Below are 72,089 nucleotides of genomic sequence, written 5' to 3' on the forward strand. Positions count from 1 at the left end.
GTTTTAGTGACAGCCTTGTGATTATTGCTCTATACTTGCGATGGATGAAATACATGGTAAATTTGGTTGGCAATCGTGTAATTGTCTTTTGGGAAAATTTAGTTATGATCTAACATGTTTTATTTATATGAATTGTGATTCATCGAATATGGGAAAGAGGTAAGATTGACATAACTGCCTATTAAAATGATTATGGGAAGATATGAGCTTTGAACAATTGAAAGATGTTGAAATATATGCTCAGAAATATGAGTACACATGATTTAATGTGCATGTTTACTATAAGGTTTGAAATGACTTGTTAATTGCTGTGATATGTTACAAAGAGAGATTACGATTGCTAGGCTAATGCCAAGATATGTTAAATTATGCTTATAAGTTAATAGAGTAAACATCATGATTGAATAAAATTATTACTATGAGATTTATAGCAATTAGTATTATTTTGTGTTTAAATTGTTGAACTTGATAAATGCTTAATAAGAGTTGCTTATTATTTTCATGCGGACTTACTAAGATATATAGCTTACCCCCTTCCTTTCCCATGTTTTATAGTGCCGTGAAGTTAGCTTGAGTTGGAGATTGTTGGAGATCCTATCACACTATCAAGCTATCAATTTTGGGTATTGATGAATTCAAGTATTTTGAGTTATGGCATGTATATGGACTTGGTCTTTTGGTCATATATGTAATTATGACATTAGCCAATGTATTGGCTTGTAAGGGTCCAAGGCTTGTTTTGATATTTGGCTATGTAAATTAGCTTGTTTGGCTAACATGGTTGTAAGCCTAAGTATATTTATAAATATGTGAATGCCTTTGGTGATATGATCATCGTATGCATGGTAAAAGTGAATTGTTTGGAAATGTGATTTATAGCATGAATGTGAATGTTTGGTAATGTGGTCTATTGATAAGATGATAAATTTGTATGTACAAAAGGTAACTAAAAGTAGTTAAAAGAAGACTAATGAAGGTGAAATTGACATGAATGATATATGATATGACAACTGTTGTGTGTATAATAGATGTTGATATGGTACTGATATGTGATGGTCACAATTGTGAATGGTTCATGGTTCATATTGTATATAGCCTTGGAAGTTGGTTAATGTTGGTTATGAGTATAATTGTATTAATGTCATTTGTGAATGTGGAAACTTGCATAATTTGATGTGTAAAGGTTGATGTTTTAAGCATGTTTGAAAATGGTATGAGAATGACATGTTATTGTCTTGGTTATGATTATTCGGTGGCTCTTCATTCTTGAGTTTGTGCCATGTGATGTTGAGTAAATATGTTCAAGTGAGGCATGTTTTTAATATGTCCTAGTTATTACCTGATATTAATTTATCTTAGCCTATTACATTTTTTAAATATGTCTAGCTATAGCCAAAATTATTTAGTAACTTAGTTTAAATATATGTTATAAATATGTCTTAGTTTAAACTTATTCTTAATGTGACTTTAGCTGCCGAATTAATGTGTCTTAAGATGGATTAATTTGCTGAATTAATTAGGTACAAGTACATACTTGGGACGGCATAAATGCAAGGAGCTGATGGTTTAGCTCTTTAAAGCACCACTTCGTGCACTTCAAAGAGAAAGCTAAGCTGCTGATTATTCTTCCCGAAGCTGACTAATTAGCTCCTCAAAGCAACCTTGAAGGCTTTCACACTAGCTGAACATTCCATTCACACTTCAAAGCTATTCAGTTTTGTGTTTTCACACACACATAAAGGGTTGTTTTAATTCGGTTCACACTTGCTGACCATTGCAATACTCAAGTTGTTCATTAATCAACCACAAGCTTTCCAGCTAATCGAGGCAACTTAATTCTAGCTCATTAACCACTATGGCCGCACCTAGACAAAGCATTTTAGCTTCCAATTGTTCCAAGTTTAATTCAGCTGAATGTTCATCATCTAGAAGCTGACTAGTGGCGTTCCAAGGCTAGATAAGCTTCTTGGAATTTTCTTGCAATTTTTGGAATTTTCATCTCATTAAAAGCTAAAATCAAATGTCTATTAAGTTATCCATTTGACTATTCGGCTAGCCTAGACTTCTAGTTATAAATACTTAGCTAATTTTATTTTGTAGAGAATTTTGCAACCTTGAATGAAATTCTATCAATTTTGTGAGATTTCTTCTCTCAAATTTCGTCCAAAGACTTAGCTTGGCTTATCTATTAGTCAGTGATGCAATCTTTGTCTTTTCCGAACTTATCACTCTAATTCAAGTGTAGCGTTCACCCAACTTATACCTTTGGTTCTTACCTTATTGGCTAATGGTCAAGGTTCCTTTTCTTTCATCATCCAAATCCCTTAAGATCTTATAAGTTTCGGGTCAGCACTCATATTTAGTGTTGGTTCACACTTGCATCTTAAATCTATTTTCCAGTCCGTCAACAATGACCTACTTAACTGTACAAGTTATTATTTATCCTTTTACTTCTTGTTAGGTGAACCTATAACCATCAACACTTAACCATTTTTGAACCCATCTTTGTTACCCAACTCCAAAATTAGCCTAATCCTAACCATACTTCGCAAATTGAACGACACTTCTTCGTTAGACGATCGGACAACTAAGCGACTCAACTCACCATACCTAGGCGAGATCGTATCACATCTGTTTTGGCTGTGTGACTTCATTTTGTTCTTAGGTGACAAACAGAGAGTTACACAGGTTAGGAACACGGGGTGTGTGACCACACAGCCTGCCCACAAAGGCGTGTCCCAAGCCACACGAGCGTGTGACCCATGTTTTAGCAAAAAATATTCTAAATGTTGTAAAATTTTCTAAAGTTCTCAGTTTAGTCCCGAACCGCTTACAATGCATGTTTTGGGCCTCGTAGGCTCATTTTAGGGATGATATGAATGTATGTGAAAAATTTTAAATTTGGATGGAAATTTAAGTCTCAATTTTGTATGATTGCTTGTGTATAAGTCTGGTAATGCCTCATACCCTATTCTAGCGTTAGATACGGGTAAGGGGTGTTACAGATTCAAAGAAGGCTTAAATGAAGACATTAAACTTCTAGTTGGAATTCTTAAGTTGAAAGAATTTGTTGTTTTGGTTGACCGAGCACATAAGGCCGAGGAGCTAAGTAAAGAGAAAAGACATGCTGATTTTGAAGCTAGGGACTCAAGGAAAAGATCGATTGGGAAGTCATATTAATCAACATCAAAGAGATCAAAACATCACAACTGTTCTACAGCTTTAGTGGGGTACTACGGTAGAGATAGAGCCAACCGACGTTCGAGTCCTAAACCTTACGCTACATCTGTAGCAAGTGTGGGTAGTGTTAGAGATGTTTGGCCTAAATGGAAGCACTAAAATGTAACACCCCTCACCCATATTCAATGCCAGAATAGGATTACGGTGCATTATCAGACATATTACACAATTACACATACATTTCACGTACATTTTTAAATTTCATATAATCATCAATAAACAACATTCATATCGCCCCTAATACAAGCCTATAAGGCCCAAAACATGCATTCGGGGTGGTTCAGGAATAAACCCATAACTTTAGAAACTTTTGAAACACTTAGAAAATTTTCCCAAAAACAGGGGACACACACCCGTGTGGTTCGGTCGTGTGTCTCACATGGCCAATGACATGCTAGTGTCGTAGACTGTGTGGACATTCAAAATGGGAGCACAAGGTTGTGTCCCAACCCGTATCTGAACTTATGTAACTCTTTGACTTGGGGTCGCATGGCTAACTTATACGCCCGTGTGCTAGGCCATGTCAATCCTGTAAGGTATATTGACTTAAGCCACACGGCCAATCACACATCCGTGTGCTAGTGTAACGCCCCAATTTTCGGGAATTCTGTAAAAGTTGTAAATTTTAAAATTCTGTGTTCTGTTTGTTATGTGTAGGATTAATCATGTTGGTGGGCCTCTAGAAGGCCCAAGCTTAGGATAAAACCCGGTAGTTTTAATTAAATTTAATTCTATAAGAGAAAGGGGTTCTGATAAATTGGGCTTTTAGGAATTATTTGTGAAAAATGGATCACAAGGAAGCAAGTGGTGAAGTGGCATGTGACGCCACAGGGAAGGCTATAAGTGGCGTGTGGAAGCTAGGGAGGACCCAGGTTCAAGTCACAATGACAGCAAATTAAGTGATTAATTTTTATGTACAAGAAAGGGAAGTAGTGGAACTGAAATAAAAGTCTGTCAGGAAGAGTTTAAGAGGGTAAGGGGATTGAATAAGGATAGAGATAAGGGAGGAAATCTAGGAGCTGATTGGGGTGAGCTGTGTTGGCCGAATTTTGGACTCTTGAGGAGCAAGAGGTGGCCGGCCAAGGGTTTCTTTAGGGGGTAAATTCGGCTAGGTTAAAGTGCCAGTATAAATTCGGCAATAGGGAGGGAGTTCTGCCGTTTGCTGCTTTTCTCACCTTCTCCCTTTAGCCATTTTTGCTTTCTTCTTATTCTCTTTCTCCATAACCGAACCTTTCAAACCTCTTGTCTATCTCCACCCTACTCTACATCACTTTCCTCCATTAATTTTCTTAGACTAAAGCCGAACCTCAAATCTCAAAATCCCGAAAGCTATATTCTTGTGCCATTTTTCCAAAGCCATATTCCTCAATATGTTTTCCTTTTTGACCAACATTCCTCTCCTCTAAACCCCTAGCATCTGTCGACAACATTACCCAGGGTTATAGCCTCAAATCATTATTTTCTGTATCACCTAGAAAAGCAGAAACTACTATAGAGTTAGGGACTTGTAGTCGAAACTTCAAAGCTTCTAGATTCAAGTTTTACCGTCGTTTAAAGGTTGAATCTGCATCAGATCTACGTGGAAAGTAGGAAGGAATAAGTGGTAAGTGCTCATCACTCCAAATCTAGTCTTATTTTTCAAGTTAGGAAAAAGTCGAAGTCCCTAAAATCTAGGGAGGCTATCGATTTGGGCATAAGGCATAAAGGGTCTTTAACCGATGATTTATTTTGATGATTAGTGTCTTCTCAAGGGTTGGATCGAAGGCTTGGATCTTTGGAGCAATCAGACTTGGATCTAGCCATCGGATTTCGGCAAGAAGGTAAAGTTTTAAAGGCTTTTAGGGACAGAGTCGAATATGGGTAAGTAATTATGGAGATTAGTGTTGTGATTTGCAATCTAAGAATTGTAGCAACGTAATTGTAGGCAGTTCGTGCGTAGATCTTGTCAGCAAGTCGTCACAAATCAGGTGTGTAACTGACACCCTTTCATAGGCTAGATCGGCAAAAGCCGAAAAGCCGAAATGCCGAAAAGCCGGTATTTTGGGCACTTGCAAGTGTGCGAATGCTCGTAAGACGTATGGGTAATTATTACTGGTAATCGAAAGTGATAAAACTGCAGTACGCGTGATTTCGTGCGTTTTGATATATTTTGGGCTTAATGGGCCAAAACTAGGTTAATGGGCCAACGGGCCCAATTCGGTAAGAACACTCGGTAAGTGTTTCTGGCTAAACGTAATGGCTACGATATGAATGAAAACCTTAGAAATAGTTAGATGTACTAGAGTACCCCTATGTATGCAAAATGACCTCTATACCCCTAGGGTTAATTTTGTCTGAAAAGCATGATGAATTGAATCTGTATGATGTATGCCATGAATGTATATCTGTTGCATGGGGACATGGGTTATATTATGGAGGAAGCGTCCTGGTGGCTATGCCACAAATTATCTGTTCTGGTGGCCCTGCCACGTATATCTGTTTTGGTGGCACTGCCACAAAATATGTGACAACCCTAATTAGACCCTGGTCGGAATGTGGTTTCGAGACCACATTACCGAGCTAAAAATTTATTTTTGGGTTTTAATTACATAAATTTGTGTGTGACAGTGAATATATGAGAAATTAAATGCTTAATATTAGCTTTAGGAATGTGAATTTATTCGAAAAGGACCTAGTTGACGAAGTTAGAAAAGATGATAGATGAATTATAAGGAGTAATTAATAATAGGGAGAGGAAGCATGGCTTTGCATGTCAAATTACCCATAAAATACATGGTGGCCGGCCAAGGAGTGATGATGCTCCACTCATTCTAATTTAATATGTTTTTTTTAGTTAACAAATGATGGGAATAATAATAGGAAAGTGAACAAAAAAAAGGGGTGTTCATACTTGCCATCTCCTAGCCGAAAAACCAAGAAAAAGAAAGGGAGAAAAATTTTGAAGAAGTTCAGCCATTGGTTGTATCTAGGAGGAGTGTTTGATGTTGTGGCATGAAAATGAGGGAGTTTGAATGCTTAATAAGGAGGGAAGAAGGAGTGTTCATGTTTTCTTTCTTTTGCAATTGTCGTAACTAGAGGAAGAAGAGGAAGCAAGATTCGGCCAAGGTGGTCCTTTAGATCAAGGTATGTTCAATGATATTTTTGGAAGTTTACACAACCTTTGGGTGATGAGTCTAAATTCTATCTATCCCATGGTTGGATTTGGGGTTGTCGGTGAGTTAGGCTTTGACTAAGAAGCTTAAAAATTTTAGTTGATACCTTGATGCTATTAACATGTTAGTTATATGTATGTGTTAAATTGCTTGTTATGTTAGCATGAAAGTTGAAGTTGTTAAGTCACTTTGTTGGAGATTGGCACTAAGTGTGCCAGTTCAAATTATATAGCACTAAGTGTACGAGTTCGACTATTAAGCACTAAGTGTGCGGGCTTATTATACATTCTCTAATAAATATACATGCTCTAAGTGTGCGGCCTTATCGAGTCAATCATGGACAGCGGTACGAGTAAACACCTTGAGCTCATGAGGAATAGACATTTTATTTATATTTGGGATTGAGCTTGATAAGTCTTGAACCTATGTGGTGATTATACTTGAAGATAAATGCATCCAATGTCATATGGTGTAATGTATGAAATGTCAAAGTAGGGCTTGGTATGAGATCGAACCGAAATGCCTAAGGAATTATAGCACAGTTTGGGTATGGATGGAGGATTTTAATCCCGCATTATTTATTTTCTCTTATGATATATTATTACTGAACGGCAATGTAATGCTTATGACTTACTGAGTTATATACTCACTCGTCTTTTTACGTGCTAGGGACTGTCATCGAAGTCATCACACCGGCTAGCAACTTTTGGTATCTTCTTTTTAGTCGGTCTAGGAGAATATTTCGGCATGTATAGGCTAATATGTTTTGTTGAAATTTGGTATGTAAAGTTTTAGCCATGCGAAAATGGCATAAATGTTCGGTTGGATTTGGTTCTATAATGTTAGGTCGCAAGTCTTGGTAATTCGATTTTTATGCCATATGTCATGGTTGATTATTTTGGTGTTAAAATTCATGATATGGCAATAGTGTAGTAGGGAGATGTTTTACAATGATTAGCCTTTGGCGTGGCTAGTCATGATCATAATTTGTGATATGTATGATGAATTACTAGTTAGATCAAGGAGAAATCACGAAATAGGCATAGTTGCTTTAGTAACAGATGCTGGCAGCAGCAGTGACGTGAGATTGAAAAATCACTAAAAATAGTAGGAATGGAATTAATTAATGAATAAATTATGTAATCGAAGCTCGATGAGTCTATTTTCATATAGAAGAAACGAAACAACCATATGAGCTGTATGTTAGGAGATAATTAAACTCTTGTGAAATAGGGCCAGAGGAATTTCTGGATCCCCTATCCCGACTTTAGAAATTCACCCTAAATTAATCAGAGACAATTATAAGTCATGCTTTATATTTATAGATTCCCTTTTGAGTCTAGTTTCATTAGAAACCAACGGCATAAGTATTTGAGCTCTGTCAAGGGAGATATCTAAGTCGTAATGCACAAGGGTCAGAGTAGTCGAACCCAGGAATAGGGACGATCTTTAACCAATAAACTGTACCAATTGGCCCTGTCAAAAATTCTACCATATATATATATGAGTATATTTCCGGGGAAAATTTACGGAACTGGATTTCGAGTTTCAGAACTCAAGATATGATTTTTAATGCGACTCGTACGCAGATTGGCAGCTTGTCTGGGAAATTTCTAATAAGTGGTTTGAAGTCTGTTAACACCTCGTGTTCGACTCCGGCGACGGTCTCGGGTTTGGGGTGTTACAATTTAATTGGTATCAGAGCTATGGTTTAGTCGGTTCTAGGACTACCATAGCACGTATGAGTCTAGCTATACATGCCTTAATGTTAATGTTTAAATGTGTGATGACTTCTGACGGTTAAAATTTTTGTTTTGATTAGTAAATGGATCCCGGTGTAGAGAGAACCTTGGCGGATGACGTTGAAAGTGTAGCGGCTGCTCCTGCACAAGGGACGCCGCTTGTTGAACCTCAGTCATCTGCGAATAATCAAGGTGAGGGGGCTAAACAAGCCTTCTTTACCATGATGAATGAGTGGGTCACGCAATATGCTCGAACCAATCCGGCTATCCAACAATTCCCGAATTTGAATAATCCACCCCAAGAGCCCGTAATGCCATCAGTTACTGATCCTGTGAGGCTGAGTAAGCCACCTGTAGACTTGATTAGGAAGCGCGGGGCTGAGGAGTTCAGGGCCATAGTTACTGATGATGCCGAAAGGGCCGAGTTCTGGCTTGATAACACCATTCGGGTGTTTGATGAACTGTCATGCACACCCGATGAATGTCTAAAGTGTGCTATATCCTTGTTGCGGGACTCAGCCTACTATTGGTGGAGGACCTTGATTTCCATAGTCCCAAACGTACGAGTTACTTGGGATTTCTTTCAAACGAAATTTCGAAAGAAGTATATTAGTCAACGGTTCATCGATCAAAAACGTAAGGAATTCTTGAAACTCAAGCAAGGCCGTATGACAGTATTTGAATACGAACATGAGTTCGTAAGACTCAGTCGGTATGCCCAGGAGTGTGTGGCCGATGAGGTTGCTATGTGCAAAAGATTTGAAGAAGGATTGAATGAAGATTTAAAGCTACTAGTGGGTATTTTGGAGATAAAGGAGTTCGTAACACTAGTCGAACGAGCCTGCAAGGCGGAAGAACTTGGAAAGGAGAAGAAGAAGGCTGATTTTGAAGCTAGAGACTATCATAAAAGATCGACGGGTAAAGCTCCGTTCTCGGCTGTAAAGAAGTTCAGGTAGGACACTAGTAAGTCGAGGACGACTGCGGGAATTTCCATCAGAGCACGACCATCGACGGACTCCCGAGCTACTTCGGTAGCTAGTGTGGGCAATAATCGTCAAGAGAAACCTGAATGCCCCCAATGTGGAAGACGACACCTAAGTGAATGTTGGGGTAAGTCTACTAACAGGGCCTGTTACGGATGCGGTTCGAAGGACCACTTCATTAGAGATTGCACGGAGCTTGATGAGAAGAATAAGATTCAAGGTGCAAGACCTAGTGGAGTGACAGCTAGAGGTAGACCACCGAGAATTTTAGGAGGTAGGGGTGGTAGTCAGAGAGGGGCCTCTGATACGGCTGTTTGAGCCGAGAACCGTACTCCTGCTAGAGCATATGCCATTCGCGCACGAGAGGAGGCATCCTCCCATGACGTCATCACTGGTACCTTCACTCTCTTTGATACTAATGTGATTGCATTGATTGACCCTGGCTCTACTCATTCATATGTATGTGAAACCTTAGCATCCAGTAAGACTCTACCTGTTGAGTCTACTGAGTTCGTAATTCGAGTGTCAAACCCTTTGGGTCAATACGTACTTGTTGATAAAGTGTGTAAGAGATGCCCTCTAATAATCCGAGAATCCTGTTTTTCGGCCGATTTGATGCTTTTACCGTTTGACGAATTTGATGTCATTCTTGGTATGGATTGGTTGACCGTACATGATGCAGTGGTGAACTGCAAAAGAAAAACCATCGATTTGAGGAGTGCACATGATGAGGTAGTCCGAGTTGAGTCTACCGATTTGAAGGGGGTGCCAGCGATAATATCTTCAATGACCGCTCAGAGACATGTGAAAAAGGGGTGTGAAACATACCTTGCGTATGTATTTGATAGCAAAGAGACGGAAAGGAAACTTGAATCAGTACCAGTGGTTTGTGAGTATTCAGATGTTTTTCCTGAGGAGTTACCGGGGTTGCCACCGGTTCGAGAGGTGGAATTCGGCATCGAGATTGTACCTGGTACCACACCAATCTCAATAGCCCCGTATCGTATGGCATTAACGGAATTAAAGGAATTGAAAGTTCAATTGCAAGAATTGATGGATAGAGGTTTCGCTCCACCGAGTTTTTCTCCATGGGGCGCACCCGTATTGTTTGTGAAAAAGAAGGATGGAACCATGAGATTGTGCATCGACTATCGTCAGTTGAATAAAGTAACCATAAAGAATAAATACCCATTGCCACGTATTGATGATTTGTTTGATCAATTAAAGGGAGCCTCAGTATTTTCCAAGATAGATTTGAGATCTGGTTATTATCAGTTGAGGGTTCGAGACTCGGACATACCCAAAACCGCTTTTAGAACGAGGTACGGTCACTACGAATTCTTAGTGATGCCGTTTGGGCTCACTAATGCCCCTGCGATATTTATGGATTTAATGAATCGAGTATTCAGGCCATACTTGGATCGATTTGTGGTTGTGTTTATTGATGATATTTTAGTTTATTCACAAGGTGAAGCCGAACACGCCGAGCATTTGAGGTTAGTATTACAGATTTTGCGAGACAAGCAATTATACACAAAATTCAGTAAATGTGAATTTTGGTTGAAAGAGGTTAGCTTTTTGGGGCACGTGGTGTCTGCATCGGGTGTTAGAGTTTGTCATTTATAGTGATGCATCATTACTTGGGCTAGGTTGTGTGTTGATGCAAGAAGGTCGAGTTGTGGCTTACGCGTCGAGACGATTAAAGCCGCATGAGAGAAACTATCCGACCCATGATCTTGAATTGGCGGCCATAGTGTTCGCCCTGAAAATATGGCGGCATTACTTGTTTGGGGAAAGGTGTCATATTTAGTCGGACCACAAAAGTCTTAAATATTTGATGACTCAAAGAGATCTAAATCTGCGACAAAGACGTTGGCTTGAGTTGTTGAAAGACTATGAACTTGTTATTGATTATCACCCGGGAAAGGCTAACGTGGTTGCCGATGCTTTAAGTCGGAAAGCACTGTTTGCTTTGAGAGCAGTGAATGCTCACTCGTCCGTCTCACCCGATGGGTGCTAGTAGCTGAATTAGAGGCCAAACCATTATTGATTCGTCAAATACTTGAATCCCAGAAAGTCGACGCTGAATTGGTCACTAAACGAGCTGAATGTGCTTCGAATGAGGAATCGGAGTTTCGGATTGACGACAATGATTGCTTGACGTTCAGAGGTCGATTATGTGTTCTAAGAAATTCGGAACTTATTTCGATGATTTTGGACGAGGCTCACAGTAGTCGAATGTCAGTCCACCCAGGTAGTACTAAAATGTACAATGACCTGAAACGTCAATTTTAGTGGCCCGGTATGAAACGAGACATTTCTGAATTTGTTTCAAGGTGTTTGATATGCCAACAAGTAAAAGCGGAACATCAAGTGCCGTCGGGATTACTTCAGCCGATCATGATACCCGAATGGAAGTGGGATCGGGTAACGATGGATTTTGTATCTGGATTACCATTGTCATCAAGCAAGAAAGATGCAATCTGGGTTATTGTTGATAAATTGACCAAGTCTGCTCATTTTATCCCTGTCCGTACAGATTTTTCGCTCGATAAATTGGCAGAATTATACATCTCTCAAATTGTTCGATTGCATGGGGTACCTATTTCTATCGTGTCGGATAGAGAGACCCAAGATTTACATCGCGATTTTGGAAAAAGTTACAAGAAGCGTTGGGTACTAAGATGCATTTTAGCACCGCATTTCATCCCCAGACTGATGGCCAATTTGAACGAATAATTCAGATACTCGAGGATATGTTGAGATGTTGCGTCTTAGAGTTTTGTGGTTCATGGGAAAGATATTTGCCTTTGATTGAATTCGCTTACAACAATAGCTTTCAATCAAGCATTAAGATGGCACCTTACGAGGCCTTATACGGTCGTAAATGCCGTACCCCATTATTTTAGACTGAACTTAGTGAAAGTAAAATTTTTGGGGTTGATTTGATTAAGGATGCTGAGCAGAAAGTTTGAGTAATTCGTGAAAGTTTGAAAGCCGCTTCGGATCGTCAAAAGTCATATGCGGATTCGAAAAGAAAAGACATTGAATATCAAGTTGGAGACAAAGTATTTCTCAAAGTTTCACCCTAGAAGAAGGTGCTTAGATTTGGTCGTAAGGGCAAACTATGTCCGAGGTTCATCGGTCCGTATGAAGTATCCGAACGATTTGGACCAGTTGCATACTGATTAATTTTGCCCCCTGAGCTTGAAAAGATTCACAACGTTTTCCATGTCTCGATGCTTGGACGATATAGGTCCGACCCGGCGCACGTAATCACTCCATCTGAGATCGAGATTCAGCCTAACTTTAGTTATGAAGAAGAACCGGTTCACCTTTTGATGCGTGAAGTAAAAGAGTTGCGAAATAAGAAAATCCCATTAGTGAAGGTGTTGTGGCATAAACATGGAATTGAAGAAGCCACTTGGGAACTTGAGGACTCTATGAAGGATCGATATCCAAAATTATTTACCGGTAAGATTTTCGGGGACGAAAATTTCTTATGTGGGGGAGAGTTGTGACAACCCTAATTAGACCCTGGTCGGAATGTGGTTTCGAGACCACATTACCGAGCCAAAAATTTATTTTTGGGTTTTAATTACATAAATTTGTGTGTGACAGTGAATATATGAGAAATTAAATGCTTAATATTAGCTTTAGGATTGTGAATTAATACGAAAAGGACCTAGTTGACGAAGTTAGAAAAGATGATAGATGAATTATAAGGAGTAATTAATAATAGGGAGAAGAAGCATGGCTTTGCATGTCAAATTACCCATAAAATACATGGTGGCCGGCCAAGGAGTGATGATGCTCCACTCATTCTAATTTAATATGTTTTTTTTAGTTAACAAATAATGGGAATAATAATAGGAAAGTGAACAAAAAAAGGGGTGTTCATACTTGCCATCTCCTAGCCGAAAAACCAAGAAAAAGAAAGGGAGAAAAATTTTGAAGAAGTTCGGCCCTTGCTTGTATCTAGGAGGAGTGTTTGATGTTGTGGCATGAAAATGAGGGAGTTTGAATGCTTAATAAGGAGGGAAGAAGGAGTGTTCATGTTTTCTTTCTTTTGCAATTGTCGTAACTAGAGGAAGAAGAGGAAGCAAGATTCGGCCAAGGTGGTCCTTTAGATCAAGGTATGTTCAATGATATTTTTGGAAGTTTACACAACCTTTGGGTGATGAGTCTAAATTCTATCTATCCCATGGTTGGATTTGGGGTTGTCGGAGAGTTATGCTTTGACTAAGAAGCTTAAAAATTTTAGTTGATACCTTGATGCTATTAACATGTTAGTTATATGTATGTGTTAAATTGCTTGTTATGTTAGCATGAAAGTTGAAGTTGTTAAGTCACTTTGTTGGAGGTGCCGAATTTAGGACTAAGAAGAGAATGAGTATTCGGCTAACATGGTTGAAAGGTGGATGTGCCAATTTTAAGATTTAGACTATGAGAATGGCTATAATGGGCATTAAGATGTGGAACTTAAGAAATGTAGTTATATGTGGATTTACATGATGTTACAAATAGATGTGAAAATATGCTAGATTAGGAAAATTCGATCAAGTGTTCATGAGATGAAATTAGATGTTTAAATGATGTTATAGTTGACATTGTACATACATTCGGCCATCTAATTGAGTATGAAGGTGGTGTTAAATCTAATTGTGATGCCCATTCGGAAGTGTATATATATATGCATAAGTATGCCCATTCGTGAGGTTACCTTTGATTATGTGTATAATCGACTAAATGGGTAATTAGTGAGGATGGTTGCCGAATATACTAACAAACATATGCATGTGTAATTGGATTATAAATATTTAGCAAGGTGGTTAAACTAGTTGATTTATTGATTAAGCTCAAGGAGTTAAAGGAGGAGAATCAAGCAAAGGCAAAGAAAAGATCATCGAGTAGCCGAGTTGGAACCGTCTTACCCAACACAAGGTAAGTCATTAAGCATATATTTTGTATTAATTTAAATGGTCATAACGTCTATGTAATGATGCTGAATGGAATGATAAATATATATATACATGTATGCATGGGGTGATGAAAGTATTGAATGAAAAAGAAAAGAGGTGAGATGTATTGAGTTGTTGGTTTCGGCACTAAGTGTGCGGGTGTAAACATTTATGATCATGAGATTGGCACTAAGTGTGCGGGTTCAAATTATATAGCACTAAGTGTGCGAGTTCGACTATTAAGCACTAAGTGTGCGGGCTTATTATACATTCTCTAATAAATATACATGCTCTAAGTGTGAGGCCTTATCGAGTCAATCATGGACAGCGGTACGAGTAAACACCTTGAGCTCATGAGGAATAGACATTTTATTTATATTTGGGATTGAGCTTGATAAGTCTTGAACCTATGTGGTGATTATACTTGAAGATAAATGCATCCAATGTCATATGGTGTAATGTATGAAATGTCAAAGTAGGGCTTGGTATGAGATCGAACCGAAATGCCTAAGGAATTATAGCACAGTTTGGGTATGGATGGAGGATTTTAATCCCGCATTATTTATTTTCTCTTATGATATATTATTACTGAACGGCAATGTAATGCTTATGACTTACTGAGTTATATACTCACTCGGTGTTTGCTTGTCACCTACTTTAGGTTTCTTGGACTCGTCTTTTTGCGTGCTCGGGACTGTCATCGAAGTCATCACACCGGCTAGCAACTTTTGGTATCTTCTTTTTAGTCGGTCTAGGAGAACATTTCGGCATGTATAGGCTAATATGTTTTGTTGAAATTTGGTATGTAAACTTTTAGCCATGAGAAAATGGCATAAATGTTCGGTTGGATTTGGTTCTATAATGTTAGGTCGCAAGTCTTGGTAATTCGATTTTTATGCCATATGTCATGGTTGATTATTTTTGGTGTTAAAATTCATGATATGGCAATAGTGTAGTAGGGAGATGTTTGACAATGATTAGCCTTTGGCATGGCTAGTCATGATCATAATTTGTGATATGTATGATGAATTACTAGTTAGATCAAGGAGAAATCACGAAATAGGCATAGTTGCTTTAGTAACAGATGCTGGCAGCAGCAGTGACGTGAGATTGAAAAATTTCTAATAAGTGGTTTGAAGTCTGTTAACACCTCGTGTTCGACTCCAGCGACGGTCTCGGGTTTGGGGTGTTACAAAATATCTGTATCTGGTGACTCTGTCACATTTTCTGTATCTGGCAGCCATGCTGCATAATTCTGTGGCGTGTAGCGGTTGGGTGGGTCAAGTAGTCTCCCCACATGGTGAAAAGATGGTATGGGGGTGTATGTGGTTGGATATGGTTGGGTTTCTGCATAAGCATGATATATCTGTTCTGGTCTGTTCTGGGCCTATGGGCTTTATTCTGATATCTGTTCTGGGCTGAGGCCAACTTATTCTGTCTCTGTGGTTTGAACTGATTTAGGCTATGGTTGGGTTGAATTACACACTGAGTTTTCCAGAACTCACCCCTTATTTTCACCCTCGCAGGTAATCCTCAACCATAGTGGGCTTGGAGCTGTGAGGGATTTGGACTGGCCACATGTTTCTACGAACCTGGTTTCTTTCTGGTGAACTGGACGTCCTTCTAATTTCATCTATGGTTTTGGGTTTTAAGTGTAATAAGGCCTTTTAATTATTTTTATGGTTTTGTTTTACTTTTATTATTTTATTTTACTATGATGAAAAAAACTATGATGACTAAGGAAAATGGGTTAGCTTTAGGACGCGTTTTCAAAAACATTAAGGGATTTCAAAATAACACGTTTACAAGTAAGACTTCCGCTAAGCAAACGTTTTCAAACTTAATCATTTTCTTAAGATAGACATAACCAAACGGTTTTCTCAAAATTACACGAGTCGTTAGGGTGTGGCAATGGTGGTGTGCATGTCTAGGATTGGATCCGAAGGGAGCTTGGTACTTAAGCAGTCCGACGGACTCACCTTCTCTTCTTCCTGGTTTCCTACCTGGTGCACAGCTTCTATTCACCTTAACCTGCTTTAAAAAGTATCTTTTACAACCCCAACTAAGTTTTCCAAACTAAGTAAAACGGAACGTTTTGAATGCATCTATGTGGCGCACCGGATCTGGTCATAACGTCTAGGCCGGGTTTGGGGTGTTACATTTAGTGGTATCAAAGCCAAGTTGCAACAACTCAGTTGTGGAATGGGTTTACAAAAATGAAGATTTTCAAAAAAAAATCAGTTTTTAAATCTGGACTTCTGAAGGTGGCATTTTGAATCTCCAGCCCAAGCCTGTAAGTATTCTGAATTTTTCTGAATATATTCTGAATTATCTGTCTGTACTGAAACTTTACTAGAATACTCTAGATAGGATGCTACTGAAACCCTAGAAAAGCCTGCTAAAAGACTGAAACTGTAGTTAGACGTCGATTCTATGAAAACCATCTCTGAATTAATATTTGAATCCTAAAACATCTGTAATAATCACTGGAATGCTAAAATTAATGCATAAAATTCGTAATCAGATTATACGATATGAGTACGCGAGTAGCTCGAGGTAGAGGCCGTGGACGAGGCCGAGGAAGAGCTCGAGCGGGATCTTCGTCTTCAGGACATATGCCAACGGAAGAAGCACAGGTACCTTCAGCAACGGAAGTGGAATCTCATGATCATGGTGCCGAGGATGACGCCCTGTCGCAGGCAATGCTTTGAGTTCTGGAAAGGGTTACCGGGGCAAGTTCGGGCAATGGAATTCGAGGATCGATTTCTGAATGACTCCGAGCTAATGGAGCGGAGATCTTTAGGGGCGTATCTGGTGTAGCCCCGAATGTGGCAGAATATTGGTTGGAGGCTACGGAACGAATTATGGATGACTTGGACTGTTTTGTGGAGCAGAAGCTGAAGGGGGCTGTATCGTTGCTACGAGATGAGGCTTATCAGTGGTGGCTCACCGTGAGGGATGGAACCCCAGCTGATAGGGTTACTTGGGAGCTGTTTAAGACATTCTTTAAAGGAAAGTACGTCGGGGCAAGTTATGTGGACGCACGTAGGAAAGAATTCCTGAATCTGGTCCAATGAGGCAAAACTGTTGCTGAGTACGAGGCTGAATTTCTGAGGCTGAGTAGGTATGCTGTGGGAATAGTTGCTACGGAGTATGAGCGTAGCGTTCGCTTTGAGGATGGACTCAGAGATGACCTTAAGGTGCTGATTGCTCCGCAGAGGGAGCGTGACTTCGCGGTTCTAGTGGAAAAAGCTAAGATCGCTGAGGAGGTAAAGCGTACTGAGAGGCAGAACTGTGAGAAAGATCGGAACTGTTTTTGGAGGGATTCTGGACCTTCGGGTGGAGCAAACAAGAATGCCAAAAGGGCGAGAGTGGAGGAGCCAGTTCGAGCCGCTCCGATGAATGTGGTTAGACCGCCAATCTGTGGGGACTGTGGAATGGTACACCTGGGTGAGTGTAGGAAACGTTCTGGTGCTTGTTTCCGATGCGGATCTATGGAGCACAGAGTTAAGGACTGTCCACAGAGAGCTGATCAGGCTCAGGTTGCTGTATAGAGGGTTGTTCAACCCATGAGAGGTGGACCACAACCACCGAGAGGACGTGGACAAGGTAGGGGTAGAAATGGGAATGGAAATGGTCGAGGTCGAGGAGCGCCTGGCAAGGGAGCCGGAAATGCTGAGGCTCGACAGCCAGCGTTGGTGTATGTAGCTCGTCGTCGAGAGGAGGGCGATGCTCCTGATGTCATAACTGGTACGTTCTTAGTTTCTAATATGCCGTATACTGCCTTGGTGGATATTGGATCTACTTATTCTTATGTTGCGTGTTCCATATCTGGGTCTTTGGGAGTGCATTCTGAGAAGATAGTGAGTGGGGTATCTGTGCTAAGTCCCTTGGGTCAATCGGTTAGGGTAGACAATCTGTATAAGGATGTACCCTTAGAAACTCAAGGTAGGATCTTTCCTGGCGATCTAATGGAGTTGCCGTTTGGAGAATTTGACATCATTCTGGGAATGGACTGGCTTGTTAAGCATAAGGCGACTCTGGACTGTGCTGCTAAGCGAATGGTGCTAAGGACCACGGAAGGGGATGAGGTTATGGTGATAGGTGAGTGAAGGTACTATTTGTCTAATGTGATATCGGCATTGAGGGCTAAAAAGTGGATTCGGAAAGGTTGTGAGGCCTATTTGGCATTTGTAAGTCAAACAGATGTAGAGGGGCTGACAGTGGATAAGGTTAGGACTGTAAAAGAGTTCCAAGATGTCTTTCCAGAGGAGCTTCCGGGATTGCCTCCAAACCGAGAAGTCGAATTTGGAATCAACCTGTTGCCTGGAGCAGCACCAGTGTCCATTGCACCATATAGGATGGCACCAAAGGAGTTAGTGGAGTTAAAGGCGCAAATCCAAGAATTGTTGGATAGGGGCTTTATTAGGCCAAGTGTGTCTCCATGGGGACCACCGGTGCTATTCGTGAAGAAGAAGGATGGGACGATGCGCATGTGCATTGACTATCGCCAGTTAAACAAACTGACGATTAAGAATAAGTACCCTCTGCCAAGGATTGACGATCTGTTCGACCAGCTTAAAGGAGCCTCTGTATTTTCCAAGATCGATCTTCGATCTGGGTATCATCAGTTAAGGGTCAAGGAGGCAGATATTCATAAGACAGCATTCAGGACTCGTTATGGTCATTATGAGTTTCTGGTTATGCCATTTGGACTAACAAACGCTCCTGCAGCGTTTATGGATCTGATGAATCGTGTGTTCCAACCATTTCTAGATCGGTTCGTGGTTGTCTTTATTGACGATATTCTGGTATATTCTGAGACCGAAGCAAAACATGATGAGCATCTCCGCACTGTGTTACAAGGTTAAGGAGAAAGAACTTTATGCGAAGTTCAGCAAGTGTGAGTTCTGGTTGAGGGAGGTAACCTTTTTGGGCATGTGGTCTCTGTAGAGGGGATTAGAGTGGATCCTCGAAAGATTGAAGCAATTTTGGAATGGAAGCCACCTAGGTCGGTTTCAGAAATTTGAAGTTTCCTAGGATTGGCAGGTTACTACAGAAGGTTTGTGGAAGGTTTTTCTGTGATGGCAGCACCTCTCACAAAACTTATAAGGAAAGTAGTACCGTTTGTTTGGATGGAGAAGCAGCAAGAAGCTTTTGAGAGGTTGAAGAAAGTTTTGACTGAACCACCTGTGTTAAATCAACCAGAGTCTAGAAAATATTTTACTGTGTACAGTGATGCATCACACGTAGGTTTGGGTTGTGTGTTGATGCAAGAGGGTAAGGTGGTTGCTTATGCGTCTCGACAACTTAAGCCTCACGAAGGGAACTATCCTACTCATGATTTGGAGTTAGCAGCAGTGATCTTTGCGCTTAAAATCTGGAGACACTACTTGTATGGGGAAAGGTGTATTATATACACAGATCATAAAAGTCTCAAGTATTTGCTGACTCAGAAGGAACTGAACCTTAGGCAAAGGAGATGGATCGAGTTGCTTAAGGATTATGATTGTTCAATTGAATATCACCCAGGCAAGGCTAATGTGGTGGCCGATGCTCTAAGTCGTAGAGCTGTATCTGATCTGAGAGCAATGTTTGCTCATCTAAGTCTGTTTGACGATGAAAGTTTGTTGGCTGAATTGCAAGTAAGGCCAACCTGGGTGGATCAGATTAAAGAGAAGCAGTTGAAAGATGAGTCTTTGGTCCCTCGTTTTCAACAAGTTATGAAGGGGAAACTTCTGAGTTTGGGATAAATGATGAAGGGGTTCTGTGTTTCCGAGGAAGAATTTGTGTTTCGAAGGACTCTGACTTGAGACAGTCAGTTTTGAAGGAAGCTCATAGGGGACTTTGTTCCATGCATCCTGGAGAGAATAAGTTGTACCATGACTTGCGAGAACTGTATTGGTGGCCTGGACTTAAGCGAGAGGTAACTGAATTTGTGGGGAAATGTCTGACATGCCAGCAGGTGAAAGCTGAGCATCAGTTACCTTCTGGATTATTGCAGCCAGTAAAAATACCACTTTGGAAGTGGGAGAGGTTAACCATGGACTTTGTGAGTGGGCTACCCTTGTCACCATTGAAGAAAGACTCGATATGGGTGATTGTGGATAGGTTGACCAAGTCGGCTCATTTTATACCTGTTCGAATAGACTTTTCTCTTCAGAAGTTAGCCAAGTTGTATGTGGCGGAGATTGTGCAACTGCATGGAGTTTCGGTTTCGATTATCTCTGATCGGGATCCTAGATTAACATCTCGGTTTTGGCAAAAGTTGCATGAGGTGTTGGGAACGCGATTGAACTTTAGTACGGCTTTCCATCCCCAAACTGATGGTCAATCGGAAAGAGTTATTCAGATTCTGGAAGACATGTTGAGGGGATGTGTTATTGATTTCCGAGGTAGTTGGGAGGATTACTTGCCTTTGGCAGAGTTTGCATACAACAATAGTTATCAGTTGAGTATTCGAATGGCACCTTATGAAGCACTGTATGGGAGAAGGTGTCGAACACCTAGTTGTTGGACTGAACTGGGGGAGCGACAAGTTCTTGGACCTGAGTTGGTGGCAGATACTGAGGATAAGGTCAAGTTAATTAGAGATCGGTTAAAGGAAGCGTCTGATAGGCAAAAGTCGTATGCAGATCTGAAGCGTAAGGAGATTGAATACTCAGTGGGCAATATGGTCTTCTTGAAGGTTTCACCTTGGAAGAAGATACTAAGGTTTGGCAAGAAGGGCAAGTTGAGTCCGTGGTTCATTGGGCCTTATCGGGTTTTGAAGCGAGTAGGCCCAGTGGCTTATCAGTTGGAATTGCCTCTAGAGCTAGACAGGATTCACAATGTTTTTCACTTCTCCATGTTAAGGCGTTATCGTTCTGACCCTCCTCATGTCGTGCCGGTTGCAGAAATTGAGGTGCGAACTGATTTGACCTTTGAGGAGGAGCCTGTACAAATATTGGATCGAGACGTTAAGGTTCTGAGGAGGAAATCGGTACCATTAGTGAAAGTGCTTTGGCGTAACCATGGCAGAGAAGAAGCTACTTGGGAGCCAGAGGAGGCAATGCAACAACAATACCCTTATCTGTTCGGATCAGGTAAATTTCGAGGACGAAATTTCTTTAAGGAGGGTAGAGTTGTAACGCCCCAATTTTCGGGAATTCTGTAAAAGTTATATAATTTAAAATTCTGTGTTCTGTTTGTTATGTGTAGGATTAATCATGTTGGTGGGCCTCTAGAAGGCCCAAGCTTAGGATAAAACCCAGTAGTTTTAATTAAATTTAATTCTATAAAAGAAAGGGGTTCTGATAAATTGGGCTTTTAGGAATTATTTGTGAAAAATGGATCACAAGGAAGCAAGTGGTGAAGTGGCATGTGACGCCACAGGGAAGGCTATAAGTGGCGTGTGGAAGCTAGGGAGGACCCAGGTTCAAGTTACAATGACAGCAAATTAAGTGATTAATTTTTATGTACAGGAAAGGGAAGTAGTGGAACTAAAATAAGTCTGTCAGGAAGAGTTTAAGAGGGTAAGGGGATTGAATAAGGATAGAGATAAGGGACGAAATCTAAGAGCTGATTGGGGTGAGCTGTGTTGGCCGAATTTTGGACTCTTGAAGAGCAAGAGGTGGCCGGCCAAGGGTTTCTTTAGGGGGTAAATTTGGCTAGGTTAAAGTGCCAGTATAAATTCGGCAATAGGGAGGGAGTTGTGCCGTTTGCTGCTTTTCTCACCTTCTCCCTTTAACCATTTTTACTTTCTTCTTATTCTCTTTCTCCATAGACGAACCTTTCAAACCTCTTGTCCATCTCCACCCTACTCTACATCACTTTCCTCCATTAATTTTCTTAGACTAAAGCCGAACCTCAAATCTCAAAATCCCGAAAGCTATATTCTTGTGCCGTTTTTCCAAAGCCATATTCCTCAATATGTTTTCCTTTTTGACCAACATTCCTCTCCTCTAAACCCCTAGCATCTGTCGACAACATTACCCAGGGTTATAGCCTCAAATCATTATTTTCTATATCACCTAGAAAAGCCAAAACTACTATAGAGTTAGGGACTTGTAGCCGAAACTTCAAAGCTTCTAGATTCAAGTTTTACCGTCGTTTAAATGTTGAATCTGCATCAAATCTACGTGGAAAGCAGGAAGGAATAAGTGGTAAGTGCTCATCACTCCAAATCTAGTCTTATTTTTCAAGTTAGGAAAAAGCCGAAGTCCCTAAAATCTAGGGAGGCTATCGATTTGGGCATAGGGCATAAAGGGTCTTTAACCGATGATTTATTTTGATGATTAGTGTCTTCTCAAGGGTTGGATCGAAGGCTTGGATCTTTGGAGCGATCAGACTTGGATCTAGCCATCGAATTTCGGCAAGAAGGTAAAGTTTTAAAGGCTTTTAGGGACAGAGTCGAATATGGGTAAGTAATTATGGAGATTAGTGTTGTGATTTGCAATCTATGAATTGTAGCAACGTAATTGTAGGCAGTTCGTGCGTAGATCTTGTCAGCAAGTCGTCACAAATCAGGTGTGTAACTGACACCCTTTCAAAGGCTAGATCGGCAAAAGCTAAAATGCCGAAAAGCCGGTATTTTGGGCACTTGCGAGTGTGCGAATGCTCGTAAGACGTATGGGTAATTATTACTGGTAATTGAAAGTGATAAAACTACAGTACGCGCGATTTTGTGCGTTTTGATATATTTTGGGCTTAATGGGCCAAAACTGGGTTAATGGGCCAACGGGCCCAATTCGGTAAGAATACTCGGTAAGTGTTTCTGGCTAAATGTAATGGCTACGATATGCATGAAAACCTTAGAAATAGTTAGATGTACTAGAGTACCCCTATGTATGCAAAATGACCTCTATACCCCTAGGGTTAATTTTTTCTGAAAAGCATGATGAATTGAATCTGTATGATGTATGCCATGAATGTGTATCTGTTGCATGGGGACATGGGTTATATTATGGAGGAAGCGTCCTGGTGGCTATGCCACAAATTATCTATTCTGGTGGCCCTGCCACGTATATCTGTTCTTGTGGCACTGCCACAAAATATCTGTATCTGGTGACTCTGTCACATTTTCTGTATCTGGCAGCCATGCTGCATAATTCTGTGGCGTGTAGCGGTTGGGTGGGTCAAATAGTCTCCCTACATGGTGAAAGGATGGTATGGGGGTGTATGTGGTTGGATATGGTTGGGTTTCTGCATAAGCATGATATATCTGTTCTGGTCTGTTCTGGGCCTACGGGCTTTATTCTGATATTTGTTCTGGGCTGAGGCCAACTTATTCTGTCTCTGTGGTTTGAACTGATTTAGGCTATGGTTGGGTTGAATTACACACTGAGTTTTCTAAAACTCACCCCTTAATTTCACCCTCGCAGGTAATCCTCAACCATAGTGGGCTTGGAGCTGTGAGGGATTTGGACTGGCCACATGTTTCTACGAACCTGGTTTCTTTCTGGTGAACTGGACGTCCTTCTAATTTCATCTATGGTTTTGGGTTTTAAGTGTAATAAGGCCTTTTAATTATTTTTATGGTTTTGTTTTACTTTTATTATTTTATTTTACTATGATGAAAAAACTATGATGACTAAGGAAAATGGGTTAGCTTTAGGACGCGTTTCCGAAAACATTAAGGGATTTCAAAATAACACGTTTACAAGTAAGACTTCCGCTAAACAAACTTTTTGAAACTTAATCATTTTCTTAAGATAGACATAACCAAACGGTTTTTTCAAAATTACACGAGTCGTTAGGGTGTGGCAATGGTGGTGTGCATGTCTAGGATTGGATCCGAAGGGTGCTTGGTGCTTAAGCAGTCCGACAGACTCACCTCCTCTTCTTCCTGGTTTCCTACCTGGTGCACAGCTTCTATTCACGTTAACCTGCTTTAAAAAGTATCTTTTGCAACCCTAACTAAGTTTTCCAAACTAAGTAAAACGGAACGTTTTGAACGCATCGATGTGGCGCACCGGATCCGGTCATAACGTCTAGGCCGGGTTTGGGGTGTTACAGCTAGGCCGTGTAGGGCATATTGAATTGGTTTTTAATTCAACACCATGGGACACATGACCATATAACCTGACCATGTATCACACACAACTAAGACACATGCCCATGTCTCTGCCCGTGTGGAAAAAAATAGGCTATTTACCAAGCCATTTTGCCACCCAAATTTGTATAGCAAAACATAGCACATATAGGCATTTAAACTAACTAAATCAAGCTTAAATCATGGCAACTCAATTCCATTATCCACAACATACACAAGTTACAATGGTCAATTACATTATACCTAATTCACATATACAATTCAACCAAGTAAACATTTCCAAACATGCATCATTATGCTCAAATTTACAAGCATATATTTTCTCTAATATCAACCATTTGACAACCACAACACCTACTAACAATAAGCATCACAAAGCCAATGTCAACCACAAAACATAAACCATATGCACACACATATATATACACAACCAAACCAACCAAATTAAGCCAACTTTCATGGCTATATGCAAGACCAAACTTTAAACATTTACAAGCCAATTCTAATGGCTAAATTCATCATCAACTTACATACCAAAATGATCAAAGTTCATATACATGCCATATATTCCAAAAACAGATATTCAAAAATACCAAAAAGATAACTTGATAGTGTGATGAGGTCTACAACGATCCCCGAATCCGAGCTAGCTTTGAAATCACTATAAAACACGGTAAAATAAACTGAGTAATCTTTATAGCTTAGTAAGTTCATATGATTAATAAGTATAATTTACCACTTCATTTACAATTTAAAGAACATAAGTAAATGTAAGTAATACATTCAACTCAACAATTTGCACATTTCTGTAATTCTATGTAACATGTATAAATTCATCAACTTTTACTTACTTTTCATATGAACTTATCAATTATCACTTACTTTCCAAAATTTTCATCAGTATCTAAACTGATTTGTATCATTGCTTACCTTCTCATACCATAATCTTTTCCCATTGAACCATTCATAATAATATCAGATACTTGGGAATCTCGCACCGAAGTGCCACATACATAGCCAATGTTATCTCAATCTCATATCACATATATGCTCACTCTCGAGCTATCAACAGGCCTACTCACACAAGTTGTCAGTCAAGACATAGCTACAAGGTGCTGCTCACAAAAGTTGTCAAGTAACTGCAACACATACCAGTATACTCAGCCACTAGTAGGACGTACAGGACCAGCACTCTGACCACATAATCACAATAACCCTTAATGACATGTTACTACTATCCTATCTATTCCTAAGGTTCAACCAGGATTCTCACTGTGTCAATGCTTTATCGATAGATTCTGCAGTGTCGTAATATCACAATTACATTATTTAAGCATATAAACACATATAACATTAAGCTTATTAATCATAAAAACTTACCTCGATTGTAAAAACGACAAAATAGGTCGATTAGGCAAGTACTTTGTTTTTCCCCCAATCTACATTCGAATTTCACTTTTCTTGATCTATATGTAATAAAATTTAGCTTATTTAATTATCACTCTATTCAATTTAATCCAAAAACACTCATTAAAGCACATTTACACTTTTACCCCAAGTATTTCACAACTTTTACAATTTAGTCCTTATTTCATAAAAACACAAATTAATGCAATTAGATACCAACCCATTCTAGTCGAATTTTCCTAGTACATATATCAGCCCATATTTTTTTCATTTATTTCACAATTTACCCACAAAGTTTCCACATTTCATAATTTAATCCTTAATTTGCATTTTCACTAAAAATCACTTAACAAAACTTTTATAACTATTATCAAACATTCATAGTCTATCATCAATCAGTAAAATACATGCTTATTCTACAATGGAAACATCCTAAATCTTTAACAGTTTTGTAAAATAGTCCCTGGGCTAGTTAGACCTAGTTGCAACGATCTCAAAAACAGAGAAATCATTAAAAACTGAGTCAAAATCACTTACCAATTGAGCTACTAAATGACCGAACCCTAAAAAAACTTCCATGGCTTCCTTCTTTCTTTTTATTTTCGGTGGAAATGAAGAAAAGATGATGATACGTTATGTTTTCCATTATTTTACTTAAGTTATTTACAAATTACTATATTAACCTTGTTTAATAACATTAAAATCACTTAATATATGCCCATAATTGTCCACTCACAATTGAAATGGTCTAATTACCACTTAAGGAATCTTACTTTAAGGTTCTATAGCTATTTAATACCTTTAGCTATTAGAACATCACTTTTGCACTTTACGCGATTTAGTTTCTTTTATCGAATTGAGCATTCAAACGATAAATTTTCTTAACAAAAATTTCACACAATCATACTATCTTTTTGTAAACATTAAAATAATAATAAAATAATTATTTTGACTTCTAATTTTTGGTCCTAAAACTATTGTCCCGATTTGACTAAAAACGGGTTGTTACAACTCTCTCCCCCTTAGGGATTTTCGTCCTCGATAATCTTACCAGAAAAGAGGTTAAGGTACTTTTTTCTCATAGCTTCCTCGGGCTCCAACATAGCCTCTTCAACTCCGTGACGTTGCCACAACACTTTCACTAAAGCTATGCATTTATTCCTCAATTCTTTAACCTCTCGAGCTAAGCTTCTAATCGGATCTTCGTTATACGTCATATCAGGTTGAATCTCAATTTCTGCCGAAGAAATTACATGTGATGTGTAACACCCCTAACTCGTATCCATCACCAGAAAGGGGTTACGAGGCATTATTAAACAAAAGCACAATTCTGAACTTACTCAAATTAACAAAAGTCATATTCATATATATAAAGCATATAATTAATTAAATATTTAACATACATTATAAATTATATTGCATATATGAATCATATGTTCATCACTTTAATGATAATCAAATACCTAAATAGGAATCAAACAGTTTACTTCTTAATTCTATACATGAGCATGTTTAACCAAATAAAACATATCATATGACATTTTGTCCATTAGCATATGCGGAATTATCAATTTCACAGAATGATCAAATAAATTTCGTCAAACATTAAAATCTTTATGTATTTAACCACATTAAATTTGTACCATTTTCATACATTAATAATGAAACGTATCTGGCCTAGTTCACATAACATACTCTTGTCTAATGCTATAAAGTGTCGAGACTGAATTTAAACATGATAATATCGCTTAATATTCAAACTAAATAATATGTTTAACTATCATGTAATCAAATCAAACATATCAAAATCAATAAGCTAACTTCATAACAAAATTACAAATACATATTCAATTCATTTACTTACCTATTCGGCTATCAAATTTAATAATTAAAGTCACATCAATTCCACCATTCACTCTTAAGTTAGAAATTTACCATTTGCATTTTCGACTACAAATATATACTTGTCACTTATTAACTATCCATTTAACTAACAAAACATACCAAATAAATATTCATTATTTATCTTCATCAATCATACCTATTTTATCAACCATTCAAACATAATATATGCATATACATTTCCATTACAAACCGAAACAAATTGACCAATACTCATTCGAATACACATGTATATATCATCAATATTTTATTCCATTACTAAGCCTACTTATTAAACCATACACAAAATAAAACATGTTATAATAAACTCCTACCACGTTCGAACATAACCATATATCCTTTAATGCCAATTCACATATTAACACCTAGATCAAACATAACAACCAAATTCACATATGCTTTTATCCATGCACAACCTTAACCAAACCAACCACATGTACATCCTAAACTATCAAACATTTTCAAGGCATATAGTACCTACCACTAAACATTCATAGCATGTAACTTCATAACCAAGAATAACATAAACCATACTCAACATAACTGAATTCAAACATAAAAGTTAAGCCATTTTCGCATGGCTTAGATTTATACATAACCAAAATCTGACATTTCAAAACACAATCCAGCCTATACATGCCATAGATTTGAAAGTTCACATATAAAGATACCGAAGACAGTCGATAGTGTGATAAACTTTGCTGACGATCCCTGAGATCATAACTTGATCCAAAATCTATAAAAAAAACAAACATACACACACAGAGTAAGCTTTTATAGCTTAGTAAATCATAAGCAAATAAACTATTCAATGACATGAACAATTCATTTAAAGTAAATCTAATTATACTAACATAATCATATTAGACCCAGAATCTCATGGTTTCACTTATAACATATACTTTTACAAATAAGTTTACTAAAGGCCGAATACACTATATAAATGTTCACAAAATATCTTTCGATTTCGAAGCTAATTATCATTATGTTAACACATATACATATTCTCTTGAGTCAGAATATGATATCATAAACATATACATAGCAATGGTTGAATATACTTCACATAGCACACATGTTCACATTAGTAACACACTTACCTTTCTCAAATAGGTAATAAACCAATTCATACCTGATCATTTTAGCTCATTTTGCACATTCGATCACAACCTATCATTGCCCGTTGAACCATTCGGAATTGGATAGGACACTCGGATAATCAAATATATCATACAATGCCAATGTCCAAGACGTGGTCTTACATGTAATCACATATCGATGCCACTGTCCCAGACAAGGTCTTACTCGCACACATATATCGGAGTCACATATTGATGCCAACGTATCAAAACATTGTCTTACACGTACACATATATAAAAGTCACATATCGATGCCAACGTATAAAACGTGGTCTTACTCGCACACATATATCGATGCCGTGGTCTTACTGGCACATCACTTATCGGAATCCTATGTCTTGACATATGTATCCTAGTTATTCCTAAATTTCATATGGTGCTTTCGTACGTTGTAACTCAGTCGTAATAAATTCATAAACATAGTTGCCAAGATTGTATACATTCGGCTATTATAAATTTATATTCACATATTTCATTTCAGCATATATAGCTCGCATATAATTAAAATAAACAACATCTATTTACTTATAAACTTACCTCGGACGATGAAAAACGGAACGAAACGGCTAGTTCACAACTTTAGTTTTCCCCTGATCCAAATCCGATTTTCTCTTTTCTTGATCTAAATGAATATAAATTAAACTTGTTTAATCAAATTCATCCAAAAACACATAAATGGGAAAATTACACTTTTTCCCCTAACATTTCACATTTTTCACTATTTAGTCCCTATTGCACAAAACACAAAATATGCAAAATTTCGACACATCTATGTTAGGCAAAATGTTCCTAGTGTCCATACAAGTCCATATATTTAATTTATTTCACATTTTAGTCCCCAAATTTATTATTTTTGCAATTTAGTCCTAATTACGCAAAATCATCAAAAACTCTAATACAAAACAAATTAACCCAAAACATGTATTTCATATTTCATCATCAAACAACAAAAATCACAAGCTTTCAACAATGGCATAACTCAAAATATTCATCATAAAAAAAATTCAAGCATGAGTCTTGTAGATAACTTAGCAACGATCTCAAAACATAAAAATTATCAAAAACTGAGCTAGTTACATACCTTGATTAGGCTTGAATATGGCTGAATGCCCTAGCTCTCTTTTATTTTCTTTTTGTTATGTTATTCGGCCATGAGAAATAAGAATAAAACTTTGGCTTTCTAATTATGTTATAATATAACATATATTAACATTATTATTTATTTTACTTAATTAACTTTTATCATAAAATATAAAACCATTATATGGTAAGGTCATGACCGTCCATACATAAAATCAATGGTATAATTGCAACATAAATGCTTCATATTATAAAGACAACCACAATTAGGCACTTTCAAATTAACCATCAAATTTTCATTTTACGCGATTAAGTCCATTTATTTAATCGGGCACTCAAATGACAAAATTAGATCACGAAAATTTCACACACAAATTCATACATAATAAACATAGAAAATAATTTTAAAATATTTTTCTAACTCGGATTCGTGGTCTCGAAACCACCGTTCTGAATAGGGTCTAAATCGGGTTGTTACAACTCTCGCCCTTAGGGATTTTCACCCCCGAAAATCTTACCGATGAATAGGTTTGGATAACGCTATTTCGTTGCATCCTTTGGCTCCCACGTTGCTTCCTCAACTCCATGTTTATGCCACAGTACATTAACTAACGGAATTTTCTTATTTCATAATTCTTTAACCTCGTGAGCCAGAATGCGAATCGGTTCCTCCTCATATGTCATATCGGGCTTAATCTCAATCTCTGATGGACTAATCACATGTGAAGGATTAGATCGATATCTATGATGCATCTAAAAATGGTATACATTGTGGATCTTTTCTAACTCAGGTGGCAACAGCAGTCTATAAGCAACCGGCCCTATATGCTCAATAATCCCATAAGGCCCAATAAATCTCAGACTCAATTTGCCTTTACGACCGAATCTAAGTATTTTCTTCAACGGTGAGACCTTTAAAAAGACTTTGTCTCCGATCTGAAACTCTGTATCTTTTCATTTCAAATCTGCATACGATTTCTGACGATCTAACGCTGTTTTCAGACTTTCGCGAATCACCTTTTCTTTCTATTTAGTCTCCCTGATCAAATCCACCCCATCTATCTTTTTTTCACCGAGCTCGGTCCAATACAATGGTGTACAACATTTACGACCGTACAAAGCCTCGTAAGGTGCCATTTTGATACTCGGTTGAAAGCTATTATTGTACACAAATTCAATCATAGGTAAGTATCGTTCCCATGTACCTTCAAACTCGAGAATGCAACATCTCAACATATCCTTAACTATCTGAATGACTCATTCGGACTGACCATCTGTTTGCGTATGGAAAACAGTGCTGAAATGTAATTTCGTACCTAATGCATCTTGCAGTTTCTTCCAAAACAACAATGTAAACCTTGGATCTCTATTCGAAACAACATAAGTAGTTAGACCGTGTAATCTCACAATCTGAGAAACATATAACTCAGCAAGCTTGTCAAGTGAATAATCTGTACAAATCGGAACAAAGTGAGTCGATTTAGTCGATCTATTCATAATAACCCAGATTGTATCTTTCTTGCTCGGTGTCAACGGCAAACCAGATACAAAATCCATCGTGACTTTGTCCCATTTTCACTTAGGTATCATGATTAGCTGAAGTAACCCAGAAGGTACCTGGTGCTCAGCTCTTACTTGCTGACAGATTAAACATTTTGAAACAAAGTAAAAAATGTCTCATTTCATACCATGCCACCAGTAAAGCTGTTTCAGATCATTATATATCTTCGTACTACCCGGGTGAACAGATAATCGACTCCTATGAGCTTCATTCAAAATCATCTGAATTAATTCTGAATTTCTTAGAACATATATTATGTTTCTAAACCTCAAACAATCCTCAGTATCAACTTGAAACTCAGATTCAACATTCGATTCACATTGAGCTCACTTTGCTAACAAACCATCATCAACTTTCTCAGCATCAAAAATTTGTTTAACAAATAATGGTCTTACTTTTAATTCAGCTACTATCAAACCATCATCAAACATAGTCATATGCGCATTCATTGCACGCAAAGCAAACAGTGATTTTTGGCTCAGAGCATCAGCAACAACATTATCCTTTCCTAGATGATAATAATCACAAGTTCATAGTCTTTTAACAACTCTAACCATCAACGCTGTCTCAAATTCAGATATTTATGAGTCATCAAATATTTCAGGCTTTTGTGATCAGAATAGACATGACATTTCTCACCGAACAGATAGTGACGCCATATCTTCAATGCAAATATAGTAGCTGCTAATTCCAAATCGTGTATCGGGTAGTTCTTTTCGTGCGGCTTTAACTGTGTCGAGGCATAAGCTATAACTTTTCCTTCTTGAATCAGAACACAGCCCAAACCATTTAAAGATGCATCACTATAAATAAAAAATTCTTTACCCGATTTTGGCTGAACTAACACTAGAGCTTCGGTCAAAAGGGCTTTCAACTGATCAAAACTTTTCTGGCACTTTTCTGACCACTCAAACTTAATATATTTCTGTAATAGCTTCGTCATCAGGGTTGCAATCATAGAGAAACCTTTCATGAACCGCCTATAGTAACCGGCAAGTCCCAGAAAACTTTGGACTTCAGAAACATTTCTTGGAGGCTTCCAATCAAGTATAGCTGAAATTTTACTCAGATCAACCCGAATACCTGATGTTGATACAACATGGCCCAAAAAACTAACTTCGCGTAACCAGAACTCACATTTACTGAACTTTGCATGCAACTGTTTATCTCAAAAAGTTTGTAACACAAGTTTCAAATGTCTGGCATGCTCGGTTTCATGACAGGAGTATATCAAAATGTCATCTCTGAACACAACAACAAATCGATCTAAATACTGTCTGACGAACCGATTCATTAAATCCATGAAAACAACAGGTGCATTAGTAAGTTCGAAAGGCATAATCAGAAACTCATAGTATCCATTCCTCGTTCTGAAAGCAGTCTTTGGTACGTTAGAGTCTTTAACTCGCAACTGATAGTAGCCTGATCTCAAATCTATCTTTGAAAACAATGTAGCCCCTTTCATTTGATCAAATAGATCATCAATTCGTGGCAATGGATGCTTGTTCTTTATGGTCACCTTGTTGAGTTGTTAGTAATCAATACACATCCTCATAGTTCTGTCTTTCTTTTTCAAAAATAAAACTAGTGCACCCCAAGGAGAGAAGCTCAGTCACACGAAACCTCTATCTGTCAACTCTTGCAACTGAGCTTTCGATTCTTTTATTCAGCAGGTGCCATTTTGTACGGAGCTATAGATATAGGAGTTGTCCCCGGTACTAACTAAATACCAAACTCTACCTCTTGAATAGGTGGCAAACCCGGTAATTTTTTAGGAAATACATCCAAATACTCTCACACTACAAGTACTGATTCAATCTTTCTTTCAGTTACTTTACTATCAAGCACATAAGCAAAATAAGCTTAGCAACCTTTCCGTACATATTTTTGAGCTAACATCAAAGATATCACTGCTGGTAAACCTTTTTGATCATTAGATTCAATCCGAATAATCTCATCATTCTGGCACTGTAAATCAATAGTCACTCTTTTGCAGTTTACAACAGCATTATACAAAGTCAACCAATTCATACCCAGAATCATGTCGAACTCATCGAATGGCAACAATATCAAATCAGTCAAAAACACAAATCTCGAATCATCAAGGGACAATTCTTTCATACTTTATCAACCATTTCACATCGGCCTAAGGGGTTTGATACTCTAATCACAAACTCAGTAAACCCAACGGGCAAAGTATTACTAAATACTAATGTCTCACACACATAAGAATGAGTCGAACCAGGATCAAACAATGCAATTACACTAGTATCATAGAGAGTGAATGTACTAGTGATAACATCTAGGGATGAAGCCTCCCCGCGTGCGCGAACAGGATAGGCTCTCGTAGGTGCACGAGCCTCGGATCTAACTGCTGCATCTTTAGTCCCTCTCTGACTGCCACTCACATTACCCGTATTTCTGGGTGGTCTACCTCGGGCTGCAGTGTTACTCGGTCTTGCATGCTATACTGTGTTTTGTTCAACTAACTCAGGGCATTCATGAATATAATGATCCATCGATCCACATTTGAAACAGGATCAATCATGCAATCTACAACTGTCGAGATGTCATTTACCATAATGTTTACACTCAGGTTGATTTGATCTAACATTACCCACACTAGCTACTGAGGTAGCTCTGAAGCTCACAGGTGGTCTATCCCGATCCCGTCGTATAACCCGAAGTAGCCTTAGAACGACTAAAATCATCTCAGAACTTCTTCGATGCTGACTAAAATGACTTATTCGACGATCTTTTACATGAATCTCTAGCTTCAAAGTTAGTTTTTCTTTTCTTTTTCTCTAGCTTTTCGGCTTTGCAGGCTCGCTCAACCAGTACTACGAAATCTTTTATCTTAAGTATGCCAACAAGCAATTTAATGTCTTTGTTCAACCGGTCTTCTTATCTTTTACACATTATAGCTTCGGTTGAAACACACTCTTTGGCATATAGACTGAGTCTCACGAATTTCTGTTCATATTCTGTTACAGTCATGTGATCCTATTTCAATTCCATAAATTCTTTGTGCTTCTGGTCCATAAATCTTTGGCTGATATATTTCTTACAGAAGTCAGTCTGGAGGAACTCCTAGGTCACTCGCTCTTTCGAAACCACCGATACTAGTGTATTCCACCAGTGATATGCGGTGTCTCAAAGCAAAGATATGGAACATTTCAAACATTCATCCGGTGTACAAGATAGCTCATCGAACATAAGGATAGTATTATCAAGCCAAAATTCAGCTCGTTCAGCATCATCATCATCAGTAGCTTTGAATTCTTCAGCCCCGTGTTTTCTGATTTTATCAATAGGAAGCTTAAGCAATCTAAAGGGATCACTCACTTAAGGTATAGCAGGTATCAAAGATGGATTAGTCGGGGGTGGAGGTTGTTGTGCAGCCAGATTAGTCTAAATATATTAAACCAGTCAATTATCATTTGATAAAAGGCTTGTTTAGCCTCACCCTCTTGGTTACTCGAAGTCGATCGAGAATCAACTAGCGTTGTCCCTTGCACGGGAGCAGGCGCTATGCTCTCAACATCATCAGCTACGGCTCTGTCGGGAACCATTTACTATACGAAAACATATTTTCAAATGTCAGAAGTCATCACATTATCGCGGTATGTAATATGGCATGTATAGCTAGACTCACGGGCGCTACGTTAGTCCTAGAATCGACTAAATAGCAGCTCTAATACTAATAAAATGTAACACCCCTAACTCGTATCCATCGCCTGAAAGGGGTTACGAGGCATTACTGAACAAAAGCACAGTTCTGAACATTCTCATATTAACACAAGTCATATTCATATATATAAAACATATAAGTAATTAAATATTTATCATACATTATAAATTATATTGCATACACAAATCATATGTTCATCACTTTAATGATAATCAAATACCTAAATAAAAATCAAACATTTTACTTCTCAATTCTATACATGAGCATGTTTAAACAAATAAAACATATCACATGGCATTCTGTCCACTAGCATATGCGGCATTATCAATTTCACAAAATGATCAAATAAATTTTGTTAGACACTAAAATCTTTATGTATTTAACCACATTAAATTTGTACCATTTTCATACATTAATAATGAAACATATCCAGCCTAGTTCACATAACATACTCTTGTCTAATGCTATAAAGTGTCGAGACCGAATTTAAATCAAACTCAATAATATGTTTAACTATCATGTAATCAAATCAAACATATCAAAATCAATAAGCTAACTTCATAACAAAATTACGAATACATATTCAATTCATTTACTTACCTATTCGATTATCAAAGTTAATCATTAAAGTCACATCAATTCCACCATTCAATCTTAAGTTAGAAATTTACCATTTGCATTTTTCGAATAAAAATATATACTTGTCACTTAGTAACTATCCATTTAACTAACAAAACATACCTAATAAATATTCATTATTTATCTTCATCAATCATACCTATTTTAAAAACCATTCAAACATAATATATGCATATACATTTCCATTACAAACCGAAACAAATTGACCAATACTCATTCGAATACACATATATATATATATATCATCAACAATTTATTCCATTACTAAGTCTAATTATTAAACCATCCACAAAACAAAACATATTATAATAAACTCCTACCATGTTCGAACATAACCATATATCCTTTAATGCCAATTCACATATTAACACCTAGATCAAACATAACAACCAAATTCACATATGCTTTTATCCATGCACAACTTAACTGAACCAACCACATGTACATCCTAAACTATCAACCATTTTCATGGCATATAGTACCTACCACACATACTAAACATTCATAGCATGTAACTTCATAAGCAAGATGAACATAAACCATACTCAACATAACTGAATTCAAACATAAAAGTTAAGCAATTTTCGCATGGCTTAGATTATACATAACCAAAATCTAACATTTCAAAACATAATCCAGCCTATACATGCCATAGATTTGAAAATTCACATATAAAGATGCCAAAGACAGTCGATAGTGTGATAGACTTTGCTGATGATCTATGAGCTCGTAGCTTGATCCAAAATCTATAAAACAAAAACAAACATATACACATAGAGTAAGTTTTTATAGCTTAGTAAGTCATAAGCAAATAAACTATTCAATGACATGAACATTTCATTTAAAGTAAATCTAATTATACTAACATAATCATATTTGACCCAGAATCTTATGGTTTCACTTATAACATATACTTTTACAAATAAGTTTACTAAAGGCCGAATACACATATATAAATGTTAACAAAATATCTTTCGATTTCGAAGCTAATTATCATTATGTTAACACATATACATAAACTCTTGAGTCAAAATACGATATCATAAACATATAAATAGTAATGGTTGAATATACTTCACATAGCACACATGTTCACATTAGTAAGTCACTTACCTTATCTCAAATAGGTAATAAACCAATTCATACTTGATCATTTTAGCTCATTTTGCACATTCGATCACAACCTATCATTGCTCGTTGAACCATTCAGAATTGGATAGGACACTCGGATAATCACATATATCATACAATGCCAACGTCCAAGACGTGGTCTTGCATGTAATCACATATCGATGCCACTGTCCCAGACAGGGTCTTACTTGCACACATATATCGGAGTCAGATATTAATGCCAACGTATAAAACGTGGTCTTATTCGCACACATATAACAATGCCATGGTCTTAACTATTATAAATATATATTCACATATTTCACTTCAGCATATATAGATCACATGTAATTAAAATAAACAACGTCTATTTCCTTATAAACTTAGTTAGGACGATGAAAAATAGAACAGAACGGCTAGTCGACAACTTTAGTTTACCCCGATCCAAATTCGATTTTCTCTTTTCTTGATCTAAATTAATATAAATTAAACTTGTTTAATCAAATATTCAATCAAATTCATCCAAAAACACATAAATAGAAAAACTACACTTTTGCCCCTAACATTTCACATTTTTCACAATTTTGTCCCTATTGCACAAAACACAAAATATACAAAATTTCAACACACCTATGTTAGGCCGAATGTTCCTAGTGTCCATACAAGTCCATATATTTAATTTATTTCACATTTTAGTCCCTCAATTTATTATTTTTTCAATTTAGTCCTAATTACTCAAAATCATCAAAAACTTCAATACAAAATATGTTAACCCAAAAATGTATTTCATATTTCATCATCAAACAACAAAAATCACAAGTTTTCAACAGTGGCATAACTCGATTAAGTCCATTTATTTAATCGGGCACTCAAACGACAATTAAATTACAAAAATTTCACACACCCAAATTCATACATAATAAACATAGAAAATAATTTTAAAATATTTTTTTGACTCGGATTCATGGTCCCGAAACCACCATTCTGGGTAGGGTCTAAATCGGGCTATTACATGATGAATCAGATTTTTGTTGGCATAACATTGACACATGAAACACATTTTGAATCTTCTCTAATTCTGGCAATAAATCTTGCCAATATGCTACTGGTCCTATTCTTTCTATGATCTCATACGACCTGATGAATCATGGACTTAGTTTGCCTTTGCGACCAAATTGAAGAATTTTATTCCTGTAACGCCCCAATAATATGGGGTTTATAATTTTACTTGTTTTGGCATATAGTCCATGTTTGCTTGAATGGTTAGTTGATTCAAGTGTGTTTGGGGGTGTCTGAGTAGTTCTAGGTTCAAGTTTCGGCTTTTACAATTTTTTTGTTTTTGCTCTTAAAAGAACCTAAACACTAGCACTTAGGCTTTATAAATATTCATGGTTGATTGGTGACACAGAAGGCCTTGTGGCTTAATGGTAAGTAGCATGTTGTGTATTCGTATGGGCATGGGTTCGAATCCTAGGTAACGCAAGGGGGGCTTTATTTTATGTTTTGGTGGCGCAAGAGATGGAGTTTGACTCAAACTCTGCAGAAGTGGTTGGAGACTTGGTAAAAGGGGATTTGGTTTGAATTTGAATGGGAGGTTGGTGAGATTATGGAGGGATAAGGGGAGAGAATTGGGGAGAAAATCAAGGGATGTGGTGTTGGTTGGAGGTTGTGGCCGAATGGAGCACTAAGGTTCCCTTGGTTTAGGTCTGGGGAAGGTTGGGACGTTTTTGTATGGTGTGGAGGTGGTTGAATTCTCCTATTCTCGATTTCGGTACTCTACTGTCTTGAGATTCTTTCATTTGCATATTTTCTTTCTTCTTCTATTCTCTTGGTTGTTATCTTTTTGTGTTAGTCAAGCGAGCATTCTCTCTTTCGGTCTTATTTTGTTTGGTGAAACACTACTTCCCTTGTTGTTCTGTGTTAGCCGATTCTCTCATCTCTCTTAATTCTTTTTTTTATACTCCTTTACCATTAGTCGACTTGATCTTCTCCCTCTCATCATTTTCTCTTTTCAATTTTCTTTAGCCGAACTACTCTTGCTCTCTTCTCTGTTCATCTTCGTCTTCTTCTTGTTTTCCCTCCTTGGCCGATTATTGTGCCTCTTGTTCCTGTGCACTCACTTCTTTTGAGCATCAAGTTTCGACAAGTATCCATTGTGCGAGCATCTTTTCTACCTATCGTTTGGTCTTCGGGTAAGTGTTCTTCCGACAAGTATCCATTGTGCGAGCATCTTTTCTACCTATCGTTTGGTCTTGGGGTAAGTGCTCTTTCTTATGCCTATTATTCTTTTGTTTCCTTCTCAAGTGGAATGTTTGGTTAGGGATGCTAATTCTCTACTCCTTTTTGCACGTTTGGGATCTCTAGATTCTAACTCTCGAAGAGATAAAGGGGATCCTTCAGCGCTCAAAGGTGTACAAATTCCTTTTTCGCGTTCGATCTAATCACTGGGGTAAGAAGACTAAGTTGTCAGTTGCGGTTGGATATCAAATCTTTCTAACTCTAGTTTGGGATTTATTTGGACTATAGGTATCAAGCTTTGGATTTTATACTTATTGCTAATAAAATCTGCTGTTAATGTAGTAGATCGGCAGGAGTTGTTTGATTGTTTTCAATCAGTGGTCTAAGGGTTGTAGATTGCATTTCTTGAGACAAGGTTGGATAGTTGAGAAACTTGGGTGGTTTCGTTAACAGGTGTGTAACCGCACCCATATCAGTATCGATCAAAAGCCAAAACTACGGCATGAGAGGTTCCTCGAGTATGCGAATGCTCATTGGTAAACTGATCCATACACTATAGGTGACGACCGAAGGGGTCACCACGATAAACTCGTGGACTTGCACTACTTTTGGGTCTCGTAGGGTCGAGATGAGCTGTGTGGGCTGGTGGGCTTACGGGCCCACACTGAAAACTTGTGCGGTAGGTGCCAGACTGTGGTTTGGATTGTGAAATCGTATAGTTACGACCGAAAAGGGACTAGATGGGCCATACGAGCGTGTGGACCCACTTGGACCGAAGAATGGGCCTCGGGCCCATTGGCACTCTTTTGGCTATATGGATTATTTGAGTTATTTGAAATGACCAAAGACCCTCCAAGAGGTCGTTAATGGTAACGAGACCCTATAATGGTTAAATGACTGAAATACCCTTGAGGGGTAAAAATTTACGATTTTACCCCTGGCTAGCAAAATGATTATTATGTCCTAGCAATAGGTTAACTGATGTGTGTTGATATTATGAAACTGGTTGTGATTACAGCATGCTGCATACATTTAATAATTATGATATGACATACTGGATGGGGATGGGTATATGATTTGGAAGGAGTACTGTACTGGTGACTATGTCACGATAATTATTACTGGTGGTTTACCACGCTTACTGTTACTAGCAGCTATGCTGCATAATTATTATTACTGGCAGCTTTGCTACGTTATTGGTGTGTTGGTTGGGTGGGTCGATTGATATCCCCACAGGTATGTTGGTTGGTACGGGTGGTGTGTTGGCTGGTATGGGATGGGTTGCATTACGCATTTATACTGATACTGTATTGGGCTTATGCCCATAATGCTACTTTATAGGGCTAAGGCCCAGACTATACTGTGATTGAATAGGGCTTTGGCCCAGACTGTAGTGATACTGTGTTGTTTATTGTATGTTTGTTATTGGGATTACACATTGAGTTTTCGTAAACTCACTTTGTTTCTAACTGTGCAGGTAATTCCTAAGCATAGATGGTTTGGAGGTGCGAGGGACTCGGGGATGGCCACACTACTGTTTCTACTTCTTTAAATTCCTAATAGATTTTCATTTTCTGTTTTAATTTATGTAATAAGGCCGTTGGTGGGTTTTAAGTTTTAATTTGGATTGAGGTTTCTTATATTAAACTGCTAGTCTAGGAAAACACGAGTTTTCAAAATAGCATGACTTTCTAAGGAACACGAGGTTCCAACAACAAAGTTTTAAAATGCTTCCACGGTTTTAACTGAAGTAGCATACCAAAGGTAATCGTAATGGTACATGTTTTGACGTGCATTTTAATTAAATAATAATAGATGGGTTTAGTTTTAGTAACAGATTTTTACCAGAAAGATCAACTTTGAAAAACGATTTAATGTGACAGCCAGATTTGGCCATAACGTCTAGGCTGGGTTTGGGGTGTTACACTTCCACTGAGAAACTTTCAAGAATACTTTGTCTCTGATCTGAAATTCAACGTCTTTTCGTTTTAAATCCACATACGATTTATGTTGATCTGAGGCTGCTTTTAGACTATCGCTAATTGCTTTCACTTTATCTTCAATTTATTGGTCAAATCATCCCCGTGAATTTTTTCTCACTCAGCTTGGTCCAATACAATGGAGTTCAACATTTGCGACCATACAAAGCTTCATATGATGCCATCTTTATGCTCGTTTGAAAGATGTTGTTATACGCGAATTCAACCAATGGCAAATATTTCTCCAAGTTGCCTTCAAGTTCTAAAACACAACAACAAAGCATATCTTTGAGAATTTGAATTACTCGCTCAGACTGACCGTTAGTTTCCAAATGAAAAGCGGTACTAAAATTCAACCTTGACCTAAATCTTTTTGTAATTTTTTCCAAAATCGAGACGTAAACCTTAGATCTCTATCTGAAATAATTGAAACTGGCACCCCGTGCAATCTAACAATCTCAAAAATGTATAATTCAGCCAATTTATCAAGTGAATAATCTTTACGTACCAGAATGAAATGTGCTGATTTCGTCAGTCGATCAACGACAACCCAAATAACATCTTTCTTTTTTGGAGACAAAGGTAACCCCGATACGAAATCCATCGTAACTCTATCCCATTTCCATTCTGGTATCATCACAGGCTGTAGTAATCCCGAAGGCACTTGATGTTCGGCTTTGACTTGTTGACAAACTAAACATCTCACACAAATTCTGAAATGTCTTGTTTCATGCCCGACCACCAGTACAATTGTTTCAAATCATTATACATTTTGGTACTCCCCGGGTGAACAGATAACTATGTGCTTCGTTCAAAATTTTCTGTATAAGCTCTAGATCTCACGGTATACAAACTCTACCTCAGAAAAATAAGCAATCATCAGAGCCAATCTAATAGTCTGAATCACTAATCGACTCACATTACACTCTTTTAGCTTGTAACTTGTTATCACACTTTTGAGCTTAAAAAATTTGCTGAAGAAAAATCGGTTTAGATTTCAAATCTGCTAGAATTGAACCATCATCAAACAAAGATAATTGTGTATTCATCACTCTAAAAAAAAATAAATATTTTCTATTCAGAGCATCCGTGACTACATTCACTTTACCTAGATGAGAATCAATCAGTAACTCATAATCTTTCAGTAACTCGAGCCTTGAGCCACATTCATTGTTGCAAATTCAAATCTTTCTAAGTCATTAAGTATTTCAAACTCTTATGATCAGTAAAGATATGGCATTTTTCACCATATAAATGATGTCGCCAATTTTTCAATGCAAACACAATAGCCACCAACTCTAAATACTGTGTTGGATAATTCTTTTCATACGGATTCAACTGTCTCAAGGCATAAGCTATCACTCTTCCCTCTTGCATCAAAAAACAACCCAAACCATTTAATGACGTGTCACTGAAAATCACAAACTCTTTACCCGACTCAGGTTGCCTGAGCTGACATCGATGAAATCACTACAGGCAATTTACTCGACTCATCAGATTCAATTCAAAGGAGTTCACTATTCTGACATTTCAGTCCAATAGTCTGTTGTCTACTATTCACCACAGCATCATGCAACTTCAACCAATCCATATCCAAAATTACATCGAACTCATCAAAAGCTAGTAGCATCAAATCAGTAGAAAAATAGTAACCCTGAATTATTAAAGGAAGTTCTTGCAAATTTTATCTACTAGGACATACTTACCTAAAGGGTTTGATACTTTAATCACAAACTTAGTAGACTCAACAGGCAAACCCTTACTAGACACCAGATTCATACAAATATATGAATGAGTCGATCCAGAATCAATCAATGCAACTACATTAGTGTCATAAAGATAAAATATACTGGTGATAACAACGGGTGACGGCACATCTTAGCGAGCACGAATAGCATAAGCTGTAGTAGGTGCTCTAGCCTCAGATCTCATAGCAGAGTCCTTAGTCGTTCCTCTACTACTAGTCATATTCCCTGCATTTCTAGGTGGCCTCCCTCTAGTAGCTGTAAACTGAAAAATATAGGATTTTTCCTATATAATTCGTCATCTTTTTACTTAAATTTGTTGTTAAAACCAAGTAATTGCTTAATAAATTAATGAAATATATGAAAATATGAAATTGGGACATGGAAATTATTAAAATGTGATTTTATGCTTTATTATATAGTTTTCATGCTGAAAATGACTTCTTTTATATTAATTTGAGCATATTATATTTTCAAGCTATAAAGTGGGCCATGCATGATTAAATTAAATAATAAAATATATATTTATATTTAATAATTTATTTTAATATATTTCATTAAGAAATTAGGTTTTAAGTAATTAAGTAAATTGATTAATTAAAGTGGTTAAATTACATTCTTTGGTCCTCTAAATTATCTATTATTGCTGGACAGGTTTGAGAGTTTTATGTTGATTTCAAAACCATCCAAATGGAGGACCAAGTCAACCCAAAATTGAGCTGCATGTGGATGTTCATAAATTAAATTTTGGTTTAATTACACAAGGTCCTTGAAGAGTTGAAGAAATCGTAGATTTACCCGAAGATTTGCAATTGGCCGAGTCTTGATCCTGATAATGTTGTGGCACTTAAATCAAGCAAAAATCAAACACACTTGCACAAATCATGGACGACCACCCTTGGAAGAATTTTCAAATGATAGACACTCCTATTTTTAGCAAACTAGCTCCCTTGCTTCACCTATAAATAAGACCACATTTCTCACTTTTCTAATCATCCCTCATCCCTTAATCATCCCTCACTCATTCATCATTCTCTCCTCTCTCAACTCTCTTAGCCCTTACGCTTATCATCCTCTTTCCATAAAGATTTTTAGCAAATTAGCCTCTTAAAGAGCCCTTGGTCGGCCACCTCGGAGAGCCATCAGCAAATGAGCGAAGCGAAGGAACGAAAGAGCCCTCGTCAATCAGAGTCTTAGGTGACAGCCACTTTGAATTGGGTTTAATCTTTCTTTTCTTTAATTTATTTCAAGAATGTTTCCTACGTGTTTATTGTTCTTGTTTACGACAATGATAGCTTAATTTTATTTAAGCTAGGATGATTATTTTGATTGAATAATATTTATTTGATTCATGCTTATAATGTTTGTGCCTCAATCGATCTTGTTTTCAATTAAAATCAAGTTTGTATTTCGTCCATACATGATTGAAATGCACCTGAATTAGCTGAACGATCCTAACCAAACAACGACTAATGGACACATAATTGAAATGTGCATGTTCAATTTAGATCCTAACCCAATTAAATTGTAGGTTACATAACAACCCTAACCAGGCTTGTAACACCCTGAATTTGGGCCTAGAAGTTTTGGGCCTTGAGCATGGGAGCGGTTGAAGGCAGCTTATAATATTTTGTTGTGCGTGTAAATTTTGTTAATGAAGGCTTGTTTTAGTGGTTAAGTGTGCTGAGAAGTGTTGGAGAAGTCCTGGGTTTAAACCTGGACTCTAGCAAAAATTTTGGTTTAAGGTGAATCAAACCCTGGGTGTAGTAGGTAGGCCTTAAGAATATTGTTGGAGGAATTGTGCCACAAAAATGAGTGTGGTGTAGTGGCAAGGTGGCGGCACTTAGGGGACAAGGAAGTGTCGCCATAGAGGAAGCAAGGGGTCCAAGGTTCAAGTCTTGGCTCTTGCAATATATTTTGGTTTTTCTTTTCAATAAATCTGGAAGCAAGTGGGTGCGCTTTAAAGTTTAATGTGTTGGATTTATGACACAAATGAGTTGATGGCCTAGTGGTGGTGGCGTGAGTTGGCATGCGAGAGGACTTTGGTTCGAATCCCTTGGCACGCAAAGGTTGATTGTTTTGCTATGTTGGGACGGCAAGAGTTGGTGTTGGTTTTAAACTCTGGTGATGGAGGGATCCCACATCGGGAAGCTAACATAAGAGTAGATAGATAGCTGGCTTTAAATAGAGCAAACCATGAGGAGAGTAGGCATACCCTTCTTGGCTGATCCCTTTCGCTTTGTGACGTGCTCGTTTGGGTTGAGCGTCAGCTAAGAGTGTTTGGAGCGCGGATTAAGTGCAGTCTCCCAACAGGTGTGTATTTCTCACTACTCTAGCTGTAGGATGGCTACTTCGGGCAGCAATGGGCCGAAAGGGGCCATGTGGGTCCAATGGGCCTACGGGCCCAATTTGATAAGTTGTTTGATTGTGTAGTAAATATTGGACTAGGCTAGGTGAATCCCATAATTGTGGCTAGATTTGGGCTAAAAGGGTTACACGAGCGTGTGGGCCCATTTGGGCTGAGAATGGGTTTTAGGTCCATAAATATTGTTATCCCTGTTTAGAATACTTTATTTTACCAAATTACTGAAATACCCTCGACTTGTAAAATTACCAAAGTACCCTCGATTTACAGAATTATCGTTTTACCCTCGATTTATAGAATTACTATTTTACCCTCAATTTAGAAAATTATCATTTTACCCTCGATTTACAGAATTACTGTTTTACCCTCGATTTATAAATTACCATTTTACCCTCGATTTACAAAATTACTATTTTACCCTCGATTTACAGAATTACTGTTTTACCCTTGATTTACAAAATTACCATTTTACCATTGATTTATAAAATTACCATTTAACCCCTAGGGTGTTAAATGATTGTTTTGCCCTTGTGGGCAAGTGATTGACTTGGACTGTGTGGTTGACGGATTTGATTGTGAATATATGTTGGTGATATGAATGACTTGACTGTGACTGTTTGATTCAAATATGGGCATGATATTCTGATTCTGTATGTTGTATGCCATGACATGTACATCTGTTGTATGGGATACGGGTTATATTGATGGAGGAAGCGTTTTGGCAGCCTCGCTGCAATCTGGTGGCCTCGCCACATATATCTGTTCTGGTGACTTCGTCACAATATCTGGTAGCCTCGATGCAATCTAGTGGCTTCACCACATATATATATATTTTGGTGGCCTAGCCACAATATCTGTATCTGGTGACTTCGTCACAGTATCTGGCAGCCTCATTGCAATTTCTATGGTGTGTAGCGGTTGGGTGGGTCGAGTAGTCTCCCCACATGGTGTAAGGTTGGTACGGGGGTGTATACGGCTGGATTGGGTTAGGATTGCATTCACATTCTGATTTCGATTTTGTTACCTGATACAGATTCTGATTGTAATTCTGTCACCTGATTCTGATTCTGATTCTGATTCTGATTCTGTCTCCTGATTCTGATTCTAATTCTCATTTTGATTCTAGTTCTGATAATGTTTCTTATTCTGTAATGGGCTAAGGCCCATCTGGTACTGTCTGTTATAGTGGGCTAAGGCCTAATTGATACTGAAACTGTAAGTAAGGCTGGAGCCAGACTTTTAATTCTTTTATATGACTGACTGTTCCTTTTTAGTAGGGGATTTCACACTGAGTTTTTGTAACCTCACCCCGTTTATTAACGTTTCAGGTAATTTCCAGCCTTAGACGGATCGGAGGTGCGAGGGGCTCGAAGGAAGCCACACACACTGTTTATTTTATAGTTTTGATTATTACTTTTAAATGTTTTATGTGGGTTGTAGTAAAGCTGTTCTAATTTTCTGGATTTCAAATTTGGAATTTTATTTATTGTTCTTATAATTGCTAGTATTAAAACACAGTTTTCCAAAGCAACTACTGTTGTTCAAAACATCACGTATCCGCAATTGTTTTTAAATTAAGCTTTCGCAACTACCAAGATTTTTACAAAGTTGTTAAGAATGTTATTTAGCTGAGGTTTTCTAACAAGGTTTAAAAAGGGTACAAGTTTTTAATTATTAAGAAGGGTTTTTAATGGAAACATGGTTTTCGAAAAACACTTCAATGTGACATGCCAGATTCGAGCCAAACTTCCAGGTCGGGTTTGGGGTGTTACAAGACTATATTATTTGCATAGTTTTTAGATTTGTGTGATTAAATTGTTTCAAACCTAACACGTCCCTGTTACCTTGCATGAATACTAAGAAACCCTTATTAAATAAGGATCAATAAAATGCGTATTTACTAAGTAAGGGATTCCGAAAGGACCTAATGTGGTTTCCAAACTCATGAAAGATCGAGTTGCCATGGAATGTTTTTTCGAATATTGATAAGCATGTTGATAATAATTTAAGTTTAATTAAAGTAATTGTCCAAGCTTATTTATGTTATAATTGCTGCTTATTGTGTTAATTCTACTAAAATCTATGTCATTCATATAGTTGCATGTTAGGATAAATCACATCAGGGATCATTGCATTTAGTTTAATATATTTTAATCATCACTTCTCAATTATATTGTTTTTTATTTATCAAATTGTTAATATAATTTATCAAATTAATTGACTTAGCACAAATACAATCCCTGTGGAGACAATAACTCGATACTTACTTATTACTTGACAACGACTGTGTACACTTGCACAAACCCGAGTGTCTGTGTTGCTCAGTCTTGTATTTTGGAATTTATCTTTCCCATCTAATTTGGAACAATCTCAAATGAAATGATCTTGCGAGCCACATCTGAAACAAGCCCGATCATTCATTGTACATTTACCAAGATGTTGTCTACTGCATCGTTGACATTTAGGTCTATTGTTTCTCATATTGCCAACACTTAATACTGATGTAGCTTGAGCTTTAGGACTTTAGTATTGTTTTTTCTGTTTGAATATCCCACTGAAGCATTTGAACGAATATACAAATCTCATGATTTCTTTGACAAAGATAGATATGTTTTGCTCATCAATCTCTTTCTCGAATCTCTAGCCTCGAAATCAGCCTTTCTCTTTTCTTTGCCAAGTTCTTCTGCTTTACAGGATCTATCAACTAGCACCACAAATTCTTTCAACTATAGAATCCCGACTAGCAATCTGATATCCTCGTTCAACCCATCTTCGAATCTCTTGCACATAATACCCACAGTTGAAACACATTCTCGAGCATATTTACTAAGTCTTATGAACTCTCGCTCATGTCCTGTCATAGACATATGACCTTGTTTTAACTCTAAAAACTCTTTGCATTTCTAATCAATGAACCGTTGACTAATGTATTTCTTTTTGAACTCAGCTTGAAAGAATTCCTAGGTAATTCTTTCTCTTTGCACCACTGATACTAGGGTATTCCACCACTGATAAGGTGTGTCCCTTAGTGATACAACACATTTTAAACACTTTGTCGATGTGCTAGAAAGTTCATCAAAGACTCTGATAATGTTTTCAAGCCAAAACTTGGCTCGCTCAGGATCACCGTCAACATTAGCTCTAAACTCTTTGGCTTTGTGTTTTCTGATCTTATCAACTGGCGCCTTATTCAGTCGTAAAAACTTTATACCTTGAGGAGCTACGGGAATCGGTTGGGGATTAGGTGGAGCTAGAGGTTGTTGAGCACCCAAATTTGTTCAAACATACTCCGTAAACCACTCATTCATCATCTGGAAGAAGGCTTCTTTAGCCTCTCCTCCCTAGTAACCCGATACAGGTCTCGATTTTGATTACGCTACTCCTTGAATAGAGACAGGTGCATTGCTTTTGACATCATCAGCTACAGATCGATTGGGATCCATTTATTATATGAAAACATGTTTTAAACTGCCAAGAGATATCACACTATCACAAATTGTATATGGCATGTATAGTTAGACTCTTACATATGCTACATTAGTCCGAGAATTGACTAAATCATAGCTCTGATACCAATAATTATAACATTCAATGTCAGAATAGGGTTACGAAGCGTTACCAAACATATTACACAATTACACATACATTGCACGTACATTTTAAAATTTCATATAATCATCAATTAACATCATTGATATTGTCCTTAATACGAGCCTACAAGGCCCAAAACATGCATTCAGGGTGGTTTGAGACTAATTGTAACATTAAATGCCAAAATAGGGTTACCCCGTGTGGTCCGGCTATGTGTCTCACACGGCCAACGACACTCCCGTGGCGCAAATCAGGTGGACATTCGAAATGGGAACATATGGTCGTGTCCCAACCCGTGTTCGACCCTGTGTAACTCTCTGACTTAGGTCACACGGGCAGCACACACGCCTGTATTGCTAGCCCATGTGCCCTAAAAATGGCCACACACAACCGTGTGCTAGGCCGTGTGGAGCATACTGACTTGGTTTTGAATTCAACACCAGAGGACACACGGTCGTGTAACCTAACTATGTATCACACATAGCTGAGATAGACGCTCGTGTCTCTACCCATATGGACAAAAATAGGCTATTTACCAATCCATTTTGCCACCCAAATTTGTATGCACCTACCCAAACCAAATGGCACCAAAACATAGCATATATAGGCATTCAAACCAACTAAATCAAGCCTAAATCATGCCAACTCAGTTCCATTGTCCACAATATACACAAGTTACAAAATGGGTCATTACATTATACCTAATTTACATATACAATTCAACTAAGTAAACATTTCCAAACATGCATCATTATGCTCAAATTTACAAGCATATATTTTCTCTAATATCAACTATTTGACAACCAAAATACCTACTAACAATAAGCATCACAAAGCCAACATCAATCACAACACATAAGCCATATGCACACATATATATATATACACAACCAAACCAAACAAATTAAGCCAACTTTCATGGCTATATACAAGACCAAACTTTAAACATTTACAACCCAATTCTAATGGTTAAATAAATCATCAACTTATATACCAAAATGACCAAAGTTCTTATACATGCCATATATTATAAAAACATAGATTCAAAAGTAGCAAAACGATAGCTTGATAGAGTGATGAAGTCACCAATGATCCCCGAATCTGAGCGAGCTTTGAAATCATTATAAAACATGGTAAAATCAATTGAGTAAGCTTTATAGCTTAGTAAGTTCATATGATTAATAAGTATAATTTGCCAATTCATTTACAATTTAAAGAACATAAGTAAATGTAAGTAATACATTCAACTCAACAATTTGCACATTTCCATAATTCTATGTATCATGTATAAATTCATCAACTTTCGCTTAATTTTCATATGAACTTATCAATTATCACTTACTTTCCAAACTTTTCATGAGTACCTGAACTAAGCCGTACCATTACTTACATTCTCGTACCATATTCTTTTCCCATTGAACCATTTACAATAATATCGGCTACTTGGGAATCTCGCATTGAAGTGGCACATACATAGCCAATGCTACCTCAATCATATATCACATATATGCTCACTCTCGAGCTATCAACGGGCCTGCTCACATAAGCTGTCAGTCAAAACATAGCTACACGGTGCTGCTCACACAAGTTGTCAAGTAACCGATACACATTAGCCTTTCCCGAGTGATAGTCAATGACAAGCTCATAGTCTTTCAACAACTCGAGCCAACGTCTTTGTCGCAAATTCAAATCTCTTTGAGTCATCAAATATTTGAGACTTTTGTGATCCGAAAATACATGGCACTTCTCACCAAATAAGTAATGTCTCCATATTTTTAAAGCGAATACGATGGCAGCTAATTCGAGATCATGGGTTGGATAATTTTTCTCATGTGGCTTCAATTGCCTCGACGCATACGCTACAACTCAACCTTCTTGCATCAATACACAGCCCAACCCAAGTAAGGATGCGTCACTGTAAATGACAAACTCTTTGCCTGATTCAGGCTGCACTAGCACTGGAGCTTCAGTCAAGTAAGTTTTTAGTTGATCGAAACTTTTCTGACATTTTTCTGACCATTCGAACTTAACATCTTTCTGAAGTAGCTCCGTCATTGGTGTGGCTATCATCGAGAAACCCTTTACAAACCGTCTGTAGTAACCGGCAAGTCCCAAAAAGCTCCGAACCTCAGTAATATTTCTCAGGGGCTTCCAGTTAAGTATGGCTGAAATTTTGCTCGGGTCAACTCGAATACCCGATGCAGATACCACATGACCCAAGAAGCTCACCTCTCTTAACCAGAACTCACACTTACTGAACTTAGCATATAACTGCTTATCCCGTAAAATCTGCAACACTAACCCCAGGTGTTCAGCATGATCGGTTTCATTTCTCGAATAGACCAAAATATCATCTATAAACACAACTACAAACCGATCCAAAAACGGTCTGAAGATCCGATTCATCAAATCCATAAATACCGCAGGGGCATTAGTGAGCCCAAACGGCATCACTAAGAACTCGTAGTGACCGTATCTCGTTCTGAACGCAGTTTTGGGTATATTCGAATCCCGAATTCGCAACTGATAATAGCCCGATCTCAAATCTATCTTTGAAAACATTGAGGCTCCCTTTAGTTGATCAAACAAATCATCAATACGCGGTAATGGATATTTATTCTTTATTGTCACTTTATTCAGCTGACGATAGTCGATGCACAACCTCATGGTTCCGTCCTTCTTTTTCACAAACAATACTGGTGCACCCCAAGGTGAGAAACTTGGTTGAGCGAAACCTCTATCCATCAACTCTTGCAACTGAGCTTTCAATTCCTTTAATTCCGTTGGTGCCATACGATACGGAGCTATCGAAATCGGTGTAGTCCTAGGTACAAGTTCGATGCCAAACTCTACCTCCCGAACAGGTGGTAACCTTGGTAATTCTTCGGGAAAAACATCCGGATATTCACAAACCACTCGTACCAACTCAAGTTTCTTTCCTGATTCTTCATTATCAAGTACGTATGAAAGATACGCTCCACACCCCTTTCTCACATATTTTTGAGCTAACATCGAGGATATTATTGTTGGCAATCCATCCAAGACAGTAGACTCAACTCGGATTATCTCATTATTTGCACACCTCAAATCAATAGTCTTGCTTTTGCAATTCACAACCGCATCATGCACGGTCAACCAATCCAAACCGAAAATAACATCAAATTCATCAAACGGTAAAAGCATCAAGTCCGCCGGAAAACAGGAATCTCGAATTACTAGGGGACATTTCTTACACACCTTATCAACAAGCACACAATGACCCAAGGGATTCGACACTCTAATAACGAACTCAGTAGACTCAACAGGTAAAGTCTTACTGGATGCTAAAGTCTCACATATATAAGAATGAGTAGAACCAGGGTCAATCAATGCAATCACATTAGTATCAAAGAGAGTGAATGTACCGGTAATAACATCAGGCAAAGAAGCATCCTCGCGTGCACGTATAGCATAAGCTCTGGCAGGAGCACGAGCCTCAGATCTGGTGGTAACATCTCTAGATCTTCTCTGACCGCCACTAGCATTCCCCGCATTTTTAGATAGTCTACCTTGAGCAGTAGTAGCACTCAGTTTCCCACTCTGATTTACATTCTGTTCAGACAATCTCGGGCAATCTTTAATAAAGTGGTCAGTTGATCCACACTTATAACAGGAGCGGTCATGGAATCTACAACTCCCCGAATGCCATTTACCACAATACTGGCACTCTGTCCTGTGCCGACGATCATTTCCAGCACTGGCAACCGAAGTGACTCGCGTACTCACAGGAGGTCGATCGCGATCTCGTCTAGAAAAGCCCAAAGTGCCTTTAGACCGGCCTAAATCATCTCTAACTTTCTTCGAAGACTGTTGGAAGGGTTTTCCCGAAGATCTCTTACGAAACTCCTTTGCTCCCATATCAGCTTTTCTTTTCTCCTTACCGAGCTCTTCGGATTTGTAAGCTCGCTCGACAAGTACCACAAATTCTCTGATTTCTAAAATGCCAACATACAGTTTTATATCATCGTTCAGTCCATCTTCGAAACGTTTACACATTACAGCTTCTGAAGAAATGCATTCTCGAGCGTACCGGCTAAGCCTTACATACTTTCGTTCATAATCAGTAACCGACATGGAACCTTGTTTAAGTTCAAGAAATTCTTTCCGTTTTTGATCAATGAATCTCTGGCTGATATACTTTTTTCGAAACTCGGTTTGGAAAAACTCCCAAGTTACTTGCTCTCTGGGCACAACAGAAATCAACGTATTCCACCAATAGTAGGCAGAATCACGTAGCAAGGAGATAGTACACTTTAGGCATTCATCGGGTGTGCAAGATAGTTCATCAAGTACTCGAATAGTATTGTCCAACCAAAATTCAGCTTGCTCGGCATCATCGCTGTCTGTAGCCTTAAATTTAGTAGCCCCGTGTTTTCGGATTCTGTCAACTGGGGGCTTATTTAACCTTATCTGGTCAGTTACCGGAGGTATCGCAGGTGCAGGGGTTGTATTGGTCGGGAATGGGGGTTGTGGAACAGCCGTATTAGTTCGAATGTACTAATTGAACCACTCATTCATTACGCTATAAAAAGCCTGTCTAGCTTCATCATTCTGATTACTAGCAATAGGTTGAGAGTCCGCCGGCGCTGTCCCTTGCGCGGGAGTAGGCGCTACACTCTCAACATCATCAGCTACCACTCGGTTGGGATCGAGATCCATTACTATAAGTAAACACATTTTTAACTGTCAGAAATCACCACACTATCAATAAACACATAATGGCATGTATAGCTAAACCCGAACGTATTACGGTAGTCCTAGAATCGACTAAACCGTGGCTCACATACCAATAAAATTGTAACGCCCCGTACCCGAGACCGTTGCCGGAGTCAAACACGAGGTGTTAACGGACTTAATTCATTTACTTACACAGTTCATTTTAAAATTTCAAGACAAGCTGGCTAACTGCATCACAGTTACTTTAAAAATCATATCTTGAGTTCCAAAACTCGAAAACCGATTCCGTAAATTTTTCCTGAAACTAGACTCATATGTCCATCTAAAAAATTTTTTCTAGAATTTTTGATCAAGCCAATTAGTACAGTTTATTAGTTAAAGTCTCCCCTGTTTCAGGGTTCGACTACTCTGACCTTCATGCATTACGACTTAGATATATCCCTGTACAGAGCTTCAATACTTATGCCGTTTGTTTCTAATGAAACTATACTCAAAAAGGAATCTATACATATAAAGCATAACTTCTAATTGTCTCTGGTTAATTTATGGTAAATTTTCAAAATCAGAACAGGGGATCCAGAAAACGCTCTGGCCCTATTTCACAAAAACTTAAACATCTCATAAAATACGGCTCATATGGTCGTTTCGTTTCTTTCATATGAAAATAGACTCATCAAGATTCGATTACATAATTTATTCACTATTTAGTTCCATTCCTACTATTTTTAGTGATTTTTCCAACTTACATCACTGCTGCTGTCAGCATCTATTTTAAGGTAAATTTTACCTATTTCATAATTTTCCATGAATCAAATAGCAAATTGACATACATTATTATCAAGGGTAATCCCGATTAGCCATGACGTACGTAGCACCAATAGGGCCATGATTGGCCATTCCAATGGCTAGTCATTACCAAACATTTCCACACCACTTAATAACCATATCACAAGACCATAATGTTATACTTCGAAATATACGAGCCATTTTCGCATGGCTATACGAATACACATTACCAAAGGGTACTTAATTAACAACAAGGGTCAGCCCTATACATGCCATTTTCAAAATTGAACTAAAAGAGTACCAAAAAGTGGCTTAAATAGTGTGGATGACTTCGACTTTGACACTTCCGAGTCTGGTAGCTGACGAACAAAATCTATAAAACAGAGAATCAAAGTAACAGAGTAAGCATTTTAATGCTTAGTAAGTTCAAGTAATGAAATTATTTATGACTAAAGTATAGCGTTCATATGACTAAATGAATAGCTGCATATACGCATATTCCCAAAATCATACTTACTTCACACTTCAACCAGTATACTCATACACAGGGGATCAAACCGAACTAAAGGCCGGAAGTTGCTAATCAATAGAGCGAATACTATCTAAAAAGGAATTAACTTTTCCGATGCATATACGAAACATACCTTATCGTTTTGATTTTATGAGCGTATTAATTGAAATTATTACAGCAAGATCGCTCAATTCCAAACCCAAGTACCTTCGGGATTTAGCCGTGTATAGCAACTCGCACAAATGCCTTCGGGTCTTAGCCCGGATATAGTCAATAGCACAAAAGCCTTCGGGACTTAGCCCGGATATAGTCACTAGCACAAATGCCTTTGGGACTTAGCCCGGATATAGTCAATAGCACAAATGCCTTCGGGACTTAGCCCGGATATAGTCACTAGCACAAAAGCCTTCGGGACTTAGCCCGGATATCATTCGAATAATCATGCACATATATTAATAAATCATGACACATCCATATTTAATTTTCATTACTAAAGCTCAAACACAAGACACTTATCAAACCTTACCAATTTCGGCTCAATAGCCACATACAAGGAGCATGATTTTGATTCGCTTTATAACATGATCTCTATACACATTCGGCTACCCGTCACAAGTATAACTAATCACCTCAATATATAATTCAAGTAGAATCATTATATCACCGTTTATTTGTTATGCTTATATGTCATGACTTAATCAAATCATAAACTAAGTTCCATTACTCAAAGACTTACCTCGGATATTTGGTACAGTTGCGGAGTGGCTACTCGGTTACTTTCTCTTTTCCCTTATCTGAAATTGCCCCCTATGCTATTGAGCTTAAGTTCAACAAATTTTAACTAGTCATTAATCGACTATTCAAGTATTACTTTCAGAATATAATACATATGGATTTGACTTTCACACATATAGATTATAGTAAGCTTTATAAAAATCAATAAATAATTCATTAGCAAATTTTCATTAATGTTTACAATATAATTACAATTTCCCTATAAGCTGACTTCCTGAGCAACAGTCACTAAAGTTTTTATAACTGGAGCTATAAAACTCCAAATCAATTGCCGTAAATATTTCTTGACAGAAGACTCACTTATCTATTGTCCATAAAATGTTCAAAATTTTTAGTTTAGCCCAACAATACCAGATTTTTCTTAAAGTTCACCTTGTTTCACTATTTGACTAAACTGACTACTCTTCACTACGAATCAAATTTCTCATTGTACAGAATTCAAAATATGTTCTCGTTTATTTCATTTGAAACTAGACTCATTAAGGAGTCTAAGCATATAAATTTTATCTTAGGGCCATTTTTGTACAATTTATACTGATTTTATAAATTTTATCTAGTAGTCATTTTGACTCAGCCCCACAATACTTCAAATATCTTAAGATCGGTAACTCTTTTGTTTTTATAGTTTCTTTTCTAAGAAACTAGACTCTTCAAGATTTAATGAAATAATTTATTCAGCTTCTAACTCAACTCCTACAATTTATGGCGATTTTCCAAAATCACCTTACTGTTGCTGTCCCCAAGCAAATTATTACCAAATCACTCTTTCACACATTCTTTGTATACATTTTATTTAAGCATGTATATCAACAATTGAATTCATCATATAAATATATATAAATTCACTCAAACAATCTCAATACAACACATGGTGCTCAAACCATTATTCAAGTTCAAAACTCGGCTAATACACATATATACACTAGCAATCAAATACTAACATTTGCATTTCACCTTAATAGCTAGCTTAGCAAACCTTAATTTAACATATAATTGTTCATAACACAATTAAAGCATCCCCTCCATTCCATCAATTCAAAACACATACATTGCCCAATAATATCCAAAATCATATTCGGCCTTAGTACACAACTTGTTAGCCGATTTTTCTCCATTTAGCAACTAATGCACATATGTGCTCATTTGTTAGACTCTACTTCACCTAACTACCATTTTTTTCATCCAAATAACATGAACAACAACCATTTCTTGAACATTTTCTCTTAACCGATTACTCATGTTACCAACAAGATTCAAAATTTGGACATGGGCTAACTAAGGGACTTAGTAACTAGCTTAATACATTCAACAATTTCAAAAGCTACCATGAATTACATACCTTATTCAAGACTAGAAGGAGTGGCCGAATGTTTGTTTCCCCTTCCCCTTTCTTCTTAAAATTTTCGGCCAAAGATGTTAAAAGATGAACACTTTATTTCTTTTCTTTGTTTTATTCACTTAATTAGTTTAACACCCTTTTTCTTTTTTTCTTTTTTTTCATAAATTATGCCATTAATACATTATTTTATTATTATTACCCATCACATATTGCTTATCCTCATTGTCATGGCCGGCCACTACTATCAAAGTGGGGAAATTGACATGCAAGTCCACCCTTTTGATTACATGCATTATTGAACCACTTCTAGGATTACCTATCCCATTTCACATTTCTCTCACATAAGTCCTATTAAAAAGATTCACATTCAAATGAATAAATTAAAGATTGAAATTTTCACACATGCATGTTCATGCACAATCAACATAGAAAATAACGGTTCTTTATTTTTATAACTCGGTTTTGTGGTCCCAAAACCACTTTTCGACTAGGGTCAATTTAGGGTTGTCACATAACCGGTACTTTTACTCTTTTTGATACTGATGTGATTGTTTTGATCGACCCCGGTTCTACTCATTCATATGTATGTGAAACTTTGGCATCTAGTAAGACTCTACCTGTTGAGTCTACTGAGTTTGTAAACCCTAAACCCTAAACACTAAACCATAAACCCTAAACCCTAATCCATAAACCCTAAAACCCTAAACCCTAAAACCTTATTCGGGTGTCGAATCCTTTAGGCCATTATGTGCTAGTTGACAAAGTATGTAAGAAATGTTCCCTGATGATCCGAGATTCTTGCTTTCCGGCTGATTTAATGTTATTACCGTTTGACGAGTTTGATATCATTCTCGGTATCGATTGGTTAACTATGCATGATGCAGTAGTGAATTGCAAGCGAAAGATAATTGATTTGAGATGTTCAAATAATGAGATAATTCGAGTTGAGTCTACCGATTTGAATGGATTATCGGCAGCGATATCCTCGATGTTGGCTCAGAAATATGTGAAAAAGGGGTGTGAAGCATATCTTGCATATGTATTGGATAGTAAAGAATCAGAAAAGAAACTTGAGACTGTGCCCGTGGTTTGTGAATATTCGGATGTGTTCCCCGAGGAATTACCTAGATTACCCCTGTTCGGGAGGTAGAGTTTGGTATTGAACTTGTACCAGGGACTACACCTATTTCGGTAGCTCCGTATCGTATGGCACCAACCGAGCTAAAAGAATTGAAATCCTAGTTGCAAGAGTTGACAGATAGAGGTTTTGCTTGACCGAGTTTTTCTCCCTGGGGTGCGCTAGTATTGTTTGTGAAAAAGAAAGACGGAACCATGAGAATGTGTATTGATTATCGTCAACTTAATAAAGTAACGATAAAGAATAAATATCCATTGTCACGAATCGATGATTTGTTTGATCAACTGAAAGGAGCCTCAGTATTTTCGAAGATAGAGTTGAGATCAGGTTATTATCAGTTGCGAGTTAGAGACTCTGATGTGCCTAAAACCACTTTCAGAACGAGGTAAGACAGTACGAGTTCTTAGTGATGCCGTTTGGACTTACTAATGCCCCTGCAGTTTTTATGGATCTAATGAATCGAATTTTCAAACAGTATTTGGATCAGTTTGTAGTCGTGTTTATAGATGACATTTTGATCTATTCATGCGATGAAACTGAACATGTCGAGCACTTGAAGTTAGTATTGTAGATTTTGCGAGACAAGCAATTATATGTGAAGTTCAATAAATATGAATTCTGGTTGAGAGAAGTAAGCTTTTTGGGGCATGTTGTATCTGCATCGGGTATCCGAGTTGATCTGAGTAAAATTTTAGCTATACTCGATTGGAAGCCTCCGAGAAATGTTTCGAAAGTTCAGAGCTTTTTGGGACTTACCGGGTATTACAGATGGTTTGTGAAAGGCTTTTCGATGATAGCAACACCGATGACAAAGTTGCTACAGAAAGATGTCAAATTTGAATGGTCAGAAAAGTGCCAGAAAAGTTTCGATCAATTGAAAACCCTTTTGACCGAAGCTCTAGTGTTAGTTCAGCCAGAGTCTGGTAAAGAATTCGTGATCTACAGTGATGCGTCTCTAAATGGTTTAGGCTATGTATTGATGCAAAAGGGTAGATTTGTAGCGTACGCTTCGAGACAGTTGAAGCCACACGAGAAAAACTATCCGACTCATGATAAGGAGTTAGCTACTATTGTTTTCGCTTTAAAATTTTGGCGACACTACTTGTTCGGGGAAAAATGTCACGTGTATTCTGATCATAAAAGCCATAAATACTTGATGCCACAGAGGGATCTAAATTTGAGACAACGTCGGTGGCTTGAATTACTTAAAGATTACGAGCTTGTTATTGATTATCATCCGGGAAAAGCCAACGTGGTTCCTGATGCTCTTTGTCGAAAATCACTGTTTGTTTTGTGAGCAATGAATGTGCACCTGTCTGTGTCCGCTAATGATGTGTTGGTAGCGGAGTTAAAAGCAAAACCGTTATTGATGCAACAAATCCGTGAAGCTCAAAAAGCTGATGACGAATTAGTTGCAAAACGAGCACTATGTGTTTTGAAAGAGAATTTAGAGTTTTTGATTGATAGCAATGATTATTTGAGGTTGAGAAATTGATTATGTGTTCTGAGAAATTCAGAGCTGATTCCGATGATTTTGAACGAGGCTCATAGCAGCCGAATGTCAATACACCCAGGTAGTACGAAAATGTATAATGATCTGAAACGTCAGTATTGGTGGCACGGTATGGAACAAGACATTTCTGACTTTGTTTCGAAGTGTTTGATATGTCAACAAGTGAAAGCGGAACATCAAGTGCCTTCGGGATTACTTCAGCCGATCATGATACCCGAGTGGAAGTGGAATCAAGTCACGATGGATTTTGTATCTGGGTTGCCATTGTCTCCGAGCAAGAAAGATACGATCTGGGTTGTTGTTGATAGATTGACAAATTCGGCTCATTTTATTCCCGTACGTACGGATTATTCACTTGATAAGTTAGCCAAACTGTATGTTTCTCAGATTGTAAGGTTACACGGGGTACCTACTTCTATTGTGTCGGATAGAGATCCGAGATTCACATTGCGATTTTGGAAGAAATTGCAAGAAGCATTGGGTACTAAGTTGCATTTTAGCACTGCTTTTCATCCCCAGACCGATGGTCAATCCGAGCGAATTATTTAGATACTCGAGGATATGTTGAGATGTTGCATCCTTGAGTTTAGCGATTCGTGGGAAAAGTTCCTACCTTTGATTGAATTCGCATACAATAGTAGTTTTCAATCGAGCATCAAGATGGCACCTTACCAGGCTTTGTACGGCTGTAAATGTTGCACACTGTTGTTTTGGACCGAGCTCTATGAAAATAAGATTTACGAAGTAGATTTGATTAAAGAAGCTGAACAGAAAGTTAAAGTGATTCGCAAAAGTTTGAAAGCAGCATCGGATCGTCAGAAATTGTATGCGGACTTGAAATGGAAAGATATAAGGTATCAAGTCAGAGACAAAGTGTTTCTTAAAGTTTCACCGTGGAAAAAGGTACTCAGATTTGGCCGTAAAGGTAAATTGAGCCCGAGATTATCGGACCATACAAAATTACAAAACGGATTGGGCCGGTTGCTTATAGACTACTTTTGCCACTTGAACTTGAATTATGACATTTTCATGTTTCGATGCTCGGTCAGTACAGATCCGATCCTTCTCATGTGATTAGTCCATCAGAGATAGAAATTCAATCTGATTTGAGTTATGAAGAGGAACCGATTCGTATTTTGGCTCACGAGGTGAAAGAATTGCGAATTAAGACAATTTCGTTAGTGAAAGTGTTGTGGGTCAAACATGGGGTTGAAGAAGCTACTTGGGAGCTTGAAGACTCCATGAAAGAATGATACCCTAATTTATTCGCTGGTAAGATTTTCGGGGACAAAAATTCCTAAGGGGAGAGAGTTGTGACAGCCTTAATTTGACCCTAGTCGGAAAGTGGTTTCGGGACCACAAAACTGAGTCACAAAATTATTTGAATGCTCTTTTCTACATTTATTATATGTGAAGTTTCATGTGTGAAAGTATCGCGTCGTAATTTTTTCATTTGAATATGGAATTAGCTAAAAAGGACTTGTTTGAGAAACTTTGAAAATGTGGTAGGTGAATGTCCAAGTGATTAATTTTGTAAATTATTAAAGTAGAGGATTTGTATGTCTATTTTACGACTTTATTTAAGTGTACGGTGGTGGGGTTGGTTTAATGCATCATGTGCTTTATATAATAATAAATTATAAACTTAAATTATGGTATAAAATAATATATATTATTTTATAACATAAAATGAGGTGATAAAAACAAAGTTGAGCTTTATTTTTAGCACTTAGCCGAAACTAAAGAAAACAAAAAAAAGAATAGAAGCTCTTGAATATTCAGTCATTTAGGGAGATAAATTCAAGGTAAGTTCATGGTAGTTTGGTTGAAAATTCATGTTTTTGAGTTCCTCTCTTGGTTCTACTTTAAACCCATGAATTAATTTGTTAAATATTGGTTAATTGTGCATTCGGTCATGATAGGAAATTGCAAAAAATTGTATTTGATGATAGAAATTGATTAATGAAAGTTTGATGGACTATAATGTTAAAATCCATGTGATTGTAAGTTTATAAGTTTAAATTTTGAAATTTGAACTATGTGTGGCTCAATTGCTTGGAATGGGCATTCGGCTATAGTATGAAATGCAAAGAAAATTTGGTTTTGGAGGTTTTAAATGATTTAGATAGTTATAAATTAAGTTTGAGGCTTGGTTCTTATGTATAGATGGTCTATTTAGATAACTTGGCTTGGAAGTTGAGTAAATTATGTTTTGAGAACTTTGTGAATATTCAGCCTAGGGGTATAGTTGTGAAGTATATTAGGCCAAATGTATATGTATGAGAGTTTTAATAGGAATTTCGTGTATTATGAAAGATGATGTATATATTTAATCATAGGATGGACTTGGTAACCTTAGAAAAGAATGCATGAAAATTAAATAGGTTGCTCTAATGACCGAATGCATGAAAATTAAATAGGTTGCTCTAATGACCAAATATGCTAAAAGCTAATACATAGACTAGATGATAAATATGTGTTAAAGAAATGTGAACAAATATCTACTTGATTGGTATTCAGCTATGGTTAATTGTATAATTAATTGACCGATTGTGGAGTAGTGAATCTATTTAAATTGTGAGTGCATGAATGGATTTTAAGGTGGCCAAAATTGTTTAAATGAAATATTTGTAAAGATGCATAGTGTCGAATGTGTTCATGAATGAATGAGTTATGTGGGTTGTTTAAATGAAAGAAATGGATAAGTTAAGGTATAATTGAGTGTTCGAATCTGAATTACAAAGTACATGAATTTGAAAATGAAATGGTGATAGACTTAAGTGGACAAATGATGCGAATGAATTAGCTTTTCAAATGTATATGGTTGTCGTACGTATGCGTTTGATTGAGAAGTTAAATTTGATTTTATCTCAAGAGCATAGAGGGGAAAATTCGGATAAGAGAAAAGCTAAAGTAACTGAATAGCCGATCTACTACTGTTGAAAATATTCGAGGTAAGTTTTTAGTAATCGAACATAGTTTATAAGTGAATGTAATATGAAAAATGTATAATAGGAGGATTATGACATGATGATAAGGTGTGTGATATGTGCAGTTATTCGAATGAAGGAAATAAATTATTAATGTGTTTGTGCTATGTGAAATCAAGTAACATATGATTTGATATGCATGAAACTTGGTGAATTCATTATCGTATGATGAATTAGGGCCTCGAGCCTAGCAGGCTATATGCCAGTGAAATAATATTAGGCTTCGAGCCTAGCAGGCTATAATGCCGGTGAAATAATATCGAGCCTCGAGCCTAGCAGGCTATAATGCTGGTGAAATAATATCGGGCTTCGAGCCTAGCAGGTGAAATGCCGGTGAATGAATTCAGACTTAAAGTCTAGCAGGCTTCGTGCTGGTGATGAATTCGGGTTTAAAACCTAGCAGGCTAATTGCCAGTGATTTGATAACAGTCTAAGACTATGATGCTTCGTGATAGAACGACAATTGAATACATTCATTACATTAAGTTGCCCAGGTACGTATCATGTACTTATATGTGAGTTTGATTTGAAATGAACCATAAGCACCATTGACCAAGGCACCAATTTTGGTTCAGCCTGAATCGGGTAAAGAGTTTGTGATTTTTAGTGATGCATATTTAAATGGTTTAAGCTGTGTTTTGATGAAAGAAGGCAAAGTAATAGCTTATGCTTCTAGACAGTTAAAGCCACATGAAAAGAATTATCCAACACATGACATTGAGTTGGCAGCTATTGTGTTTGCATTGAAAATTTGGCGAGACTATTTGTATGGCGAGAAATGTCACATTTTACTAGTTACAAGAGCTTGAAGTATCTAATGTCACAAAAAAGATTTGAATCTATGATAGCGTAGATGGCTCGAATTGTTAAAAGATTATGAGTTGATCATTGATTATCATTCGGGAAAAGTGAATGTAGAAGCTCAGAATAGAAAGTCTCTATTTGCTTAGCGAGTGATGAACACGCAACAGACATTATCTGATAGTGGTTCGATCTTAGCTGAGTTGAAAGCTAAACTGATGTTTTTACAATAGATCCATTAAGCTCAGAAATGTGATGTTGAGTTGCTAGCTAAGTAGGCACAGTGGGAATCGACTTCCGATTGAGAATTTCAAATAGGTTCTAATGGTTTCTTATTGCTTAGAGGTAGAATTTGTGTACCGAAGAATCTAGAGCTCATCTAATGAATCTTGTATGAGGCTCATAAAGGTATCTTATCTATTCACCTGGGAAGTAATAAGATGTACAGTAACTTAAAACAGATGTATAGGTGGCCGAGAATGAAACGTGAGATATCTGATTTTGTATCGAGATGTTTAGTGTGCTGTAACGCGTAGGTTTGTGCAAGTGTACACAGTCATTATCAAATAATAAGTAAGTATCGAGTTATCATCTCCACATGGATTGTATTTGTGTTAAATCACTTAATTGTAAAATTATACTAACAACTTGGTAAATAAAAACACATTATGGATGAGATTTGGTGATTAAAATTAAATATATTAAACTAAATGCAATGATCTCCAATGCAAATTATCCTAAATATGCAAACTATATGAATGAAATAGATTTTAGCACAATTAAACACAATTTGCAACAATTATAACAAAAATAAACTAATTCAATTACTTTAATTAAACTCAATTTATTATCAACATGCTTAATAACATTCGAAAAAACATTCCATGGCAACTCGATGTTTCATGAGTTTGGAAACTACATTAGGTCCTTTTAGAATTCTTTACTTAGTAAATACGCATTTTACTGATCCTTATTTACTAAGGGTTTCGTAGCATTCATGTGAGGTAACAGGGACGTGTTAGGTTTGAAACAGTTTAATCATACAAATCTAAAAACTATGCAGATAACAGAGCTTGGTTAGATTGTTATGCAACCTGCAATTTTATCGGGTTAGGATCTAAATTAAGCATGCGCATTTCAATTATGCGTCCACTAGCCGTCGTCTGGTTAGGATCACTTAGCTAATTCAGGTGCATTTCAATCATGTATGAATGAAATACAAACTTGATTTTAATTGAAAACATGATCGATTGAGACACAAACATTATAACCATGAATCAAATAACTATTATTTAATCAAAGCAATCATCCTAGCTTAAATAAAATTAAGCTAACATTGTTGTAAACAAGAACAAAGAACACATAGCAAACATTTTTAGATTAAATTAAAGAAAATAAAGTTTAAACCCAAATCAGAGTGGCTGTCACCCAAGACTCTGACCGACGAGGCTCTTTCACTCCTTCGCTTTGCTCCTTTGTTGATGGCTCTCCAAGGTGGCCGACCAGGGGCTCTTTAAGAGGCTTAATTTCTAAAATCTATGACAGCCCTAAATTGACCCTAGTCGGGAAGCGGTTTTGGGACCGCTAAACCGAGTCACTGACGTATTTGAATATGATATATATTGTCTAAAAAATGTGAATATGAATGTGTGAAAGTTTTAAGCTTCGATTTAGTCGATTGCATGTGAATTTAGTTAATAGGACTTATGTGTGACACTTTTGAAATGTGATAGGTTAATCTATAAGGATCTATTAAAGCATGTAGTGAAAACAATGGTTTTGCATGTCAAATACTCCTTTTTTTTATACATAGTGGCCGGCCATGATGGTACATATATTAAAATATGTAGTAAATCTTAATTAAATGGTTATTATTTATGTAAAAGAAAGGAAATAAATAAAAGAAATAATAACGATAATAAAAGAAAAGAAGAATGAAAGGGTGAGGAAAAGAAAAGGAGAAATCGGTTCTTCTTGGCCGAAATGAAAAAAGGAAGAAGGGAGGGAAGCATTCGGTCATCTTAGGTTAATATTAAGGTATGTTAATGCTCTTTCATTGAAAATCTTTGTATATTTGGAGTGGTCATCAAGTATAGAAGCTGGCTCATGGCAAATGTTTTTGTAAAGTTATGAAGATGACATTCGGTCATGGATGTTTGTATTTCTTTGATGTTGTTTTGATGCTTTAGTGTATTGAGGGTTGATTATAGATGAGTTGAGCTTGGTAAAATTAAATGTTTGTGGCTTAATTGCTTAATGACAATCGGCTATGTTGAAATGTTAAATTAGTGCTAAATTGTAAGTATTTAATTGAGTGTTAGCCGAAATTGAGCTTATGATAGTAATTAGAATTTGTGAAATTTATGCATTTTGTGGTCCAAGTGTGATAAGAACCATACGGTTATGGCATGTAAGCATGAAGATTTGTGGATGTTTTAGAATTGGCCTAAGTGTTTTAGTCATTAATATATATATTGCCGAATGTATGCTTAAGGAATTGGTTAAGTACATTGTTGTTAAATGCTTGTTGTTTTTGTATAATTGTTGCCTAGCTACTAAATGAACTTAGGGTATTATGGATAAGTTTAAGAGTGGCATAATTGAAATGAAGTTTGCTTGTGCCGAATGTGATTTTAGTGCATGAATTAGGAGTTTAATTTCATTCGGTAACTCATACCAAATTGGGAGATAGTATTAAACATTAGTTTTATTTGTTAAATAATTGAAGTGAGCTTTGAATGGTTGTTTTGCTTATAATGGCCAATGTGATGAATGTGAACATGCATATATGTGTATTAAGGTAAGTTTCATGGTGATTATGCTTGTGATGTTGGGTTGATATTCGGCATTGAGTAATGTGGGGTAAGGTGATTAATCGGTTATGAAATTAGCTAAATTGAATAGGTATGTTTAATGATATGCTTAGTGTAATGTATAATCTTGTAACTCGGTTTAGTATTGAGATAAAGGTTAGATGTATGATTGGATTTTGGTATGTGTTAAATTGGTTAATCAAAGATTTAATATGACAAAATGTTAATGAATAACATAATTGGTTTGCACCTTAAATAGTTGAAATAAAACTTGCCGATTAAGATTAAATGTTTAAATTGTAATGGTCATATATAGGTATATATATATGCCTTATGTATGTACATGTACACATAAGGACATTCAGCAATATGATTAAATTCATGTATAAGGAAGCATGATAAATTAAGTGACTCCTTGCTTGTGAATGTGAATTAGATATAAATTAAATAAGCATGAAATCGAGTCATGGCATGTTTTATTAAATATGATACATATTGAAATCTATTGTTTTAGATATAGATTAAATGATATGTGATTGCCAAATGTGATTGTCAAGTGAATAATATTAGTTAAGTACTTAAGCAAATCTATTGTTTTACTTAAGCTTAAGAGCAAAGAGGATCAAAGTCGGATAGGGGAAAAGAGAAAGTAAACGAATAGCCGTGGATATCTAGTCGTCGACCACTTTCGAGGTAAGTTTTAAGTGATTAAACGTTGAGTAAATTCAATCATAATAGGACATAGTGAGTTGATTTAATAAGATATGATGTGGCCATGATATGTCTTAAACTCAAATGGTAAGTTCATAAGTGTTTGGACTTGGAAATTTAAGAGCAAATTGTAATAATTTGGTTAGGACAGCAGCAGTAACGTGAATTTAGAAAATCACTATAAATTGTTGGTGTGGAATTATAGGCTGAATAAAATACGTAATCAAAGCTTAATTAGTCTAGCTTCTTATAAAAGAGACCGTGTAAGGAAAGAAATTTCCTATAAAGAGATATTTAAAGTTGTGTGAGACAGTGTCAGAATGACTCCGAAATCCCCTGTTCTGTTTTTAGAAAATCATTATAATTTGTACAAAAATGGTTATAAGATAAAATTTATATGCTTAGACTCCTTAATGAGTCTAGTTTCAAATGAAATCGAATAGAACACATTTTGAATTCTGTACAATGAGAAATTTGATTTGTAGTGAAGAGTGGTCAGATTAGTCAAACAGTGAAACAGGGGAAATTTTAAGAAAAATCTGGTATTGATTGGCCAAACCTAAAATTATGAAAATTTTATGGATGGAATATATATGAGTCTATATTCAGGGAAAATTAACGTAAATTGATTTTGAGTTTTGTAGCTCCAGTTATAAATAATTTAGTGACTATTGCTCAGGAAAACAGCTTGTAGTGAATATGTGAATTTGTTGTATACATTGATGAAGCTATTTGAGTTGCTTATAAGCTATTGCTGAAATTGATGCACAAGATAAATATATATGTGTGTGGTAAAGCCGAATGGCTAATGTGAAATATATATATGAGATATGTATATGTGGTAAAGCCGAATGGCTAGTGTGAAATATGTATGAGATATGTATATGTGGCAAAGCCGAATGGCTAATGTGAAATATGTATGAGATATGTATATGTGGTAAAGCCGAATGGCTAAAGTGAAATATGTATGAGATATGTATATGTGGTAAAGCCGAATGGCTAATGTGAAATATGTATAAGATATGTATATGTGGTAAAGCCGAATGGCTAGTGTGAAATATGTATGAGATATGTATATGTGGTAAAGTCGAATGGCTAGTGTGAAATATGTAGGAGATATGTGTATATTGTGGCCGAATGACCAAATGTGAAAGGTGTGTATTATTAGATATTTGATGAGGCAAATGAATTACAAATATGACAGTCAATGTGAATGTTGTAACATGTGATTAAATGTACATGAAACTTGGAAATATATTCCGGGTAAGACCCAATGACTACGTGTGGAGATTATGTCCGGGTGAGACCCGATGACTACGTGTGGAGATTTTGTCCGGGTAAGACCCGATAACTTCGTGTGGAGATTTCATCTGAGCTAAAGGTCTTGCCGATAATCTGAGTAGAGGTTAAAGCTATAAGACTTCATAATAAGAATTGCTTATAAATATATTCAATGCGAAAGGTTAAACAGGTATGTACTCCAAGTTTATATGTGAGCTTGATTTGAACTAAATCATAAGGTAGTTATGTGATGCATACGTGGGCAATCTATGAGACAATTCCTATGATTATGTGACATCGGATCAGTGTGAGAGGTTATGTGAAATTATACAATATATCTATGTCACATGAGCTCACTTTTATGTGAAAGTTTATCTGCCTATTGTATATGATGAGATGTGCATATTCGGTAAAGGGATGGTATGCCCGAAGGAAGAGTGAAATAAAAATACGAACAACTATGTTATAATTTGATTGTTATCTGTTGACACTGCTTAAAACTTACTAAGCATTGTAATGCTTACTCCGTTTACTTTGTTTCCTTTGTTTTATAGATTTCATTTCGAAGCTACAGGCTCGGGGATCGTCAGCAACTAGTCAGACTATCACTATCCACTGCTTGTTACTGTTATGTTTTGAATTATTTTATGGCATGTATAGAATAGACCAGTGGCCGAAGAATATTTTGGTTAATGTATATAAGCCATGCGAAAATGGCATCTTTTGAATGTGTACTTATAGAAGTTTAAATTGTAGCCCTGACTGTCTTTAGTACTTATCTAAAGGAATGCTCAAAAAAAGAAAAAAAATTTCTGTTCTGATATGAGTTTCAAGTCCGGTAATGCCCCTTTACCTATTCCGGCGACGGATATGGGATTGGGGTGTTACATTTTATTGGTATCAGAGCTACGGTTTAGTCGATTCTAGGACTAACGTAGCACGCGTGAGTCTATTTATACATGCCATAAAGTGATAAAATGATAGTGTGATGATTTTTGACTATTGAAATGTGTTTGTTGTATTGTAATGAATCTTGATCCCGATCGAGCTGTAGCAAGCTTCTGACTATGAGAATTTGCGATATAACTTCCCTTGCATATGCTTAAATTATTAAGTTGATCAGGTACGTATCATGTACTTGTATTTGAATTTTGATTTGGATTGAATTATAAGGGTATAAGTGATGCGATTTTGAAAGAGTGTTATGACTATAAATGTGATCTTTGTATGTGGCTATGGAACTGAAAGTTGAATGGTCGATAAGCATGTTGTGTTTGTATTCAAGTAATGTAAATGATATACTAATGTGCATTGTTATATATATATACATGAGAATTGAGAGTTATATATATCCGGGCTAAGTCCCGAAGAGCATTCGTGCTAGTGATGTATCCGGGCTAAGTCCCGAAAAGCATTCGTGCTGGTGTTATATCCGGGCTAAGTCCCGAAGAGCATTCGTGCTAGTGATGTATCCGGGCTAAGTCCCGAAGAGCATTCGTGCTGGTGTTATATCCGGACTAAGTCCCGAAGAGCATTCGTGCTAGTGATGTACCCGGGCTAAGTCCCGAAGAGCATTCGTGCTGGTGTTACATCCGGGCTAAGTCCTGAAGGGCATTCGTGCCGGTGATGTGTAATCAGGCCTTCATGCCTAGCAGGCTTAATGCCGGTGATTCGAGCAAAGTTTAAGTGTTCATTACTATAAGAATTCAAAGTTAAACAAAAGGACACATTTAAAGTATACTTATATGATGTTTTATAGACTTGGTTAAATTATTTCAATGTGTAATAACGAATGAATATAGGCACTATGTGTGCGAATGAATTGAGGCACTGTGTGTGCGAATTCTTTAACTGAGCACTATGTGTGCGAGATCGGTTAGTGGGCACTGTGTGTGCGGATTTCGTTTCATGTAAGATCTCGTCTAGGATGACGGCATTGATTTGTGATAGTGTGTAAGACCGTGTTTAGTACACTGGTATCACTTGTGTTAAGCTTTATGCCTATTCGACTGTATACGGGTAACTTTAAATATGATTGGATGTATTGAATGAACTAAATGTTCAGGTACATGGAAGTTGATCTTCTCTTAGAAATAAGTTAAGCTGAATATTTAGATATGATAATGTTATAAAGGATATTCATTAGGATGTCTAAGAACATGTATACTTTCGGCCATGTTTCAGCTTAGATATATATATATGAATGAAAATGTGGGTTATGAATATCTGAGTTGATGTTATGTATTTGTTTTAAAACAAGAGGACGTTATCCTAACGTAGTCGCTAGTAAGATTTTCGGGGACGAAAATTTCTTAAAGTGGGGGAGAGTTGTGACAGCCCTAAATTGACCCTAGTCGGGAAGCGGTTTCGGGACCGCTAAATCGAGTCACCTAAGTATTTGAATATGATATATATTGTCTAAAATATGTGAATATGAATGTGTGAAAGTTTTAAGCTTCGATTTTGTGACAGCCCAAAATTGACCCTAGTTGGGGAAGTGGTTTCGGGACCGCTAAACCGAGTCACCGAAATGTTTGAATGTGATATTTATTGTCTAGAATATGTAATTATGAATGTGTGAAAATTTCAAGCTTCGATTTAGTCGATTGCATGTGAATTCAGTTAGTAGGATTTGTGTGACACTTTTGAAATGTGATAGGCTAATCTATAAGGATCTAATAGTGCATGTAATAAAAAGGGAGGACTTGCATGTCAAATTTCCCCCCTAACTAGTAGTGGCCGGCCATGCTATGAGTGGAAACATGTCACAAACATGTTATGTTAGTGATGTATGTTAGGAACAATAAAATATGGAGTATGGGTAATAAAGAAATGGAAAAAAGAAAGAATGTGTGATTGTTTCTCCCCCCTCCCCATTGCCGTGAATGTAAGAAAGAAAACAAAAAAAAACTGTCCATCTTTTTTCATTTCTCTTGGCCGAATGTTCTAAGGAAGAAAGGAAACAAGTTGTGTTCTTTGGTTCTTCTTGGCCGAAATGAGAGGAGGAAGGAAGGAGTGAAGCAATCGGTCATCTTAGGTCGATATTAAGCTCAAGAGCTTAGAGGACCACAGTTGGATAAGGGAAAGGAAAAAGTTATCGAATAGCCGCTGAAAACGTTCGACCACATCCGAGGTAAGCTTTCGAGTAATGGAACTTAGATTATGATTTGATTAGATCATATTTTAAGCGAATCAAAATCATGCTCTTTGTATGTGGCTATTGAGCCGAAATTGCAAGAGAGATAAGTGTCTTGTGTTTGAGTTTTGCTAATGAAAATGAAATACGAATGTGTCATGATTTATTGTTAAATGTGCATGGTTATTCGAATGATGTCCGGGCTAAGTCCCGAAGGCTTTGTGCTAAGTGACCATATCCGGACTAAGATCCGAAGGCATTTGTGCGAGTTACTAATTCCGGGCTAAGCCCGAAGGCATTGGTGCGAGTTACTAAATCCGGGTTAAGTCCCGAAGGCATTTGTGCGAGTTACTATAACCGGGCTATGTCCCGAAGGCATTTGAACGAGTAGCTATATCCGGTTAAATTCCGAAGGTACGTGATTCGGGAATGAACGATCTTGCTGTAAAAATTTCAGTTAATACGCTTGTAACATCCCAACATTGAGGTATGTTTCGTATGTGCTTTGAATTAGTTGAGCCCTTACAAATAAGTATTCGCTCAGTTGATAAATGAGCTACCGGCCTTTGGCTAAGTTGATCTTTTGTGTATGAACATAAGGGTTGGTAATGTGAAGTAAGTATGATATTGAAAATTTGTGCATATGAAATTATCCGTTTAGCTATATGAATGCTATACTTTTGTTGTGCTGGAATCCCTTGCTCAAACCTTACTAAGCATAAATTGCTTACTCCGTTTCTTTGTTTCTCTGTTTTATAGATTTTGGCTCGTCAGCTATCGGACTCGGGATTTTTGGAAGTCGAAGTCTCCCACACTATCAAAGCCCCCTTTTGGTACAATTTTGGTTGAACTTTGAAATGGCATGTATAGGACTACCCTTTTGTTGTTGGTCATGTACCCTTCGGTTTTGTGTAAATTTGGATAGCCATGCGAAAATGGCTTAAATATACTTTGATCATAGCATTATAATGGTTTTGTAAGTTGTCCGTCGAGAGGTATG

Source organism: Gossypium hirsutum, chromosome A13 (assembly GCF_007990345.1).
Source record: "Gossypium hirsutum isolate 1008001.06 chromosome A13, Gossypium_hirsutum_v2.1, whole genome shotgun sequence".
NCBI lineage: Eukaryota > Viridiplantae > Streptophyta > Magnoliopsida > Malvales > Malvaceae > Gossypium > Gossypium hirsutum.